We start from the raw sequence: 61,766 nt of genomic DNA, 5'->3' as shown, positions 1-61,766 counted from the left end.
ACTGTTTTTTTTTTTTTTTTAAAGATTTATTTATTTATGCATATAAGAGCTGGGGCACAGGCCAGAGGGGTGGGGGGTGAGAGGATTCACCAGAGACAGAGTGGGGAACAGAACAGGCAGACCGACCGAAATACACTGCTGAGGGGAGCAGTGGGCGAGACAGGAGAGATCTGCCTTGCCATGTGGGTTTCTCCCTGGCCAGCTGGGGATCGAACTCATGCTGCAGAGGCTGCGGTCTGCTTCATAGTGCGGTGCTTAACCCCTTGTGCCACCAGGGAGGCCCTCTGTAGCATTACTGTTTATAGCTGAACATTGACCAATAGTGAAAATAAAAATAAATGCCTTTTCAGTGGACTTAAAAGACAAAATCTAAGGGGCCTCCCCAGTGGCACAGCGGTTGAGTGCTGGGCTGTGAAGCTGCCGAAGCCTCTGTAGCACCGGTTCTATCCCTGGCGGCCAGACAGGGACCCACATGGTGTGCAGACCTCTCCTGCCGTGCTTGCTGCTCCCGGCTCTGGCTCTGGTGGATTCTCTCACCCTCCCGCACTTCTGACTGTACCCAGTGCTTGTATAAAATAAATAAATTTAAAAAAAAGACAAAATTCAAACCAGGGAAAGGATTTCAGATGAAAAAGATTGTTGTGGTCTTCTCATTTCATTATGCTTTTTTAATCTGGGTTTTAATGCCTCCAGGTTGAATGCTCTGTTCTTGACTAATACCCAGTGTGTGTACTCAGTAATAAAGTTATTAAAAATAACATTTTAATTAGCTTTTCATTTTTAATGGTCTCCACTAATCACAAACCAAGGGAAGTTTAAAACGTTCTAGAGTAGATACATTGATAGCATCTTTATAGGAGCACATTTAGATCTTAAAAGTCACCGTATCCTTTTTCCTTTCCTGTGTTAATATAAAAATACAAATTTCTAAAAATGTTCAGATTTTGGCTATGTACTCTAACCTGTCAGAAGTTGCATGCACATCCTATATGCCTACTGGATCTAAGCAAATGGTCACACTGTTCTGTTACACGAACATGGCCAAAAGACGTAAATACTTACTGGATAAACACACCTTTGGGAGTGAACAATGGTTCTTCCAGTTTATTATGTCACCCGCCCTAACAGTGACCACACAATGTCTTAAGTCAACATAGCTAAGGATGCATTATGGGGCATGTGTTGTGAATCTTCATGTGATGACAGAAATACTTTTTCAAAGGTCAGTATCACGGCTGTAGCTTATTCTACCAGGATATAGAGATCTATCATCAGGATTAATTGTAAGGGCAGCGTATGGCCTTACTCCTAAAATCGCCAAGACTTTCATAGGCAAAATACTTCCCAACAGCTATTCTGGCTTTACAACAGGCCTCCAAAGCCTTCAAGGTAGGACCTGGGTACTTGGTGGCACGCCGAGTGTAGACGAACTGCCCTTCCAGCAGCCGTGTCTCGGGAGCGTAGGCGCGAAGGGCCTTTGGCCAGCACTAGTACTTTGCCCAAGAGCGACGGTGTCCTGTCTGCAACCCTGTTAATATTAACCCAGACTGAGAAGTTTCTCCGATCCGGACACACGTAAGTCGCGCTCTACAGCCTCTTCTATTTGCCTCTAGTGTAACCTCGACACCCGCCACCGCGCTGTCCGCGCTCGTGGTCGGCCCCCCGGTGGGACCCCGAAGCTGTCCGTCCGGGGGCAGGGACGCGGCCGGCTCCCGGGGGAACTGCGAAGGCGGCGCCGAGCGCCTGGAGCCCGCGCCCAGCGTCTGCCTCTCGCCCCCGAGGCTCACCTCCCCTTCTCCCGCGGCCGCCGCTCGCTCGCCCTCCCCGGCTCGGGATCCTCAGCGCCTCGCCACTCCCCCCAGCCCTCCCGGCCGCCCCCTCGGGGCGCCCGCGAGCGAGCTCAGCTCGGCCCCCTTCGGCCCTCCGCCCCCGGGAGGGCGGCCCCCAGGCCCGCGCGGCGGGGGACTGAGGCTCGGGCTGACTCACTCCCGCCGGGAGCCCCGCGCCGGCGCCGAGGCGCTAGACTGGGGGACAGCGCCCGGCACGCGCGGGCCGCGCCAGGGAAGAGCCCCCACCCCCGCCCCCGGATTTCGAAAGCGGAGACCCGGGAGCGGCGGCCGCAGTCTCGCGAGAGGAGGCGGGGCCCCACCCCGCGTTCGGCCCCGCCCTGCCCCACCCTCCCCACGTCCCCCGCCCTCCCTCCCCCACTCCCCGTGGCGCGAGCGGCTGACTGAGCCTGGAGAGGAAACGGCATTCGGAGCCGCGCTCCCGCCCAGGCCGGCCCTGACGCGGGCCTCGTCAGCCGGTAACGGGGAGCAGAGGTGGGGGTCAGGGAGGCGACCACGAAAACGGTGAAGGTCAGAACCGCGCGGCCTCCTCCGTGAAGGGTGAGGAAGGGGCGTGTGCCTCCCTCTCTCCCCCCAGGACTCCGCAGAGCCGAGGCGGGGTCGACCCCTCCCAGGGGCGGGATCGCGCTGGGCAACTGCAGCCCTGGGGACTGACTGGGCGGGGCGCGCCTAGCAGCGGGTGGAAGGGGTCAGCGACGGGCTGAAGCCTCCCCGGCGGGGAGCGGGCTGTGGCGTTGCGGCCGGGGGTGGGGTCCCAGAGCCGAGAATCCGGTGACGGCTGGGGAAGCCCCGCGGCCGGCACGTCCCTTCCGCCACTCCTTTGGCCCCTGACTGGAGGCCGCCGGGTGGGGGTGGGGAGAGCGCGGCGCGAGGGGGCGGGTCCCGGCGCTGCCGGGCGCTGATTGGCCGCGCGCGTGTGGAATCGGGTGATGGGAAACGCAGCGCGGCGCTGCCGGCCCTCGGCGCCTCGCTCTCCCCCCGTGGCGAATGTGCTGCGCGGCGGCGGGTGCTTACGCTCGCGGGGTTTGGCTGTTGCAGGCAGGAGCAGGGAGGAGGCGGCAGCGACAGCGGCAGGAGCAGCAGCGGCGGCGGCGGCAGCTGGGAGGAGGTGGTGACGGTGGCAACGGCAGCGTCGGGGACGATGGCGCGACTGGTGGCAGTGTGCAGGGACGGGGAGGAGGAGTTCCCCTTCGAGCGGAGGCAGATTCCCCTCTACATAGACGACACCCTCACGGTGAGCGGGCCGGGCCGGGCTCGCCGCTCCCCTGGCAGCTGTTTCCCCTCCTCCCCCTCCCCCAGCCGAGCGCTGCGCACTGGAGAAAGAGTGTGTTGCAACTCCTAGGCGAGGCCTGTGCTCGGCCGGGCCCACGAACTCGCCTCTGCGGTGGGGCGCCCGGTAACCTCCGTGAGCCCCGAGCCCGGCGCCCCGCCCGCCCTCGGAGCCCGTCTCCTCAGGCTTCCCCCGTGGAGGCGTCTTCCTTTCCCTTCCCCTCCCGAGGCGCCGCGGGTGCCGAAGCACGCGTCCCGGAGAGGGCTGGGAGGCTCGCGGGTGCTCGGGGCCTACCCCTTCCAGAAACCAGCTCCCCTCGGGGAGGCTGCGTTATCTGGGAATGTCGCAGCTGCACTACCAAGCTTTCTCTTTTCTGTGTTTTTATGAGAGGTGCCAGTATGTGCGCCTCAGTGCTGAGGGCAGCATGACACGCTCTTTGCATGTGAAGATTCCACTAAAATGAATTGATTTCGCTAGAGTGTCCTCTTGCCTGGTCCATTAAAACTCTTGGAAACGATTGTGTTGCTGGACCATGACTCTTCAAAATGGGCTTTCTTGGCATTAGTTATTTTTCAGTTTACAAGTAAACCCCCCCCCTTTTTTTTTTTTCTTGGAGGAAGCAAAAGTATTGCATGTGTGCGAGTGTCAGGAGAAGCTGACGGCTCCTCTTGAATGCCCAAGACCCAGTTGTTGGTAGTGTTCCTTTTGAGAGTTGGTGGGGATAAAGCCCTGGCGACCCTCTGCCTTGTGTTGCTGTACTATTTTCTTTAAAAGGAAATGGCAGATATTTCAGTAGATTCTGAACAGGAAATGAGTGCAAGTTGCTTGCCACTGTTTCCTAAATGAAATGAGTCTTTTCTGAATATCTTTTGAAATTGCCTTGTGATGCTGCTGCTGCTGCTGCAGCTTTGGGTTCTCCAATTGTCAGTTTCCATAAGGTGTAACGAAGTCTCTTGATCGTGTCACCTTTGGCTTTTTATTTTTTAAAGGCAGCTGAGGTATTTTGTTCCTGAATTTTTTTGGTAAATATCTACTGAAGTTTTTTTTCAAATTTTATATAAAATGCAAGTCATTGTAGAGATGCCACTGTATGCCTTTCTGCTTCCCAGTCTCAATTAAGACTTGATTGAGTTGCAGCAATTTAAAAAGGTTTAGAAGAGCTATTGAAAGACATATTTTGTTAGAACTTTTTAACTGAAAGCAACTGTAATTAAACAGTGCATTTTTTTCTCCCATGGAAAAAGAATGATATGGCCTAACATAAGGCAAATACAATTTGTGTGATGCTTTAGGTAGTGCTTGTATGCCTTGGTTATGATTTCTGCACTTTTCACATTAAAAGTATAATGCGTTTGTATTTTAAGTAGTTAAAAAAACCAACATTGATCAAATTAAATCATGCATTTCTCAATTTTAATACTGATATGAGTTCATTTGTTGCTGCTTTCTTCTCTCCTTTTCCAACATAAAAACTTTTCTAGAGCATATGATTTGGTGTTAACCTTTTATTATCCCCAAATGCCTTTGAAGTTAAAAAAAATATATTCAAAACATAGGGAAAATTAATACAAACTTGAGAATTTACAAAATTTAAAAAGACTGGTTCTCTCCCACATTACCTACCTTTAGTATGAATATAGCATTGATACATTTGTTATGTAGTACCTTAAAAGTTACCAATTTGGGAGGTATTTTTATATTTTTTTGTGCAGTACTTCCAAAGGTTTCCATAGAAAAAGATATAATCTCGCAGGTTATTTATTACTGTACTTATTTTTTCAGAGATATTGGGATCAGACTGAGCTTGATGGTTGAGTTCTGTTTTTATTGTATTGTGGACTTGTGACCAAGGTCAATGAAGTTTAGACATTCTAATTTGAAATACCTCAGAATAGCATTTTATTTAGGAAAAGGTGCCATTTTTACTTTGGGAAGGGCTTGGGAACTATTACTTTTGGGTTGAAACCTCTGTAAGGTCATTGAATACTGACCAGTGAAAATTCTGAAGAAAGCATCATATTTAGGGAAACAAGTTTCTTTCAGAACCACTCTACCACATGCCACTTAAATGAACAGAGCAAACACCTGTTGAGGAAGAGAGAGGGAAGATGCCTGTAGCAGTTATACACTGGTTCATTGATAGTTTGATGGCACTGTGTCCTTGAAGTTAACATTTGGTTGGTCTTTGTTCCTGGGGGTCCATAGATAATGCAGGAAGGAAACATTGTATGGTCTTTATTTCAAGTAGTCTTAGAGTCCTCGTAGAGTCTAGATTTTAGTGTAGTTACAATATTTACAGTTTATAATCAGTTACAAATGTTTACCATTTTAGTAACAGAAGCTGAAGCTTCTAGCCTTAAGCTAACAATTTTAAGTTGAATTTGTAAAATGAAATTAAGAAACTTGTGTGTGAAGAAGTAGCCACATCTTTTATGTGGTATGTTTTATCCATGCTTAAAAGACTAAGGGTAGTTTAGTGGTTTTATTGAATATTTGAGTCCAGTGCTTATGCAGGTGATATGAGAAAATTCCAAATAAATAAGCTGGTGGCTCATTTAGGAAAGTGGTATGCTATATGGCCAAAATACATCTCAGTGTTAGAATTGTAAAAATAGCAGATGGATTATAAAATAATAAAACATTTTATTTGAGAGATATCTTTGGAAAAGTACATTATTTAAAGTGAGTTGTTTTTTAAAAGACGTTGAAGAGGCAAAATACATTCTCATAAAGTAACCTTGAAAAATAACCACACGCAGCCTCTGTAGCGCCAGTTCGATCCCCTGCCACCGGCAAGGATCCCACATGGCGCGACAGACCTCTCCTGTCTCGCCCACTGCTCCCCTCAGCAGTGTATTTCGTCAGTCTGCCTGTTCTGCTCCCCACTCTGACTCTGGTGAATTCTCTTACCCTCCTGCGCTTCTGACTGTACCCAGTGCTTGTATAAATAAATAAATAAATCTTTAAAAACAAAAACAAAAAACAAAGTTTAAAAAAGAAAAGAAAAATAACCACAAAACAAATAATCTTTAATTCTACTTTCCAGAAATAACTAATGTTATTGTAGCATTTGGTGTAATTCTAGTCATACACACACATACAGTTGAGATGTATTGTCTTCTATAACATTGTATGTCTTGCTTTTTTTTTTTTTTTAATTTTATTTATTTATTTATACAAGCATTGGGTACAGTCAGAAGCGTGGAAGGGTGAGAGAATTCACCAGAGCCAGAGGGTAGAGCGGAGCAGGCAGATTTACTGAAATACACTGCTACTGCTGAGGGGAGCAGCGGGCGGCAGGGAGGTCTGCGCGCCACGTGGGACCCTCGACCCTCGCCGGTGTCCTGAGATTGAACCAGCGCTGCAGAGGCTGCGGGCAGCTTTGCAGCCCAGCGCTCAATAGCTGCGCCACCAGGGGAGGCCCTGTCTTGCTTTTTTTTCACTAAGTATAATATTGACACCATTTTCTCTATTTTAAGCATTTTTAGTGGCCATGTTGTTTGGCATTGCTTAATTTAATAATTTTTCCTTTGTTGGACACAGGTGGTTCTAGTTTTTGCCATAAATAGTGCATAAATCTTTGCATTAAAGTATTTTTGTTATGCTTTGGAAGTACTGGATCCAACTATAAGAGCCTTTTACAAAATTCTTGATACATATTTTCAAATTGCCACAATATTTCTGGAACACTGTTTACCCTCCTAAATTCAAACCAATCTGATAAGGGTTTTTTTAAACTGAGACTTTAGAAGATGATATATGTTAGCATATCCACTTGGGGATTAGGTGTTTAGCATTTGTTAAAAGTTTAGTATTTAATGTTTTCTTTCAACTTTTAAGTAACCATTTAATTTTACCAAAAGTGACAAATGTTACAAAAAAGCTGCAAGGATGAAGAAGTAAATTAAGTAAAGTGACAATAATACCAACTAATGTTGGTTCAGCTTGTGAGAATGTACTAAAAACAAGTTATTTGTGGTTTGGAGAAACCAGAACAGGTACTTAAGAGTGAAAGTGGGTAATGGAGTCAATAAACTTTATAAAGCAGTAATTGCAGGACAATGACTCATTCTATTTTTAGCTAGCTTTGGACAGGCAACCTCATCATGAAGCTGAACTCTGTGAAACCACACCTGAAATACTTTACATGACTGTCTTCTTTGAGGTAACCTAGACTCTGAAGATTAAGTCCTGGAAGTAGTTTTTAAAAATGGGGGAAAAATAGTACTACTATCCTTTTTTGCCTTTCCCTATTTCTTTTTACCCTTTTTCATATCAACATTGAGGAGCATGTTGTGATTGACCAGGCGAGGAAGAAGGTAAAAAACCATTATCTTGAGAGTTCGAAAGGTAAGGACAGAGTAATTCATGTGAGTGCAAAGTTTCTAGCCAAGGTGGTGTAAAGGAAATACAAGAGAATATTTAGTATTACCTAAGCTACTAACAGTCAAGAAACACACAGTAATAGATCTGATTTTGACATCTGTGCTAGTTAGGTACAAATGAAATGGTCTGAAATGAGATTTTTTTTTTAAAATTCTAACCCTGTTATGGTTTTTAAAAAGAATTCCTAAAGTAGGTATTATCTGTTTACATATAAACAACAGGTTAGTTGATCTCAATGTGTTAGTGTTCTTTGATACCTGCTTTTATTATAAAATATAGTTCATAAGGATAAAAATAATTTACTTACGCAGAATCAGAATTTAGGGTTTCACCTGAGAGCCAAACTAGAGAAAAACTTCGATTCTTTGAATGTTCATTAAATCAAGAACTGGATTTTAGTATGTAGGTGATTATCTTAATTTTTTTTATGGTGGCAATTGATGTGTGGTGAAATGGTTTATTTTTATCAAGCACGAAGAAAGGCAAATCAAGTCTTTGGTTGCTTCAGTGGTCGATTTGGAGTGACCTTCAGTGTTGTCTTGAATAATACGGCTTTTAAGATTGTCTTGTACCTTTTTATGACTTGACAATTAAATTTCTTTGTGTTTTAAGCAATGTAGCAATTCCAGAAAACATGTTATCTGTACTATTAACTTTTTATGAGCTTATGGCTTTTTCTTGGGCCATTATTTCTGATAAGAATTTTACACATTTTAAAACATTTGAGCAGACGGTTAATAAATACAGTAGACAGTATGGCTCGTTAGATATTTTGCTTATTTATGTCAGTCATACCACTTAGAGCTACATTATTAAAGTAGACAGTGACCAATTTTATTTGTATTGGTGAAGTTAATATATAAAAGTTTTTAGAACAATGCCTACTATATATGAAATTGCATTAAATAGCTTTATTAGTACCACCACCTTTCTTTGGAGATAATTAACAAGACTATGAGAGGGAAATTCAGGAAAACTAGAGGGAAGTTCATAAAATTGAAAATTGGATGATTGATCCTTGAAGCTGTGAGACTTGAGCATATAGTCTGTGTGTACGGGAGAAGTAAAGTAAAAGCTATTGCGATGGAAGCATGTCTCTGACCATGGTTTAATGTATATAGAATTGGAAAAACAAGGAATACTATTTGATAATACATGTGCGTTGTAATAACTTTGGGAAAGATAGGAACACTACCTAGAGATAGCTACATCTAATACGTCATGTATTTTCTTTTCCTGTAAGATAAAATATACTTATAAAAATTTGAGTAATATGTGCATACTGTTTTTGGTTCTGTGAAATGCAGTGAAGTCCTCTGGATGTGGGGTTGGTGTTTGCATCATTGTCCATTGCCAGTATCTGCTAGTCTTCCTACTTCACATACCAGTATATTCCCGCCTTGTGATCAAGAAAAAGGTCTTGTATTTATTGCTTATACTTGGCTTTAATTTGTCAGCCCTCAGCTTATTTTTAGAACAATCATGTTTTAGGCTCTTATTTCTAATGTGAGGGTAAAGAACGGTTACCTCCAATAAACAGGTCCTTGTGTGTTGCTTGGTGAAGGGAGGGAATCTTTTTAAGGCCACATTCCTCTGGGTGGGTAGGTGTTTTGTTTTGCTTCAAAAAATTTTTTTTAATCCTCAGTTCACTCTTTAGGTCTGTTGAAGTTTAGAGCCCTTGTCATCTGGATATAAAAGTTTTTGTCTTAGCACAATGAGTTTGATACCTTTAACAATGTTTTAGTTAAGATATGAGTGTGTTACTTTGTTTTGAAGGCATGCTTTTTTTTTTTTTTTTTTTTTGCATTTTAATGTCTCTAAAATTGGGATGGATTGCTCTTTTGGTGACATTTTAAATTTTTAATGTTTCTTACCTAGTGGTGCGTAAATGTGATTCTTAAAATCATTGATGTCATAGATTAGTGAAATGTTTTATTACTAATTCCCGTTATCTGACATGTGAAACATCCTTAAGGTTTACATCCTTCTTATTCTAGTAGTGAGTTTCGATAATTGAATAAATATCTCCGTATATCCCTTCTGTTCATAAGTAGAGCAAGCAATTACTATGTCTGAGGTACTGTTGTGAGTATTTCATATATATAGTCATTTACATTCTAAGATTTACTATATCCCATATTAGGCAGAATAACAAACTGTCAGTATACTTAGTGTAAAATAATCAGGTTATTTGACTTATTAAATGCTGTCAATGGCTATTGCAGCAATCATTTAAATATAATCTTCACATCCAACTGATAGAGATTAAACTTATTTTTTAATCTCATTTTACAAATAAGGGAACTGAAAATCAGATAGGTCAAGTAACATGCCCAGTGTTAAAACATAGATTGTGAGTGGTAGAGCAGAGATTTGAACTCATGTCTGCCTGACTTTGGTATTTTTGCTCCTAGTAACTATACCATTATACCATTTCTGACTTTAGAAACTTGTGTAACTTGGATTTTGTAACATTTTTTGAACAGGGAGTAGGGCAGGGTGGGCTAATCTGGTATTTTAAGAGTGATTTTTATCCTAAGAATTTATAAAATAAGCTGTATCATGGGTTTAAAGAAAACAAAATAATTGATTTTTATTCTTTTGCATATTAAGATGGTGATGGAATTTCCTGACAATGTATTAAATCTCGATGGGCATCAGAATAATGGTACACAACTAAAGCAGTTCATTCAGGTAATAGTTATAGCATGTGTAATATATAACTATAATAATTATAAATAATAAGTTTTGTTTTATCTAAGCTCTATAGGTCTTAAGAGTTTATTGAAATTGTTTTCTTTCATTGTTGTTATAGTAATATATTTATATACCTGTCAAGTAAAAGGGATTTGATGGTATTATGTTAACATTTTACATGTCCATAAGACTTTCATTTCACTAGGTCATCTTTTCCTGTTCCTTAAAGATAAGTGTTAGATATCCAGGTTTTCTTTGAGAATGCATTGGTTTTCTTTTTGTAATTGTTTTTGTTCAAGTAAAAAAAAAAAATTTAATCCTGTGTTGTCAACTTACTGATTTTTATTTAATTCTTAAGCAGTATGGTACTTTATAAATACATAATCAAGGTAAATGAATGATTATTACTTGTAACAATAACAACTTTAAGCTGTTACTTAAATTCTTTTTCTACTTTTGAAGAAAATTTAAGTGAAAAGTTAATGGTAAATATAAGAAAATCCTTCTTGGAGGTTATCTTTTACACCTGGCTTTGCTAAGGCTGGAGCTGTTGCTTGTGGAATAACTATGACTCCATCAAGGTAGAAGTTATTTATTAGTGATTTACCCATTTCTCTACAACTGTCGTTCTCAGTCATTTTCCTACCTTGTCATAATCAGTAGATAACACTCATATGCACCAACCTTCTTATTCACTACAGGCCCAGCTAAAATAGGCCTTGTTCTCTCCCGCTAACCCGTAAGACACCTGTCCATACCTCTAGGCTGAGAATTGATCCTCTACATGACCACCATCCTAACTTGATTCCTGTAGCTAAACTGTGTTGTTAAAAGTTGAGAAGAAGAGGGCCTCCCTGGTGGCTCAAGGGGTTCAGTGTTAGCACTATGAAGCTATCCTCAGCCACTGCAGCACAAGTTCAATCCCTGGCAAGGGAGGTGACCCACATGGTGCAGCAGTCCTCTCCTGCCTCACCCGCTGCTCCCCTCAGCAGTGTATTTCAGTCAATCCACCTGTTCTGTTCCCCACTCTGTCTCTGGTGAATTCTCTCACCCCCTGTACCTCTGGCCTACACCCCAGCTCTTGTATGCATAAATAAATAAATCTTAAAAAAAAAAAGTTGAAAAGAGGTGATAAAGTTGCATTGTGTATTCTTTTGTTTTAAACATTTTTTAAATCTTAGGTGAGAATACTAAGCTTAATAGTCACTGAACAAGCACTGTGTTTCCAGATGCAGGGCTTCTTTTTTGCTATGCCTTGGCATATACTACTTAGCCCTGGCATCATAAGCAGAATTTTTTATTTATTTATTTTTTTAATAGAGGCATGTTTTATTTATTTATTTGTTTGTTTGTTTTGTTTATACATGCACTGGGTATAGTCAGAAGCGCAGGAGGGTGAGAGAATTCACCAGAGCCAGAGCAGGGAGTAGAGCAGGCAGAAGGACCGAAGTACACTGCTGAGGGGAGCAGCGGGCGGCAGGAGAGGTCTGCGCGCCATGTGGGACCCTCCTTCGGTGGCCAGGGAGCAGCCGGGGATTGAACCAGCTCCGCAGAGGCCGTGGGCAGCTTCGCAACCCAGCGCTCTACCGCTGCACCACCGGGGAGGCCCCATAAGCAGAATTTTTTATACTCTAGATTCTGGAACAAGGCAGAGAGATTTGTGCAGTAAACTCATTACAACATGGACAAGGCTGTCCATTTTGCCTTTCTGATTCAGTTGCAGATAGAGTTTGCAAGCCTGTGCCAGGTTGTACTTACTACACAAGAGTAGGAACCAGAAGTAGTAGTAAAAGATTAATATTATGTCTTTTGTAAGGTCTCTTCATTTTTCTTTCCTTCTTTTTCTCAGCGACATAGTATGCTTAAGCAACAAGATCTCAGTATTGCCATGGTGGTGACATCACGTGAAGTCTTGAGTGCACTTTCTCAGCTTGTTCCATGTGTTGGTTGTCGTCGCAGTGTGGAGCGCCTCTTTTCCCAGCTTGTAGAGTCTGGAAATCCTGCCCTTGAACCCCTGACAGTGGGACCCAAGGGAGTCCTATCTGTAACTCGAAGCTGCATGACTGATGCAAAGAAGCTTTATACGTTATTTTATGTACATGGGTAAGTATAATCAATTAGGAAAAAAAATGAGTTTACTAAATCTTTAAATTTGGTGATGGTGGTAGCTCTTTTTTTTTAGTCAGATCAAAACTTGAGTCTAATTCAGTAATTTTATTGGGTAACTTTTAGATGACAATAAATTTTAGGTGACGATAAATTTCTGTTCTTAAGTGGCGAGAGGCAGGCACTAAGCCAATATATAGTTTGTTAGGTGTGTTCAGTTACATAGAAAACCTACTAAGGAAAACAGAGAATGGGTGGGTAGAGCTAGTATAGAGAATTGTTAGGGAAGCCGTCTCTTGATAAAATGATATTCAATGTATCAGTGATATTCAATATTCAATATATGTATTTTTTTACTCAAGCGCAGTGAGTGAGCAAACCATACAGCTATTTGGGGGAAGGCAGAAAAAGAGCCACAAGTAAAAGGTTTAAAAGTTTGACATTGTCTCCCTGTTTTTTTGAAGAACAGCAAAGAAACCATTGTGGTTTCTTTCCCTCTTTGAATGAAGGAAATTGTAAGAAAAGATGAGGTCAGAGGAGTAATAAAAGGCCCAATTATTGAAGTGCCTAGTAGGTCATCCTGAGGTCCTTTTTTTATTTTTTATTTTTTTTAAACTCTGAGTAAGATGAGAAGATTTGGGAGAGCAGAGGAGTAACATGGGCTGACTTGAAGTTCAACTTAACTTTGACCTCTGTATTGAGAATAAACTGAAGGGGCTAGTAGAAGGGCAGAGAAGCAGGCTCTTTAGTTATCCATGTGAGAGATGATGGTGACCTGTACGGTGGCCAAAGAGTATTGAGAAATTACTGAATCCTGGATATATTTTAATAAATGAATCTGTAGGGACTTCTGGATAGAAAGGAGGACATCAAAGATGATTCTTAGATTTGGGGTCTAAAGAAAAGGACAAATGGTTTCCATTTATTAAAATGAGTAAAACTGGAAGGAGCAATTGTGCAGACCTCACTTTTGTCTTTTTTTTTTTAAGATCTATCTATCTATCTATCTATCTATCTATCTATCTATCTATCTGTCTATCTATCTATTTATACAAGAACTGGGGTAAAGGCCAGAGGTGCAGGAGGGTGAGAGAATTCACCAGAGACAGAGCAGGGAGTAGAACAAGCAGAATGACCGAAAACACTGCTGAGGGGAGCAGTGGGCGAGGCAGGAGAGGTCTGCTGCGCATTGTGGGTTTCTCCCTGGCCAGCTGGGAATCGAACCTGTGCTGCAGAGACTGTGGACAGCTTCACAGTGCTTCGCTCAACCTGCTGCATCACCTTGGAGGCCCTCAGACTCACTTTTGGATGTTAAGTTTGAGATACAATTGGGCGTCCAAGTAGAGTTCAGAGTAGTCTGGCCTAGAGATATAAATTTGTATCATCAGCTTATATATATTAGAGTATGTGAATGATAATGAGTGTTTACATATATATGTGTATATCATTTAAATTGATGCGATTAGATATGACCCCCACAAAGTGAGTATAAATAGGAAAAGAGAAGGGCTTCAAACCCTGGGACTTTCTTATTTAGAGGTAGTGATAGAAACTTTGGATCTTTACCTGAGGAAAGAAGCCTTGTTTTTGAATAGCATAATAACAAAATAATTTATATTTTGAAAAGATCATTCTACTAGCTAAGTGAAGCGCCTAGAATATAAAGACAAAGCATGGAAGGAAGGAGATCAGTCAGGAGACCAGCTATTGAAATTGACTAAACTGGAAAGGGTAGTTAAACATGGGCAATAATAGTGGAGGTGACAAGATATCATTTGATTCAGAATATATTTAAAAATTAGAGTTGACACACTTTACTGATTGGTTGGATGTAGGATGTAGAATGTGAATAGTAGTGGTATAGTAGAAGTGGTAGCATAAAATTTCTCTTGATGTCTCCTCTTCAAGAATAGTTACATTTAGATAATTTGTACAAGGGGAGTTGGTTGAGACATTAAAATCCATTACAAAATAAACTTGAGTACCCGATACACTGCTGCATACAGTAGTGTCAGAGGGCTGATGAGACAGATGTGGTATAGGGGAAAGAACACCTTGAATAGAGTAGTGTTTCATCATTTTAGACAGACTGGGGATGGATGGGAAGACAAGTGTACAGACTCTTTTGGGTTAGAATTTGATGAGAAGTTTTCAAAGTAAGTGAAATGTCTATAATGCTTAAACATAATTTTCACTGTAAGGCAGTAGATAGAGATTTTGAAAAGTCTAGGGGAAATGAATACTAATCAAACCATTAATGGTTTACTTTTAATCAGGTCCAAACTAAATGACATGATAGATGCTATTCCAAAAAGTAAAAAGAACAAGAGATGTCAGTTGCACTCCTTAGATACGCACAAACCAAAACCTTTGGGGTAAGTAGACTTGAATATCAAGATGCTTTGTTATTGTTAAGATTGTAAATGTTGATCATATTTAGTAAAAAAAAAGAGTACACACTGCTAATTTTATTTCATTGATTGGTTACATGTTAATGCAGATCAAAATAAATATGTCTCCTGGTTCTGCAGGCCATTTTGCATTGAGATTAATTTGGTCTGGTTTTTGAAGTATTTTTTCTTATATTAAATAAATTTCAAAGGAAGGAAGTTGAGATCATTGTAAGCAGTATTGTTTTTCAAAATTTGTGATATCATTCTTTCATCTATATAATAGTCATAACGTCTAAGTTATTCTTGTCTGTCTTGTCTCTACTAATAATTTATCAAGGATTTTGTTAAGGTCTTGAATTAGTTAAAGCAATGTGTATTCATGTAACTAATTTGCAGTTTTCTTCTTGGTTGTGTGCTATAATGTCCAAGATGGCCCCTTGGACTTCTGCCCCCATCTCCTAGCACAATGTCATAGTTGTCCCCTGCGAAATTGGCTGGGGGTGGTAAAGAGAAGTCAATGAATTTGAAGGGCATTTTTAAGAAGTAACTTTTATTTTAGAGAACAGTATGATGTAAGCCTATACTTAAAAAATTAACTTTTGACTGTGTCAGTCACACTTGACACCATTGTTATGTGGACATTTTCCTCCCTGATAAAAATACCTGGATGACCAGGTGGTGGCATGTTAGTAATCTATTAACAAGGGCTCTCCCTCACCCTCATCTTATGAAAATGTCAAACACATAGAAAAGTAGAAAGACTATACATGAACACCCCTCTCCCAAATACTTTTACCCAGATTAATAGTTACTAAGAGTTGACACATTTGTCTTTTATCCACCTTTTTCTTTGCTGAGGTATTTTAAAGTAGGTCCCATGCATCATGTTATTTTATTCCTATATATTTCTCATGCATCTTTAAGTATATGGACTTTTTCTTTATAACAGCAGTACCATTATATAATCCCTCGCAAAATTATAATCTAATAGCCAGTTCTTTTTTTTTGTTTGTTTGTTTTAAAGATTTATTTATTTATGTTTACTAGAACTGGGGTACAGGCCAGAAGTGTGGAAGGGTGAGAGAATTCACTAGAGACAGAGTGGGGAACAGAACACGCAGACGGAGTGAAATACACTGCTGAGGGGAGCAGCGGGCGAGGCAGGAGAGGTCTGCTGCGCCATGTGGGTAGCTGGCTGGGGATTGAACTCATGCTGCACTGGCTGCAGACAGCTTCATAAGTTCCGTTTTAACCCGTTGTGCACCAGGGAGGCCCTAATAGCCAGTTCTATTCAGATCTTTTTTTACATTGATTTGTTTGAATCAGGATCCAAGCACACACTATCGTGCTATCTACATGTGAGAGTACTCTGAACCCAGTAAAGCTCTATACAACATAAAATGGTCATCAAAGCTCTACATAATATGAAATGGTTATCTAAGGATAAGTGTTTCACTCACCTGACCTGCCAGTATCTCCAGAGATTCCTGACTTTCTGAATGCAGTATTCAGTCCAGTTTATTTATTTTCAAATTAGACAGAATCCTTTATGTTGGCTAAAGATACAGAGTAGTATGGTATAATGAAAAGTATGCTTTCTGGGTTATTTGTTGTTGTGGATTATTTTCATTGAGGAACTAAAAAACAACAGGTATCTTAAATTATTCATGCTCATTGCCACTCACCTTCCAAAGATAAGTCCTTCCGCTTTTCCTCTAGATACTGTCTTCTCTTGTTCTCGATGACTTTGCTTCATTGGTTATCTAGTTTTGCTAAATCAGTACACACCTATGTTTTACCAACTTTTAGCTTAAAAACAAAAAAAAGAAACCTCAAAATCACATTTCAGTTACAACCCCATCACATGGGAAGTTAAGTGTTTTAGAAGGTTGTTTGTTGAATGTAGAATCAGTATAAGTGAAGTTAGTTGATCTAGAGTATTATCTCCTAAGATAGCTGCAGTTATTCCTACACACCATATGAATTGCAGGCCAAGACTTCCTTTTCTTCATTTTGGATGGTCACTGTATACTACTGTCACTCTCAATTTTATGTATTTCTACTGTTAGGCCACCCTTTTTCTATTTAGACTTTCTCCAGGGAGGTATATCATTGATTAGATTTCAGCTTAATGATAGCCACAGTGTAACTCAGCCTTCCTGAGAGTATTCTCATATCCAAGCAAGTAAAAGACCAAGTTATTGGTGGGGGTAAGAGTGAGATCTGGAAGAAAGGTCTAGGCCAGAGTTGTAGACCTATAGATGATTAAAGATTATCTTAGAAATGATACATAATATCATTTAGAGGAGAGTAAGAGACAGGAGTGCTGAGGAGTGCAGTTTAATGGTAGAAAACAAGAAGCCAGTAAAGAAACTTGAGAAAGTGGTCAGAGTCTGTTCAGGTGTGTTGAATGCTGCTGAGTCATCAAAGACCCTGAAGTGTCCATTGAGATGTTCTTGAGGAGCGGATTTGTTGTTGGAAGCAGAATCCAGATCAGAATGGGTAGAAAAGTGAAGGCAATGTAATGTAATGGATTAAGCTATGAGTGAAAAGTATGGTTGTAGAACAAGGAAGTAGAAGGACCTTCTTTTTCAGAATGTTTAATCTTGAAAGTAGTTTGAAGGTATTCTGTCCAGAGAGATTATGGATAAATCTTGACTTTAGCTGTAGATTTTTTAAAAAGCTTTTTTTAGAATAAAAATTTCCCATTCTGATGAAAATTTCACATTTCCCAGCCCTGATTTCGCGAACCTTTTCCTCAATCATGAGAGGTTTTTTGAGTTTGAGAGTTATTCAGTTTTAGGAGGGATTATGGGTCCTTTAAGCATAATCAAAGAAAGAGGAACTATGGGAGTTGAGAATAGAAGGATGTAACATGGAGGGAGGGATTAGAGTTGGGGTTTTTGTCTAAAAAATGAGGGGTCCTAACTGATCCCCTTGATCTGAGCCTTTGTGAATAAAGGAGCTAAATTGTATATGTGACCGTATATTGTGGGCAGGTGTTGAGAAAAACATTTGTAGCCATGTAGAGTAGGTTAAGATTGAGATTTTCCATCTCAAACATCCAAGGTAATGAATTTCTAGGAATGTAGTGAAACCTGCAGAAGAACAGGCAGGAGCCAATTGTTCAGAATCATGAGAACTCAAGAAGAGTATCATTGAATGGAATATGGACACATACTGCTCTTGGAATGCACATCAGCAAAACAAAGCAAAATACATGATCAGCGCCACATTGAAACCTATGGGGGAGGGAGAATCTGGGCAGATTTTTTAGTAAGTTTTAAAAAAACTATTTGTATTGTTCTTAATACTAACTTAGGTTGTGTAAAGTGTTCATTTTAGCATAATGCCTTTAACTTAGTGGATGTAAATGTTTATTTACTAAGATTAGATTAATTTGTGGCTTTCCCAGCTTATAAATGTGAAGATAGATCAGAGTTTTGTTGTCATGGGTTAGCTGTAAAATCACATTAAATAGATCAAAACTTGTTAGAATTTTCTCTGTAGATGATCTGTTTTTATAAGTAAAAATATTTTATGTATTTTTTCAGCCCTTTTAACCTTAAAACATTCAGATAGATTTGTTCATAAAACGTTTAGTACATTAACCAATTGCTATCTTGATAAATGTAAATGTTAAATTGTATCAGGGAAACTTAATAGTTGAGCAGAAGTTTTTTTTTTAATAAAAATAACATTTAAATAATGTTTATTATGGCTAAAGTAAATATATAATTGTACAAATTTACAAACTTATTTTACTAATATCTTAATGTGTTTTAAAGAGTTCATAATTTTAATTTAGACTATAGAAATTACTCAGATTATGCCAGTGTCACTAAGCTTTGTACTATACTGTACTACAGTGAAGGGAGCAGTAGCAGTGTCAGTTCAGAGAAGTTAAGTACAGATAAGAGAAGTAGTGAAGACCACAGGAAGGACAGCAAGTGTAGGATCATTTTCCATTATGGACCTTTCCAGGGAACAGCCAGGTAAAATCAAGCAATCCTTTACTTTGCTTTTTAATAATGTTTTTCCTTATGTAGTTCTCCTTTTCACTAACATTTATTTCTTTCTGCAGAGGTTGTTGGATGGACGTATGGGAACTAATGTCTCAAGAATGCAGGGACGAAGTAGTTTTAATTGACTCTAGTTGTCTTTTAGAAACACTAGAAACATATCTTCGAAAACACAGGTAAGTCTGAAGGTCATCATAGTATAGTTAGACGGAGCATTAGTTGTCAGTCAAGAGGCTGACCTGTCTGATGTATTTATATAATAGTACTCCTGTCTTCCTATTAGTATCTGGTACTCAGCAGAGTTCCTTTATGCGATGACTCAGTGTAAACCTTCTTGCATTGAGCCAGCATCTCTTTTTTTGTAACTTTTATCTGTTGGTTCCAGGCCAGGCTTTCAAAAAACACAAAATGACTAAATCAAAGTGTACTTAATCACTTTTGGAAGCTCTAGTACTCCTTGTTTTTATGATAGAAGTATTATTTCATGGTGTCATTCTCAAAATTAAAATTAAATTAACAATTCTTAGTAATATTTTTAATATTTCTCCTATAATTGTTTGTCAAGACCTGAAAATAGAGTTGGAATTCATGTGCTTCATGTACTATAAAAGTAACTTCAGATTTTTCTTTTTAGAATACTACTTTACAAAGGAATTTTCTAAGTGTCATTAACATTTGGAAATTCGTAGGGAGGGAGAGTGCAGTAGGAAAGGAAACTGGTAAGGGAGCCATCTAGAAATGGCATTCTTGGGGGGAGTGTTACTGTTTTAATATAAATTTGTCTCATGTCGGGTTTGTGGTTGTATGTTCTTTGACCTTGGGACAGATACACACAATTACTTTGGGGACACTTCTAGAAAACACACATGAATGATAAAAACAGGCATTATCAACATTGGTAATTTTTATATGGCAGTAATCTAAGGACACCACCTGTATACTAGGTTTATTAGGTGTTTTCATTTTATTAACTTGGTTTCCTTTTTGGTGGATTATACCCAACAGACTAGAAAATGTGTCAATTATTTGGGGTTTTGGAAGGGAATGGGCACAGAACATCCAGATATATAGGTTCACTATATATTCCCTTTTCTTTCAAAATGAATTAGTGTACCCAAAAGGTAGCTTTTTTGCATCATAAATTACTAGTTACCAGAGCTAATGTTTTGGAGTTTCCTATAATTTTGTAGATATTTCCTGTGTTTTGGGGGCACTGTTTTTTATTTGTAAAAAGGTAGGCTTCATTTTATAAATAACTTAAAGGGTGGGGAGAAGCATAATTAAAATTAAGTAAGGAGACTACATTGAATTTGCATTGTACTTTTTATAACTGTACAAATTACTTCTGTGCCTTAAGTTTTCTCATTAAGACAAAAATGATTAAAATACTATTTTACAGGACTTATTGTAGGATTAAATTTGTCATGGGGATTGATGATGTATAGTAAGATTCACTTATAACAGTATCTAGCCCATAGTAAGCATGTTGGTGAGTGTGTGCCAGATTTACAAGTCCTAGTTATTTCTATCTATCTCATTCTTATTTCAGGTATAGTTGTTTTGTTTTTTAAAAATATTTTTAAAGATTTATTTATTTTTGTTTTTTTAATTTAAATATTTTATTTTATATAATTCTTATATCTTTCTTCATCTTTGCACAATGTATGCATTTTCATTTTGGTTATATTCCCCATACAATTGCACCTCCCCCCTTATTTTGACTCTAGTTTTTCCTTTCCCTGCCCCCCCCCCCCCATAGTGTGTCTCTGGTTTATAGTTGCTTGTTGATTTTGATTTTTACTTTGTATTGGTTAGTCTTTTTCCTGGTCTCTTATTTAGGTTTTAAAGATTTATTTATTTTTGCATACAAGAGCTGGGGTGTAGGCCAGAGGTGTGGGAGGGTGAGAGGATTCACCAGAGACAGTGGGGAGCAGAACAGATGCATCTACTAAAATACACTGCTGAGGAGAGCAGTGGGCGAGACAGGAGAGGTCTTCTGTCCCATGCTCTGTGGCTGGGATCGAACTTGTGCTGTAGTGGCTACTGATAGCTTCATAGTACTGCGACTTAACCCCATGTGCTACCAGGGAGGCCCTCAGGTATTGTTTATTTCAGTTATTTTCCATTGAAAATGATTTCTCACGGCCTAAATATGTACCTTTTTGGCATTTATTTAGTGGACTTTCCTGAACATTTAATAAAGATTTGATAACACTAGTTAAGAAGTATTATGACAGTACCTTATTAGGTAACACTAGTTAAATATTACAGTACAGTATATTATACATTATTAGACATGAAGTGTTAAGAAAGTGAAACCTTTTTTTTCTTTATTTTCAAAGATTTATTTATACATACATGAACTGGGGGTACAGGCCAGAGGTACGACGGGGGCAGGGAGGGGGTGAGAGAATTCACCAGAGACAGAGTGGGGAGTAGACCAGGCAGATCTACTGAAATACACTACTGAGAGGAGCACTGGGTGAGACAGGAGAGGTCTGCTGCACCATGTGGTTCAGCTCCCTGGCCGGCTAGGGGATCGAACTCATGCTGCAGTGGCTGGCAATAGCTGGACAGCGCTGTCTTTAAACCCTGTACCACCAAGGAGGCCCCCAAAACCTTTTTTTTTTTTTTTTTTTTTTTTTAAAGATTTTTTTTTTTTTTTTAATAGAGGCATGTTTATTTATTTATTTGTTTGTTTGTTTTGTTTATACATGCACTGGGTACAGTCAGAAGCACGGGAGGGTGAAAGAATTCACCAGAGCCAGAGTAGGGAGCAGAGCAGGCAGAAGGACTGAAGTACACTGCTGAGGGGAGCAGCGGGCAGCAGGAGAGGTCTGCGTGCCATGTGGGACCCTCCTCAGGTGGCCGGGGAGCAGCCGGGGATCGAACCGGCGCCGCAGAGGCCGCGGGCAGCTTCGCAACCCAGTGCTCAACCGCTGCGCCACCGGGGAGGCCCCCCAAAACCTTTTCTTTAAAAACATCTTTTTTTTATTTATGTGCAAAGTTACCTTTGAAAATAGGAAAAATTGCTTTAATTCTTACAGCTTCCATATATTTTAAAAGTGCTGTTTATGCTTAAGTTACTTAAGATTATGTACAGTCAAACACATTAAGCTACTCTGAGGGTTTAAAGTTGTAATATAGGGGGAGAATGTTCATTTAAATTTTATTATTGGTACTTTATTATTGGTACATACCTGAAAATGTAAATTTAGAACCTGAATGTTCATGTCTCTTTCCCCCCCATAAGAGGAATTTTTTTTAAACTGTGTTAAAAAAGCACATAGCAGATTTAGCCTCTTAACAGTTTTCTTCAAGTATGCATTAACAGTTGTTAACTGTATATATTGTTGTACGGAAAATGTCCATAGAATTTTTTTCATCTTGTATGACTGAAATGATACCTATTAAATAGCAGCTCCCATTTACTCTGCCTCCCAATCTTGGCAACAATTATTCTATTTTCAGTTTCTAGGATTTGGATTACTTTCATTAATGCATATAGGTTGAGTCACGCAGTATTTTTTTTGTGTGTGTGATTGGTTTATTTCACTTAGTATAGTGTGTTCAAGGTTCATCTGTGTTGTAGCATATGACAGAATTTCCTTTTTTACAAGGCTGAATATTATATACTGCATTCAATTGTCAGTGCTCATACTTTTTTTTTTTTAAGATTTATTTATTTTTAATTTTTTTAAAAAAAGATTTATTTATTTATTTATACAAGCACTGGGTACAGTCAGAAGCGCGGGAGGGTGAGAGAATTCACTAGAGCCAGAGCGGGGAACAGAACAGGCAGACTGATGAAGTACACTGCTGAGGGGAGCAGCGGGCATGGCAGGAGAGATCTGCGCGCCATGTGGGACCCTCACCGGCAGCCGGGGATCGAACCGGCGCTGCAGTCTGCGGGCAGCTTTGCACTCCAGTGCTCAACCACTGCGCCACCGGGGAGGCACAGTGCTCACACGTCTTGACAATTGTGAAAATGTGGCAGTGAACATGGGTGTACAGATCTCTCTTGGAACCTGCTTTCAGGTCTTTTGTTTTTTTTAAATTTATTTATGCATACAAGAACTGGGGTACAGGCCAGAGGTATGTGTGGGGGGATGAGGATTCACCAGAGACGGAGTGGGGAACAGAACAGGCAGATTGACTGAAATACACTGCTGAGGGGAGCAGCAGGCGAGTCAGGAGAGTTCTGCTGCGCCATGTGGGTTCAATCCCCTGGCCGGGGATTGAACTAGTGCTTCAGTGGCTGTGAATAGCTTCGTTGGTTGCGTCTTGACCCTTTGTGCCACCAGGGAGGCCGCTTTCAGTTCTTTTGGATCTGTACCCAGAAGTGGGATTGCTGGATCATTTGATAGTTACATTTTTAATCTTTCGAAGGAATGCTACACCATTTTTCAATTCCAGCAACATTATGCAAGGGTTCTAATTTCTCTATGTACTTACCAATACTTGTTATTTTACTTTTGATATTGGCTATACCAATGGGTTTGAGGTGATAATTGTGTGGCTTTTATTTGCCTTTTCCTGATGATTAGTTCTGCTGAGCATCTTTCTATATACTTGTTAGCTATTTATGTATCTTCTTGGGAGAAATGTCTATTCAGGTATTTAACCTATTAAAAATATTTTTTAACTTGTTACTGAATTGTAGGGGTTCTTAATATAGTTTGGGTATTAACCTCTTATTTAAGTTTGTGGTTTGTAATACTTTCTCTATTCTGTAGATTGTCTTTTACTCTATTGTTTACTTTGCTATACAGCAGTTTTTAAGTTTTATTATTTTTTTAATGATTTTTAAAAATTTTTTACATCATTGTTCATTTTTAACAATGATGTATTTGCTTCCCTCCTCCCCCTCAGGTGTAGTCCCCGTAGAGTTTCCTTCACCAATGTACCTGTGCACCATCACCTCAGTCCCCAGCAGTTTTTAAGTTTAATGATGTCTCATTTGTGTATTTTTTGCTTTTGTTCTCTGTGCTTTGTTTTACATCCAAGAAATCACTGCCTCTTCCAAAGTCTTAATTTTGTTCTCCCCTCAGTTTTCTTCTAGTTTTATAGTTTCAGATGGCAATACTTAAGTTTTTAATACATTCTGAGTTAATTTTTGTATATTTCTGTATTTTTTTTTAAAGATTTATTTATTTATTTATACAAGCACTGGGTACAGTCAGAGGCGCAGGAGGGTGAGAGAATTCACCAGAGCCAGAGCGGGGAGCAGAGCAGGCAGAAGGACTGAAGTACACTGCTGAGGGGAGCAGCGGGCGGCAGGAGAGGTCTGCGCGCCATGTGGGACCCTCTTCCAGTGGCCCGGGAGCAACCGGGGATCGAACCGGCTCTGCAGAGGCTGCGGGCCTCTTCGCAACCCAGCGCTCAACCGCTGCGCCACTGGGGAGGCCCTATTTCTGTATTTTTAAAGTATGAGTGAAACACTTTACTTGAGAATATTATTGCTTCTCTTTCCAAGTAGGCTTACTTGAAAAACAGTAAGAAAAGAAAAAGTAAGTACAAGAAAAGCAGCTATTGGTCCAGAAAGATTACTGTATATGGTATTAATACATGGCAATATAAGGGTAAACACTGTAGTAAGAAATGTATATCATAAATAATAGGAACTCAAAAGAAATTGAATTCTAGTTAAGGCATTTTAGAAGACTTCTATAAGGATGAATATGATTTAGGCAAATGGAGTAGAAAGGAGTGGAGATGATGCCGAAGAAAAAGAAGTGTTTGAAGTAGAAAACACATCACTTACATTCAAAGTAATCCTTTGTATATATGGTGTCTCTGTGGGGGCATGATTGAGTGGAGGAAAGAACAGAGGGAGAGGTGAGTCTTGGGAAACAGGTTGGGTAAAAGAAGAAGTAACTTGAGTTTGTAGACAATGAGGAGGTTTATATTAAGTTGAGGGTGAGATAATCCAAATTCTTTCTTAAAAATTATTTTGGTGTGAGAGATGCATTAAGGCTAGGAAGACTGGAAGCAGAAAAAATAGTGATGATGAAGCTTTTTAAAAATTTGTCTAGGTAGTTTAAAGCAGGGCAGAGGAAATTGAAAAGAAGGGGATCTTCAAGAGATGTAAGAAAGATGGAATTGATGCTAGTTGACTCCACCCTTATAGGGGAGGGCCTAAAGAGAAGTGACATTGATTGAGGCTTCTATCCAGTGATTATGTGAATGGTGGTGTCCTAAAGAGGAATGGAAAGGTGAATCAGTCTAATATGTTGCCTGTTGGACATATGTGATGTCCCCCATTTTTCAGTATGGATCTGACCCTCTGAGACAAGTACAGAGACTTGAATAGAGTTGTAGAGGTAAAGGACGTGTTGGCTGAAGTCATGAGAGTAGACGAGCTTAGCAAGGGAGATGAATTTAAATCTTAAGAGATCATAATTTCCTTGCCTCATCAAAGCCAGTCTTCTTAGAGAGCCAGTTATTAATATGGTGAGCCAGGTTTTTTCACCCAGTTTTTCCTTGTTTCAGAAATTCAAAAATAAACCAGATTTTTTTCTTTCTGATTGGACCGTGGCTTATGAAAGAAAATTTCTTTATCCTCTAGATTCATACACTCTACAGTTTTGTCACAGTATAGTAGACTTAAGTTTAAACCACATTTCTATGTATACATTATCTGTATTATGTCTGTGTTGAGAAACATGGATTTTTTTTGGAAGAAAGAACTTGACATTTTGAAATTTACCAGTAAATTAAAAATACATGTATCACTTTCCTGTTTTCCTTGCCCCTCCTCCTTTCCCACAGATGCTTAGCTAATGATGTATTAAGGAATTGTAATAAAAATTAGAATCAAGTTTTAACTAGCTGAATGTACCACCTATTTTCAGAGGGTGGAAAGAGAGGGATCCTGTGAGACTTTGGTTTGTAGCCTCTGTTGTTAATAGCTAAGCTGTACAAGTACTTGAAGTGGAGAAATCTACTAGTCCTTGACAACTAATATTATCTGGACATACATGCTTTATGAGCTAAGGTATATATCTACCTCATTCTTTTAGGGCATGTACTCCTCTGGTTTAAACATAAGCTGTAAGTGGAGATCTCGGTATAATTACGTAAATTCTGAATTAGTATTTATCGTAAATGTATATGTTCTCTTTAAACAATTTTTTTTAAAGATTTTACTTTTATTTATGCATACAAGAACTAGGGTGTAGGCCAGAAGTGCAGAGGGTGAGAGGATTCACCAGAGAGAGTGAGGAGCAGAACAGGTGGATCTATTGACTGCGGAGGGCAAGACAGGAGAGGTCTGCTGTGCTTTGTGGGTTAGCTCCCTTGCTGGGCATCAGACTCATGCCACAGTGGCTGGTGATAGCTTGATAGCATTGAGACTTTCCCCTGTGCCACCAGGGAGGCCCCCATGTGAATGTTTTTAATAGGTGTCTGGAGGCTTTTGTTTTTTTTAATATTCAGGATGGGATTATAGTGTCATCTTCTAGTACACTGTTACATGCCCTATGAAATAATTACGTATCAGTTCTTAATTTTGAGCTTTTTCTTCTCAACAGGTTTTGCACTGATTGCAAAAATAAAGTCCTCAGAGCATACAATATCCTTATTGGTGAACTTGATTGCAGCAAAGAGAAGGGCTACTGTGCTGCACTTTATGAAGGCTTGCGGTGCTGTCCACATGAACGACATATACATGTTTGCTGTGAAACAGATTTTATTGCACATCTTTTGGGTCGTGCTGAGCCAGAGTTCGCAGGAGGGTATGAGTATGTAATTTGCTAGAATGGGTTATCTAGCGCTTTGCTTCATTTTATTCCTGAAAGTTTATTTCCATCACTTCTGCCTCAGTATATATGATTATCAATTAAAAGTGTGCCTATAAAATTTTTGCTTTCTTTAACATATACATTTCTTAATTGTACAAAAGTAGGGAGAAAGTATTCTGTGGTGTTTGGTTTAGTCCTCTGCTTGTTGCTTGAAGTAGGTGGCAGGCTTCTTTTGGCTTTCATTACTGGAAACTATCATTTTCATTTGAAAATGATTAGAAGGGATTTTCCCATCTTCATCCATGCATTTCCACTTATAAATTTTGTTTGTAGTGATGGTTTTTGCATTGGAAGTGAGGTCTTTGCAGCAGGGGGTTAAGAAATGCTTATATTGGATGTAATTCATGAACTGTGTATTTTTTTATTATTAAATAGGAACCTAAAATTTTATCTCAGGTTTTGTGAAAATAAAATCAGAAAAAGTTCTTCATAGAATGAATCAAACTAATTTTCCTTTGTGTTTTGTGTACCAACTCTCACTTGAGTCCCTACTTTCTGCTAGGCCTTTAGGAATATAAAGATACTTTTTATGATAAGTTTGTGAACATGTCTACTGAAGACTGGCCTAAAGGCATTCTGCCTGTGATTGAAACACTTTGGTGTTGCCTTTCTGCATTTCCTCTCAAAAGGGGAATAAAAAAAACCCAAATAGGCAGTTGCTATAATTGGAAGATGAAAAGAACTGTTATGTCTACTATGAGCTGGACACTATATGTGCTTCTGAAGTGAGCACAGGACCCTTGCATATGACTGTTTTGTGCTAAGAAAATCGTCTCATTAGGGCCAGTTCCTGAATTACCTTATTTTTAGCAAAATTAAGACTTGCGTTCTACCTGCATGTGTATATCTCATTGTTAGATAAATGTGTGTTTGCATATCTGTATGCACATTGAGTTTGGATTTGTAACATTCTCATTATTAGGTTTTTAATAAGTATGCAGATTGTGTTTAAAACCTGAATTTGCAGATGTGTTATCCATCCTTTACTGTTTCAGTTAAGGGTATTAGGAATTATATGTGATCTATTCTCCTTTATAGGCGAAGAGAAAGACATGCTAAGACAATAGATATAGCTCAAGAAGAAGTTTTGACTTGCTTGGGAATTCATCTTTATGAAAGACTACATCGAATCTGGCAGAAACTACGAGCAGAGGAGCAGACGTGGCAGATGCTCTTCTACCTTGGTGTTGACGCTTTACGCAAGAGTTTTGAGGTGAGAACAGTGGGTTGCTTCGTTGTTCAAGATTGCGTGGTCAGATTATTGGGCTGAATCTTAATGTGAGCCTCCAGTGTGGCCTTGGCCTCAGTTGTGATTCACTGATACATCATCAAGATCTTTGGGAGCTTGGGAGAGGGGTTTCCTGGCAAACTGATTAGAAGTTTGGATTTTTCTTTGTTTTCTGCTGGTCTTGGTTTTTAGGTTTTCTTAGAGTAGAAAATTGAAACTGGTGACTATTTAATAAGATGGTACTATGAAACATAACTAATGCAAAGTTAAAAGGAGCCCAAAAAGAAGTAACAAAAGTACTTTTTTACAAGCACAGTGATTGATGGTCACTCTTTCTGGGCTTAGTGCTTATGGTTTGGTGACTTTTTTTTTTTTTTTTTTCAATTATACTCTGTAGAATATGAATTTTTGACTAGTAAATATTTTGTTCTATTCTAGGGGGTGGTTGTCAATTCTTTAACTAGATTATCAGTCCCTTTTGAGGATGGTATGGAAACTATAATACCTCTCTTTTTAGAAGACCATACATGAATTTCAAATACTCTTCTGGGGAGTCTTTAGATTTGGACTAGTTCTTGCTGGACAGATTTTTTTATTTTACATTTTAAAAGGACAAGTGTATTAGGAAAAGGAGAAAAAGAGGCACCTGCATAGTCATAGGTGGACTGGGAAACTGGCTTAAACAGATTTCTTTATTCCTTTTCTATGTATAAAAGTAGTGTCTTCAATAGCACTATGAAGCTCTCCGCAGCCACTGCAGCATGAGTTTGCTCCCTGACCAGGGAGGTGACCCACATGATGCTGCAGACCTCTCCTGACTTGCTAGCTGCTCCCCTCAGCAGTGTATTTCAGTCAGTCTGCCTGTTCTGTTCCCTACTCTTCTCTCTGGTGAATCCTCTTACCCCCACATCTCTGGCTTGTACCCCAGTTCTTGTATGCATAAATAAATAAATCTTTAAAAAAAATACAAGTAGTGTCTTCAGAAACTTAGATCATTTGATCAGGTTGAATAGTTTTCTCATTGTGTGAAGAAAGAAATGAGTGTGTACTTTGCTGTGTTAAAATTCTGATTTTTTTTTTAAGATTTATGTATTTATGCATACAAGGCCAGAGGGGTGTGTGTGGGGGGAGGTGAGAGGACTCACCAGAGAGAGTGGGGAGCAGAACAGGTGGATCTCCTGAAATACACTGCTGAGGGGAGCAGTGGGCGAGACAGGAGAGGTCTGCTGCACCATGTGAGTTAGTTCCCTGGCCGGCTGGGGGATCGAACTCATGCTGTAGTGGCTTCAGATAGCTTCATAGTGCTGAGACTTAATAACCCTTGCACCACCAGGGAGGCCCCCAAAATTTTGATTTTTTAATGGTTTGGGATAGGAGTGTGTGTAATTATACCTTTATCATTGGGTTTAGTTGTATATTGACTTCCTGAGTAGGATTTAAGACTGTCATCATTTACGGTACTAAAATTTGAAGTATTTTGTGGGGATTACTGCAATGCCAGTTTTAGTGTATGTGGTATTTTAAATTCACAATTGAGAATTTCCATGGAAACTAAAGGAAGGTTTGATCAATTTGCTCTTTGTTTTTACATTAGATGACTGTTGAAAAAGTACAGGGTATTAGCCGATTAGAACAACTTTGTGAGGAATTTTCAGAAGAGGAACGAGTAAGAGAACTCAAGCAAGAAAAGAAACGCCAAAAACGAAAGAATAGACGAAAAAATAAATGTGTATGTGATATTCCTACTCCCTTACAACCAGCAGATGAAAAAGAAGTAAGCCAAGAGAAGGTAGTATTGCTTCATATTAACTCACCTGTGTATTATACTGCTTTGGATAGAAATATTGCTTTTTGTTAGGTTTGGGCATTTTTACTAAGCTCTTGCAGAAATGTGAGCTCCTGCAGTTTGTATACTGTACTCTGTGTATGCCAAAATACCTAATGTCATGTTTGTTTTATAAAGACAATGTTGGTTTTTTTCTTTTTAACTGACTTTAGTTTGTGCTGATAGGCAGAGTCCAAATGTGGAAAGTTACCTCCTGTTATGACTTAGAACAGTTCTCAGCTTTTTGGTGTTAGGACTCATTTGCATTCTTAAAAATTGAGATAACCGGGCCTCCCCGGTGGCACAGCGGTTGAGCGCTGGGTTGCGAGGCTGCCCGCCGCCTCCGCAGCGCCGGTTCGATCCCCGGCTGCTCCCCAGCCACCGGAGGAGGGTCCCACGTGGCGCGCAGACCTCTCCTGCCGCCCGCTGCTCCCCTCAGCAGTGTACTTTGGTCCTTCTGCCTGCTCTGCTCCCCGCTCTGGCTCTGGTGAATTCTTTCACCCTCCCGCGCTTCTGACTTTACCCAGTGCTTGTATAAATAATAAATAAATGAATCTTTTTTTAAAAAAAAAAAATTGAGATAACCAATGAGCTTTTTTGGTAAGTATTTTCCAAAAGAAAAAAAAAATGGAGAGAAGGGTGGCATTATTTTGCATTTTTCATAAATCTCTTTACTGTTTGGTTTAAAAAGTTTCAGGTGGATTCTCATATCTGCTCTATAGTCAGTCAGTTTTCAGATGTTTCCCATGATTGAAACATGTGAGAAAGGTCTGGCTTCACACAGAAACAATGTATATGTATATGTAGGAGTATTTTAATATTGAAATTATTAACTCTACAGACAATTGCAGCTGTTCTTTGGTACTCAACAAGGGGTAGTTTATTAAAGATTAGTTGCAATGTGGAACTTGAGACCTTATCAGTGACCTTTACATATGCTGTTAAATAAAATCCATTGGCTTGTGTTGTATTTTGAATAGATCTATTACTAATACATGATTATGGATCTTCCCAGAGAGTCACAGCTCGTTACGTAATATCTGACAGCCATTAAAATCAACACTGATTTCATCAAGAGAATCTTTACTATTGGGAAGCTTCAAGCTCGCTATGCTTGCATATGCAAGTTCTGAAAATTCTTATTATAGTTTGAAAGTTTGAATTTTATCAGTGACAATTTCACTTGGTCAGAGGGACTGACTTCATTTGTTTTTGAGAAAATGTCTTTTAAATATCCAAGTCTCAATAACCTTAGTTCGTCTTTCACTCTTTAAAATAAAACTGATACTCCAGGAAAACAGCTAGTTCACCTTGCAGTTTATACATTTGCAAAGGTATTCTTCCTTGAGACAGCCATTGTACTTTGGTATACAGTAGAAGTGCTTTTGTCTCACTTTCCATTTTTTCATATAGACTGTTAAAAAGACATCTATCTACTCATGGGTAGATACTTATTTTTCACAGCCTGCTATTTAGTAAAATATTTTTATTTCCTCACTTGCTTGACAGGTGTGTACTACAGTGATAGTACATGTTAGTTGCCATTGTTAGTACACTGCCTTGATTTGTGCTAAAGCACAACTTTTCCCACCATTCATTTTGTACCACCAGTGTATTTGTATTAATATTATGCTGAAAATAATTTTTTAAGAGATTTATTTATTTATTTATACAAGAACTGGGGTACAGGCCAGATGTGCGGGAGGGTGAGAGGATTCACCAGAGACAGAGTGGGGAACAGAACAGGCAGACTGATGAAATACACTGCTGAGGGGAGCAGTGGGCGTGACTGGAGAGGTCTGCTGTGCCCTGTGGGACCCTCGCTGGCAGCCTGGGATGGAATCAGCACTGCAGAGGCTGTGGACAGCTTCACAGTGCTGCGCTCAACCGCCTGCACCACCAGGGGAGGACCTGAAAATAATTTTGATCTACCACTGGAGTCAGCAGATCACACTTTGAAACATGCTATCCTACACATACCTAATACCATTAACTCCTGTTTTTAGTGGTTTGTAGTCTCACAGTGAATTAAATTGGTGAATTTTCATGAACTTGTTTTCAAAATGTTAACCTCATAACTCCTATCTTGTTGGTTAATGATAAGAAAAATTAAATGTAATTGTTATGAAGGTATTTACTATTTCTTAATGTTGATCCTTAAAGGAAACAGACTTCATAGAAAACAGCTGCAAAGCCTGTGGCAGCACTGAAGATGGTAATAGCTGCGTAGAAGTGATTGTTACCAATGAAAATACATCATGTACCTGTCCTAGCAGTGGCAATCTTTTGGGGTCCCCTAAAATAAAGAAAGGTAAATGCAGTTTTTATTATTTTATTTTTTATATATATATAATAATAATTATAGTTTTAAAAAATTCCAGTGTAATTGTTATATAACAATTTTAGTTTCAGAAGTATAATGATTTGGCATCTGTGTATAAATTAACTTTTAAGTCCATTCTTTCTTTTAAATTTAAGGGTTTTAAAAGATTCTATAATCTTAAAATTTAGGAACTGCTTTATTGCCCCAAGAATATCATATACTTTAGTGAGATAATTACAATTTCCTTTTTCATTATGGTGTCTGATTTGTTGTTATTTGACCCAAAAAATCTATAAATACTTAATTGTATTTTTATTATATATTTATATTATTAATTTGCTTTCTACTTTTAGTTTTGAAATTTTTCCCAGTTGGTTCACTTTATTAAATATAGTTACTGGTATGTTAATTGTGACTCCAACCTGATTTATTTTCAGGCTTATCTCCACACTGTAATGGTAGTGATTGTGGATATTCATCTAGCATGGAAGGGAGTGAAACAGGTTCTCGGGAGGGTTCGGATGTTGCGTGCACTGAAGGCATTTGTAATCATGACGAACATGGTAGGTTGAGATTAAACTTCCCAAATATTTCTGCTACATTGCTGATTTAGAGCATATAAATAAGAAATTACCGATGTTTTTAGGTGATGACTCCTGTGTTCATCATTGTGAAGACAAAGAGGATGATGGTGATAGTTGTGTTGAATGTTGGGCAAATTCTGAAGAGAACACCACCAAAGGAAAAAATAAAAAGAAGAAAAAGAAAAGCAAGATGCTGAAATGTGATGAACATGTAAGAGTCATAAGTTGTGTTCTTAAATCTTTGCTATTGAGGGGAGATCAACCCATTTTCTTTGGAGTGATAAATGTGCAGCTTCAGTTGCTGGGATTTAGATTTTAGAATCAGTACTCATCTTGTGATGTGTGTGTATGTGTATCTCTGTAATGTGGCCTTTCGTCTGACAGTCATGTGTGTCAAATCCAATTCATTCTCTTCATAATAACTTCAGATTTATCAGCTGCGTAATCTTGAACAGTTTTCTTTTTTTTAGTTTTCCCATCTATAAAATAGAGGTAATAGTCCCAATCAGATTAGAATCTATGAAGATGAAATGGGATTATATCTCGATGGGTTAGCATAGAACCCAGCATTATGTGTAATGATCTTACAAACTCAGTTGCTGCTGTTACTCAGTATTCCTTCTAAAAGGTTAACACTCTGCCCAGGCTTTTTATTTTCTTTGAAGAATATTTGCTCTTAGTTCCTCCCTGTTTATCTGGGAAATCCTTTACTGTGGTTTCAGATTCAAAAGCTTGGAAGCTGTATTACAGATCCAGGTAATCGAGAGACCTCAGGAAACACCGTGCACACAGTGTTTCACCGCGACAAGACCAAAGATGCACATCCTGAAAGCTGTTGCAGCTCTGAAAAGGGTGGGCAACCACTGCCTTGGTTTGAGCATAGGAAAAGTGTACCACAGTTTGCAGAACCCACGGAAACGTCATTTGGTCCTGATTCTGGAAAAGGTGCCAAGAGCTTAGTTGAACTCCTTGTAAGTAAGCCATGACATCTCCTAGATAACTCTTTGTTCATTTGGGTAGACAATATTTGTGGGTTTAAAGTGAGCAGTAGGGTAGGCTTTTAAGAAAGTATGGGCAGTATTTCGTTCTTGATTTCATTTCTGCTTTTCTGCTCTTGGTTTATGCTGTTGCTCTATCACATTTCTTTGTCCCCCTATGTCTCAAAGGTAAAGGAATAGAGTTAGCAGAATGTTAGTTAGAGAGGAATAGAGTTAGCAGAATGTTCAAGAGTCTGCCCATTGAAGAGGGTTATTATAAGCAATCTGCCTTCCTGTGTGGCAACCCTTCCAGACTAGGAAAGAATAAAGAATCTGAATGAGAGTCCATTTTCTAGGTTATTTCTTCTAGATGTCAAGTAGGTTAAATCTTACCAGGATTCGGAAAATCTTTTAGAATTTACTCCAATTATTGATACTTTAGATGAGTTATTCCTGATTTTAAGTAATCTAGTCCATAGTTTGTGTGAGGCTTGGAGGAAAGAGAAGAAAGATGGGTGGTATTTTTTCTATGGTAATTAGTATCCTGCTGGAACCAAATCCTTTTGAATACTAGTTTTTTTTTTTCCCCCCTTTTTATATAGTTGTAAAGTTTAATGATGATACTTTATAAGTTTTATAAGTTATATTTACTTAATTTTCAACATAGGGCTAGTTAAAATAAGTTGGTTATTTAAAATGTGGTAACTAGTTGTAACCATCTAATTAGTTACTATTTTTTTCACATAGCTTTTTTTTTTTTTTTAAAGATTTATTTGTGCATAAAAGAACTGGGATACAGGCCAGAGGTGTGGGGGCGGGGGAGGTGAGAGGATTCACCATTTAGAGTGGGGAACAGAACAGTGAGACTGACTGAAACACACTGCTGAGGGGAGCAGCGGGAGAGACAGGAGAGGTCTACTGTGCCATGTGGGTTGCTCCCTGGTTGGCCGGGAATCGAACTTTCCTGCAGAGGCTGTGGATAGCTTCACAGTGCTGTGCTTAACCCTTTGCGCCACCATGGAGGCCCTAATTAGTTACTTTTTAAAGATAAAGGTATATTGGTTGTCTGCTAGGTTATTGACATCTAGGGCAAATTATAGAAGTAGAGTTTTAAAACCAGGTTGGATTGGGTTTTATTCTTTCTTGTCCTTCCTGGGACAGAATGACATGATGCTTATTCTGTCAACATTCCAATTCAAGGCCTTTATGTGAGTGAAGTGAAACTGAAAAGGTAGCTGCTTTAATTTTCAGCTATTCTCCATCAGCATAGCATTGTGCATTCTTAAGTCATAGTCTTAACTACTGTTTTAATTTGCAGGATGAGTCCGAATGTACTTCAGATGAGGAAATCTTTATTTCACAAGATGAAATACAGTCATTTATGGCTAATAACCAGTCTTTCTACAGCAATAGAGAACAATACCGACAGCATCTGAAGGAGAAATTTAATAAATACTGCCGCTTAAATGATCACAAGAGGCCCATTTGTAGTGGCTGGTTGACAACTGCTGGAGCAAATTAAATAAATAAAATAGCTCTGTCTTTCAATGAAACACTCAAGATGACTACTGCGCCTTCTCTTTCAAAAAAAAAAAAAACTCTTAATTTAGTGACATGGCAAAATTTTATCTTAAATCAATGTGATTCGTTCTTGTTTTGGGAGACGGTGGAGGTAACCTCATTAGTTCTTTCTTCAGGCTTGTGTCTTTAGTTGCGTGCTGCGCAGGCCTGCCATATGATTTAAGCCATCTCTTTTCATTAAATGTTTCTCTTCCTGTGAGACTTTACTAAAGCAACTTAGTGGCAAAAAGTAATGTTGTACTTATACTTCTGTACAGAAATGACAATGAGCTGAATATATGGTTTTACAAAGTAGACATCCACTTGCAAAATGTTTGGATGTAATGTTAAAGCGCAATGTGCAAAATTTAAAATAAAGAATATTTATTAATATGCATAGTAAAATTTGGTGTACATGTTTCTACTTACTGTGTGGCAGTATTTTAATATTTGCCACTTGTGGACTTGGTACTTGGCCAATGTTGATGTTAGAGAGGATGAAGAGCAAATGAGGATAGATAGTTGAAGGCAAACTTCTTCCCTTCGTCAGTGTTGACAACTAAGAAAAGCAATTTCCAGACTTCTGTTTTGAAAGGATGATTGTGCCACAATACCTTGAAATACTGGCTGTCTTCCTCCTGAGACTTTTAACTGCTCTTTATGTTAAAAGATACCTGGTACATAACACAAAGCACACTAAATTCAGAGGTTCATATTGACCTTTGAATGAAGAATAAAAATACTACTTGGCAGAATTTCAACCGAGGGGTGACTGTTAAGTAATTACTCAGCATGTGGACCCGGGATCAGAAGGCTGCACTGAGAGCTAACCACTTTGCGGTCTGTGTAAGTGCATGTTCCTTATCTGGTTTCCAACAATAAAGTCACTCACTATGGCATTACATTTTACTGCTTTCACAAGCTGTCTGAGTACTGAGAGCAATTCCCCCTGGAGTAGCATTTGGCTGTCATTTAAAAGGTTTGAGTCAATAGAATGGATGTGTGCTTATAGCTTTGTGCCTGCAACTTGATAATACTTGGTAGGCAGTAGACAAGTAGTAGGACAGTCAATTCCTCTTTGTAAAGGAGGATAAGAGTTGAATTTTATGGACTTTGTACCAACTAGTCAGATGGCTAATCAGATTTCAAGTGGGCAACAGCAGAAACTTTTATTTATTTTTAAAGATTTATTTATGCATACAAGAACTGGGGTACAGGCCAGAGGTGCAGGGGGGTGAGAGGATTCACCAGAGACAGAGTGGGGAACAGAACAGGTGGATTGACTGAAGTACACTGCTGCGGGGAGCAGTGGGGAGACAGAAGAGGTCTGCTGTGCCATGTGGGTAGCCCTCTGGCTGGCCAGGGATGGAACTCATGCTGCAGAGACTGTAGATAGCTTCATAGTGCTGTGCTTAACCCCTTGTGCCACCAGGGAGGCCCAGAAACTTTAGATTCAATTTTTGTAGTTTGGCATTCCTTTCATCCACCCCTTGAGATTGTCTTCAAATCTAAGTGTTGTATGGAGATTGGAGCAGAGGTAAAAATGAGTCATGAGTCCTCTCCAACCCTGTGTTTTCCTCCTAAATCATAAAAACCGCTTCAGGGCTCCCACAGCCCTTGGCTCATCCCACTTGCCCTCTACACTACCTGTTGCAGTCAAATTTTATCTTAGGATCCCTAAAAGCAAGGGCAAAAGGTTTTGCCTCGATTTCATCTTTGCCGTTGGGGTCAAACATATGAGTGCTTGTTGAATTAATAAGCCAGCCACCTTTACTGCTTTATTCTGTTGCTTGCAGTGGAGAAATTCCAGTAATTCAGAGATGATTTTTCTCTGGAAAGATGGCAATATTAAGAATGCACAAGTGAGGCAGTTTTCAAAACTTGGATGGAACGACCTGAGCTGAGAGAACCAAGCGAGCTCTCCTCAGAACAAAACGAACAACCCAAGAAGAGACAAAAAGAATGGATTGAAGGTAGTTTAGGAGCATGTTCCCTCGCCTAAGACTGGACTGCTTATGGTCCAAACCATGTTTTCGCCCCTTTTTGTCTCAGTATACTCATCTGCAAAACGACATTAATAGGTACAGTCTCATAGGGCTGTTGTGCATATTTAAAGTGCTTAACAGTTTCTCACACGGTAAGCTCTCTAAATATTAGCTATTGCTTTAATCTTTCGTATGCATGGTGCTACATGTATTCCAGTGGGAGAGGGAGAGTCTAGAACAGTTGGACACAGTTGACCTTTAGGGATACGCTGCCCCCGCAATACAGGTGTACTTGGAGGTGTTTCTTTTTATAATCTTTCAGTTCCTACTGTTCAGGCACAGGGGGATCAGGTAGGGCTGAGTCCCCCTGACGCAGCCTTGGCAGCCCAGATGGCCTTTTCGGAGCTAAATCCTGCCCAGCCGCACCAGCTGGTTGGAGAGGGCGCTGGAGTCACCTTAAATGCTCTTAATTTCTCTCCCAGGCTTTTAGGGCTCAGGAACAGGGACGCGAGCCCGAGCGACGGGCGAGAGCACGGCCCCAGGGGCAGAGCCGGCTCAGGCCGAGCCCGGCTTTCCCCGGCCGAGGCGGAAGCGCGGGGGCGGGGGCGGGGCCGCCGCGCCCAGGGCCCGCCCCCGCCGGGGCGGGGCGGGCCGGAAAGGGCGGGGCGGGCCGGAAGGGGCGGGGCGCGCCGCGCAGGGGCGGGCCGGCGGGCGGCGGCGTCCTCCGGCGGGATGTGGCCGAGCTCCGAGGAGCGGAGGGTGGAGTCCCGGGCGGGGGCCGGCCCAAGCGGAGGCGGGCCCAGGCGCGTCCCGGACGGGGGCCGGCCGGCGGCGGCCGCCTCCGCGGTGATAAGAGAGCGGCCGAGCGCCTGCGAGCCGGGGCGCAGCTCCGCGGTCTCGGTCCCCAGCTCGCCGGGCGGCGCGGGCGGGCGGCTGAGGATCATGGCCAGGGCCGGAATGGAGCGGTGGCGCGACCGGCTGGCCCTGGTGACGGGGGCCTCGGGGGGCATCGGCGCGGCGGTGGCCCGGGCCCTCGTCCAGCAGGGACTGAAGGTGGTGGGCTGTGCCCGCACCGTCGGCAACATCGAGGTAAGGTCCGCCCCGAGCGGCGGGCTCCGGGAGGCGTTTCCGCCGGGCTGGGGTCCGGTGGGGGAGGGGTGGCCGGGGTCGGCTGCGGGCGCTGCCCCCGCGGCCCGCCCCCCGAGTCATGTGCTGCGGGCTCGAGGGGTGGACGGGTGAGGGGCCCCGGGATCCCCACACGGGCCTCTGCTTGGCTTTTCTGAGTCCCGTCTGCTCCGGAGCTGTGTCTCCTGACAGCCCACTCCACTGTAACAGCCTCCACTCCTCGGAGTCTCTCTTCCCCCTGCCTCCTGGCCAGGAGGGTACGGGGCTTGGGCAAGGGGAAGCCGGAGGCCGGGCGCCCGCTGGGCAGCCAGGGCGAAGGAAAGACAGCTCTCTGGCCTCAGCGGCCGGGCTGGCTGCTGGACTGCGTCCTCTGGCTCGCGCAGGGGGCCCTCAAGCCGAGCAGTGTCCGGCCAGCCAAATGAGCAGGAGCTACAGGTTTTGATCATGATCATTTTTTACCCAAGATTGAAGGTGGGTCGGGAGAGAGTGGAGCTTTTCACGAGGCTCGGCCTCTCCCCCAAATCTGAGAGTTAACCCCTACTAGTTGGCATAAGGGAGGAACGGGGTGGACTGAATAGGTGGAACAGGGCATCCGAACATGTGAGCCCTGAGGGGATAAATCAAGATGGAACTGGAACTCCTGGCTTTTTTTTTCATATAATTTTTTTAAAAGATTTATTTATCTATACAAGCACTGGGTACAGTCAGAAGCGCGGGGTGGGAGGGGGAGGGGCGGGCTGAGAGGATTCACCAGAGCCAGAGAGGGGAACAGAACAGGCAGACTGACGAAATACACTGCTGAGGGGAGCAGCGGGCGAGACAGGAGAGGTCTGCTGCACCTTGTGGATTTCTCCCTGGCCAGCCGCTGGGATCAAACACACGCTGCAGAGGCTGTGGACAGTTTCACAGTGCAGCGCTCAACCGCCTGCGCCACCAGGGGAGGCCCTCCTGGCTTTTAACATGGGTTGGGAGCCCCCAGAATTGTGAGCAACAGGAGCTCAGAGAAAAATGAAATGAAGTTGACCACATGGGATCGGGGAGGAAGGGGAGAGAAATTTTCATCTTTGCCACTGATCACTCTGAGGGTTTGGGCTTTATTGCCACCACTGCTCAAAGTCCCTGGGCTGGGATGGGATAAGGAGACTTTGTGTGGGGTCAGGGGGACAAGGTGGATGGGAAGGACTGTCCCCTCCCCTGCTGCTTACCAAAGGTACACTTTATAACCTCCTAGACAGTCCCAAGGTCACCTGGCCACACCGTTGTGCCACACTGCCCCTCCCTTTTTCCCATTCTGAGGTGCTCAGGTTCCAATCCCAGCCTTGGAGCCTAAAGGACCAGGACAGGAATTAGAACAGTGTATTCCTTAATTTGAAAGCTGCTATTGCTTTCTCTTCCTATTCCCTCTACACCTAATTCAGGAAAGGAGGTCCCTGAGTCTCAAGGAAATCCCTAGGCTGCTCACTCAGATCTGTGATGACTCCATGTAATGGGGAGAGACTGAGGAGACTGACATGATTTCAGGTCATTTCTGAGGATAGGTGAGAAGATGGTCCAGGAAACACAGGTGGGGCAATGAGGAAGGAGTGACAGAGAAATATATCAGTCCCTCCTCCATTCTGGCTTTTCTAGGGTGCTTTGGAGTCTGGAGGAGGAAGAGAGAATATGCACGTTAAGGGAGAGGAGAATTCCAGGTTTCCTTGCTCATGGTCTGCTTTTATTAATTGATTGATATTAAAAATTGGAGTATGTAACTCCCGTTTCCTAAGGTGGTCCTGAGTAGGTGACATTGAGTAAAGGGGGGCTTCTGGGCCCCAGAGGACTGTACCTTTTAAACTCATGGAAAGTTAAAGCAGGAAAGAATTTCCTAGGTCATCTGATCCAGCCCTTTATTTCCAGCTTGGTTTTGGGGAAGGAAGGGACTCCAGGCCAGGGCAGCTAGCCAAGCTAGCCTTCCTCTAGGGCACCTCACACGCCCCAGCCATCTCCCGTCCACATATGTACACAGTCACCTTCACAACGCTCGTGCCCAGTCACTGGACTACATGGCCACACAGCTTGTTTGCGTCCTGCTTCTCACTGTCAGCATGCCTCGCAGTCTTCTCAGCAGCTCCGCTTTCTCAGTTCTTTCTTCAGGGCTCTTCAGAGTTGGGGGCCGTAGAGATACACAGGGGCTTTCTGATGTTACATGTCACCTGACTCACAACACAGTCTCCAGAGAAACTTTGGGGCTGGGAGGAAGGGGTCAGAGGGAAAGAATCTGTCCTGACTTCCTGATCCTTCCTATAAGTAGGGAGTAGCATCTGGACTCGATTTGAAAAGTTGTATGTGGGAACTCCAAGCCAACTAGCTGCACTCTGTGGAAGGGATTGGATGAGGTGATAGCAGAGTCGAGGCTCTGGCATAACCAACAACTTGACTCTCGGCACTGCTGGAAGAAGAACAGGGTGGGGTAAGAGGTGTGACTTACCTGTGAGTAGAGAAGGTGTTTCCATTGGTAGAAAATGAACTCAGCTATATGTGAGGCAGAAAAGAGATTGCACTCCAGTTTCAGGATCTCCAGCCGTTTGCCCTTGGTAGAACTGAAGGCTCGAGTTTGTCCGTAAGGTTCCTCCATGGATGATTCCATTTTCCCCCTCCCTCACTCAGGGAGTGCTCTCATCCCCTGGACTTTGACCAAAGAAGACAAGCTTTGGGGATGGGCAGTCCTAACATCCCTATGGCACAAAGGTGGCCACCAAGGAGGGAGTCTATGAGTGGTGCCTGTGGAAGGAGGTTGTCTCTGGGTGGGGAGGTGTGGGCATGAGCAGCTCACCCCAGTTAGACCCCTGTTGGGTTTCATAGGAGCTGGCTGCTGAATGTAAGAGTGCAGGCTACCCCGGGACTTTGATCCCCTACAGATGTGACCTGTCAAATGAAGAGGACATTCTCTCCATGTTCTCGGCTGTCCGCTCTCAGCACAGCGGTGTGGACATTTGCATCAACAACGCCGGCTTGGCCCGCCCTGACACCCTGCTCTCAGGCAGCACCAGTGGCTGGAAGGACATGTTCAATGTAAGGGCGCCAGGTGGCTTTGGGGGGCTGGGGGGAGAGCTGGTGACCAGGGCTTTGTGAACCAGAGGGCTGCTGGAGACAACAGGGGCACCGTTGGGTTCCTACCTGGGGCATTGTAACTCACTCCACTGGAGGGACAGCAAGTGGAAGAATGGCTGTGTCTTTTCCATACTTTTCTGTGAACCCCTGGGGGCAGTTCTTAAAGTCTAGACTGATTTTCCCCTGTGGGAAGAAAGACTGGTGGGGGGAGAGCTGCTGTTTTTTGGATGTCCCCCAGGTGTCAGTGCCATTCTGAGTGCTTGGGAACATGGTGTTATGGGAAGAAAAGAGACAAGGGATGAAGTTCTCCCCCAGTCCTGCCAGTAACTGGTTATCCTCTCTGAGCCCCAGTATTTCACATTTAGTTGGGATGAACACACACTATCATATGTGGGGTCCAGTAGGTACGTAAGCGAGTGACTGGGGTCGGGTGGGGCCTGCAGTAGGTGGAGAGAGCACACAGCCACATGGGGAGGCCACTGCCGAAGCCCAGCCTTCTTGCTATGTGGCAGAGTGAGGCTGGTGTGGCCAGAACTTATGATTGCTTTGAGAAGTGGGGAGCCCTGATTTTTTTTAAAGATTTATTTATTTATGCATACAAGAACTGGGGTATAGGCCAGAGATGTGGGGGGTGAGAGGATTCACCAGAGACAGAGTGGGGAACAGAACAGGCAGACTGACTGAAATACACTGCTGAGGGGAGCAGCGGGCCATTCAGGAGAGGTCTGCTGCGCCATGTGGGTAGCTCCCTGGCCGGGGATCGAACCATGCTGCAGTGGCTGTAGATAGCTTCATAGGTTGCATCTTAACCCCTTGTGCCACCAGGGAGGCCCCAAGGGAGGATTTATATGTGACATCCCACACCTCTCCCTCACTCAACCCTCAATTCCACCAGGGCAAGGAGTTTTTATTCTCTGGCATAACCTCAGCCCATAAATACTCAATAATAAGTTGGTATAGAAGGAGGGAAACCTTCGAATACTCGTTGGAAATGCATTTTAAATGTTTGTTAAATATGTATGGGTCAAACACAGCCTTTAGGACATGGGTTTTCAACCTTTAGATTATACTGTGTGGTAATCTTAAGATATGAAAGTAATCTGAGAAGTGGAAGCCAGTGTGTCAATGGGATGTGTTCCCCCCACAATCCTTTTCATATTTGCTGACAGTAGGTGCTTGGGCCTGGAAATAAAGCAAGCAAAAATGAAATTGAAGCACTGTTCCTGCCTTTAGAGAGCTCTCTGGGAGATCTGAGTTACAGTCTTCACCTGCAGCAAGTGGGTCTCTAAGTCTGGGCCTTACCTTGCCCGTCTGTAAAATGCCCATCTGTAAGTAAGGCTCCTTTCAGCCTAAACATTGGGTAATTCTGTTAGGGTCTTCCTATGAGGCATCTTCTCTATTCCCAGCCCTGGCTCCCAGACCTGGAAGATTCACTCCCTGGCTGCAGGGGTATCTGTTTCTCCTACTCTATCTGTCCTCGGGAGCTAAGTTCTCTGCCCCACAAACCCACATTGCTTAGAGGACCAGAAACGGCTGAAAGCTTCTGGGTTTTTCTGCTGTGAACACTGTGGCAGGTTAACAGGGAGGGTGTTCTGTCCTGATGCTTGGCTCTCACACCTGATAAAGAAAAACATTTAATCTCCCAGCTGGAGCCCTCTCTTCCCAAGAGGAGAGACACGAGGACCTGCTGAAAGCTTTATCTCTGCCTGTCCTTATGGCTGAGGCTAAGGGGTGGGGCTGGGCAGGAACTTTAGAGCAGAGACACTTCTTTACTCCATATCATGAAGGGTGGGGATTTGGGGTCACCTCTGCTAGAGTGTGTCTGTGTGTGCAGAGGCCAAGGAAGTCCCCCTCCCCATGTCCTTGTAGGTGGAACAGAGATTAAAGGAAGGCATGGAGAAAGGTGGGCCAGGCCTTTTTCCGCTTGTTGTCTCAAGGGAGGTGATTCGGAAGGAGCAGGAGGAGCTGAGAAAGGTTGGGAGAGTCTTAAGTTCTGTGCTTAAATAGAGAGATTTTGAAAACCATTTTAGGAAGAATTTTAAGGTGTTCAGTAGAGCGTAGGCCAGGGACTCTGTCCTAGAGAAGAATGGAGTATTTGGGGAAGAAAAGGAGATGCCTCTCTAAGGCGGAAGTTTTGTTTGTAGAGGGGATGGCCAAGACAGGGAGTCTTTTGGATCCTGGCTAGGTTTGGCTCAGGGGTGGGGTGGAGGGGTGGCTTCCGTTGGTGGGGGGGTCACCTGGGAGAGGAGCTGCCTCTCTGCCAGCTGAGACTGGAGGCTTCCAGGGAAGAGGCATTGAAGGCAAGGTTCCTGGGCCCCATCATCAGTGTCTAGGAGGACCTGGACACTATTTTGGAATGCCAGTACTCCCTCCCTGGGGGTGCTCTGGGGTTCCATCAGCTGCTCAGATGGGCCCAAGCTGGCGACATCCCAATGCCATTCCCGGCCTGCAGGTGAATGTACTGGCCCTCAGCATCTGCACGCGGGAAGCCTACCAGTCCATGAAGGAGCGGAAGGTGGATGACGGGCACATCATTAACATCAACAGGTGAGGCCACCAGCCAGGGCTGGGTGACCTGCTGCAGCTCATTTGAATCTCTTTGGCCCTCAGTCTCCTTGGTGGTGAAATTGGGGTTTAATACCCAGTTAAAACCCAAATGGCATGATCTTGGTGGGGGTTCTCCTGGGACTATTTCTCCATTCCTCAGGCCTGAGAGTGAACCCCACCTCGTGGTACAAAGGAAGCTTACACATCTGGGAGGGGAGGCATGGCCTCCCTTGGGGAAGAACCCTAAAGGGAGTAGATACACCAGTTGACGCGCAGGTGAAATTGAGAGGTTCTCACAGCCTGCGTGACCATGAGAGTAGATTATATGGTCCGTGTAGGGAGGACTTCTAGGAAGAGTAGGGCTTTCAGGAGCTGCTTGAAGAAGACATTATTGAGCCATGAGGAAGGTCTCTAGAGGGGCCCTTTAAAAGGTTTCTCTGCTAGCATCTAGGTAGTGGGGTTGACAGGTAAGCAGGGGGCACTGCTGTTCTCTTGCGAGCTTCACTCTTTCTTCTTTTCCTTTCCCTCCTTCCACCCAGCATGTCTGGCCACCGAGTGGTACCCCAGTCTGTGGTCCATTTCTATAGTGCTACCAAATATGCCGTCACCGCGCTGACTGAGGGACTGAGGCAAGAACTTCGGGAGGCCCAGACCCACATCCGCGCCACGGTGAGGCTGTGGCCCGGCCCTGGTGGGTAGGCCTGGGGCCTCCCCACCCCATATACTACTGCCCAGGATGCCCGTGTCCAGTGTGTGCTGCTTAAAGCTCCTGGGAGTGCACTGGGTACAGATCTGACTCTGCTGCTACTTGCATGGCTCTGCCAGTGCTTGACTTTCCTCATTTCACAGACTCTGAGGTGGGAGGTGGCCGACCTAAAGGGAATATGAACTGGCGAGTTCAGGGAAAGCAAGTGATTGTGGGAAATCAGGTGCACTGTGGCAGAAATTTGGGGTTTTGGGCCATGAGACCTTGGGTAACTCACTCAACCTCTCCAGGCCTCAGTCTTTTCATTTGTAAACTATTGATGATAATACCTATGAAGTTTTGAGGGGCACCTTTTTGTAAAATGGCCTATTCGGGCTTTGTAGATAGTAGTTACCATTGTGGTAGCAGCCAGTGGCAGTTCTGGAGGGAAGAGTTAGCTGCTAGACATTGGGCAGCCATCACTGTGAAGCTGGGCTCTGGTGGCTCCATCCTTGCCCTCTAGTTTTCCCAAGGCCCGGCTTTTGACCGGGCCAGGGAGGGGGCAAAGCTCAGCCCCTGACTAGCCCCTCTCTGTTGGTCCAGTGCATATCTCCAGGATTGGTGGAGACACAGTTTGCCTTCAAACTGCACGACAAGGATCCTGAGAAGGCAGCTGCCACCTATGAGCAGATAAAGGTGGGGCCTCCCTCTGGGCCTGGCAATCCCCTCACTCCCTAAGTGAAGGCAGAGAGTACTCTGGCCTTCACAGCTCCCCCACTTCTAACCAGCCTGTCTCCCTTGTGGAGTATGGGGGTGGGAGTGTAGAAGCTGGAAAGGACCAGGACCTTGGTGATGGGAGGGAACTTGGGTCCATTCGGTCCTCATCTCACACCTTTACCCTGATGCTCTCAGTGTCTCAAACCTGAAGATGTGGCCGAGGCTGTCCTCTACGTCCTCAGCACCCCCCCACATGTCCAGGTGAGTCTGGCTTGACTGTCTACCCCTGGAGGAATACAGCCAACCCCAGAGAAGGAGAGCAAGGGGGCCTTAAAGGGGTGGGGAGAGTATCTTGCCTGAAGTCTTGTGCCTTCTGCAGATTGGAGACATCCAGATGAGACCCACCGAGCAGGTGACCTAGTTTCCTGTGGGGAGCTCCTCTCATCATCCCTCATGACTTGGTTCCTGCCTCTGATTTTGGGTGTTGATTTTTGGACCCCTGGAGTCTACTTCTTCTCCCTGCTCCCACTAGGAACTAGCAAATTTATTTGAGGTTTTTATATTTTGTCATTGTTTCTACTATGAATGTGAAAAGTTGGCTGGGGAGAGGAGGTGGTGTCTGGTTGTTTTACCTGTTAACTTGTTCTTGGTCCCCTTCTTGGGCTCCTTGGCCCTTGTTTGCTCTTCTTGGTCTCTTTCCTTTAACCTGGGGGAAAGACAGTGGCCCAAAACAGGGCTTTCCCCTATCGTCTTGCACCTTGCCCCAGCCCCTCAGGGATTAGGTGACACAGAGATGCCCTCACCTACCTGCATGGTTATTCGGGGCTCCAGGCCTCCTCCTTTTCCTGCCCCGCTGCCCCCACTGCCCCTTCTCTCCCCCTTCCCAGTTCTCTAGCCCAATCTTGATTTCTCTGTCTCCTAGTGGGGTCATCACTCCGCTCTGGCTATAGCAGCAAAATAGGAGGGCCTGCCTGCCAAGTGGATTTCACTATGATAATTAAAAAAGACAAATTGTTAACAACCAACCATGGCTTCAGGAGTGCCTTTCATTCTTCCCCCTTCTGTTTCCAGAGTGCTTCTGTCAGAACATTTACAGGTGGGTGGAGAGGGCATCAACCCTAGATCACCTTAGGTAGCAGGAATGGACTTGGGTCTTGAAAACAGGTAGGAGTTTGCCAGCCAGAGAAAGAAGACACATGTGCATGTCTTTGAGGCACAAAAGAACATGTAGTGTGCCAGCAACATAAGAACTAGTGCAGGAGTGAGGTGGGGCTGATCAAGTAGCTCCTACCCAGATTATAGGGGTCTGAGTGCTGAGAAGTCTAGCCATTTGCAGGACAAGTGTGGCCAAGGGCACCAGTTGGTTGGTCAGCCAGTGCATACAGAGCTGTCGCCAGAGCCTCAGAGGCCATTGGGTAGGAAGTTATTGCTAGGAACCTGCTGTCTGAGGTGCTGAGAGGTTCACAGACAGTAGAAGTGCAGAAAGGGGCTGATGCAGAAGCTTCTGAGGAAAATCACTAGCCCCTGGTGGTGGACTGGATATGGGGAGAGACACCAGGACTTAGCTGGTTGAACAGGAGAGCCCCTCAAGTGCCCCTTGATGGTGCCTGAATGAATGCCGCCCTCCAGCCTCCAGGGACCACTAAGGCTCAGAATGCAGGTGGAGAAAGGTCAGCAGCAGCGCCCCTGCCAGGCTAGCGGCAAAGAAGCGGAGGTCGCCGCGCAGGCCTCCCTGCAGGGGGCGCTGCGGGGCCTCCTAGCGGCCGGGCGCGCGCCTGCGTCTCCCGGGCGGGGCGGGGCCAGCAGAACGCGGAAGTCGCTGCTCGCGCGGGGTCGGGCCGCGGTCATTTGGCTGCGGCTTCTGGGCCGTGTCCGGGCCGCGGGTCCTGGCTGGCGGCTCTTCTGAGGTGTCGGGGTGGGGGAGCGACGGGGGCCCCCACACCCGTGCCAGGGGCCCAGGACCGGCCCTCGGCGGGGTGACCGCTCCCGGGGACGCCGCGGCGGCTGCGGTCATGGCGCTGCCCGCGGTCCTCGGGGCCGAGGCGCGGCGTTGCCCCGGCCGCCTCGTCGCGCGTCGTTTCTCTCGAGCGGCGCGCTGTGGGGCGAGGCCGGGCGGAGAGGAGCTTAGTCGCCTGCGACTGGATGACCTGGCGCCCACCCCGCGGCCGGCGCGGGGGCTGGAGCTGCTGTACGGCCTGTCCCCGTGCCTCCTGGCTCTGCAGGCCGGGCGCCGCCGCGTGGCGCGGCTCCTGCTCCAGGCCGGCAAGTCCGGGCTGCAGGGGCAGCGGGCGGAGCTGCTCCGGGCCGCCGAGGCCCGGGACGTCCCGGTGCTGCGGCCCAGAAGGCAGAAGCTGGACGCCCTGTGCCACTACCAGGTCCACCAGGGCGTCTGCATGGAAGTGAGCCGGCTGCGGCCCCGACCTTGCGCCGAGGTCGCTGTGGCGAGGCCCCGTGACGACCCCCAGCAACTGTGGCTCATCCTCGAGGGGCTTCAGGATCCCCGGAATCTTGGGGCCGTGCTGCGCTCCGCTCACTACCTCGGAGTGGATAAGGTCGTCACTAGCCGGAGAAACAGGCACGGACGTCTCTTTCCGCCCCTCTCCACCCCCCCCCCCAGTACCCTAATTTGGAGGCACACCGAGTTCCTAAGCACCTTGACCCTTGGGTGGTCCTTCAGCCTGGTTTCCCCATCCCAGAGTTTTCACCCCTAACCCTTGGGAGCTGGGGAGGGCAGAGCATGCCAACCTCACGCCCGGCGTGGGGAAACTTTGCAGCTGCCCGCTCACTCCGGTAGTCAGCAAGGCCAGCGCGGGGGCTATGGAAGTGATGGACGTGTTCTCCACTGACGACCTGGCCGGTTTTTTACAGGTAATGGGGAGAAAGGACGGGGAGAAAGAAGCAGAGACGAGACAAGTTCAGCCTCTCCAAAGGCTCTCAGCTGGCAGTTGGTTGGGGGCAAGGAGAGAAGGGGCTATGTTGGCAGACCTAATTCTCCTAAACCCCTTTTGGAAGGGAATTTGGAGTTTTAAAAACCTCAAGTGGAGCAGAATCTGAAGTTAGGGACTTTATTCCCTTTACTGGCCTCCTTCCCCAGGCTTACCTGTTTGCCCCTGTGCCTCCTTGTAAATGTGAACTGTGGACTGTGGACAGCAGGCCTGGGCTCCTGCACTATGAACACAGCTTGGACAAGGAGTAGTCTGTGCCTGCCCCATTCCCCTCCCCGCCAACACACACACAAGCAAACAAAATTTTCATATCTAGGAAGGGTAAACCTGAGTAAGAAACCTCCTTTGGGCCTTGTTTATCTTCAGCTGTGCTTCCTTTTCTGGGCACAAGGGGGCAGTATTGCCTTGCCTTTGGCAGCTCCCCTGACCATCCCCTGGCCTCCCAAATCTGTTCTTACATCTCTTTTTTATATATATTTCTAGATATAGGAAACATACATAAATACACATATACGGATATATATTCACTTCTTGTGGTCTCATCCAATCTCACGATGACTTTAAATACTAGCTATATTTGAATGCCTCCCAAATATATATCCTAGCCTGGATCTTGCTCCTGAACCCCAGATTCACATACCTAGTTGACTACTTTACAGCTCTTTTTTGCTGTTGAATAGGCACACATTTCCAGTGCCAAGCACCTGTTCCTTCTGCAGACTTAACCCAGTTCAATAGATTGCAATTCCATCCCTTCAGGTTTAGACCCAAAACCTTGATATCATTCAAGTTTGATTCTTCCTGCCCTCACACCCTCTGTGCTTTGTGTTTTACCTTGAAATTAATTCCATTTCTCATGACCTCCACTCCGAGCACTCTGGCTCAAGCCCCCATCAGTCTCCTGCCTGTACTCTTGCAGAAACCTACTTGTCTTGCTTCTGTTAATAGTTCTTAACCAACACAGAATGCAGAGTGGTTCTGCTGAAACATAAATCAGATCTTGTTATTCTTCTGATCAAAACCTTTCAGTTTTTGCATCTCAGTAAAAGCCAAGGTTCTTCCAGTGGCCTTTGAGACCCTACCTTACGTGGTCCTTTGTTCCCTCTCCTGTCCCAGTGGCTCCCTTCCCACTGGCCACTTTGCTGCTCTGCTGTTCCTCACACATACCAGGTAAGCACCTGCCTTTCAGCCTTTGCATTTACTGATTCTGCCTAGAATGTTCTTCCTCCAGATGTCTACACAGTGGTCCTTCATCTTTATTTCTACACTCAAAAGTCACTTAAGTGCGACCTTCCCTGAACATCCTTCCAGGAGGCTGGGCTTTTGTCTTGCTCTCTGTTCACCGCCCTGTCCCCGATGCCTAGCGCAGAGTCTGCGCATGCCAGGTGCCTCATGACTGCTGGCTGAATTGCATGGGTCAACAAGGAAGTGAATATGTGGGCAAGGCCAGGCTACTCCTTGCCCAAGGCTCTCATGAAGGTTTAGCAAGCTAGAAAGCTAGAGTGTGATTTCTTTATCCCCTTTTCAGGCCAAAGCCCAGCAAGGCTGGCTTGTAGCTGGCACAATGGGCTCCCTGGAACCCGAGGCTTACCACTCCTCTGAGATCCCCATCACAAGTTGCTTGGAGTTCCTGTGGGACCAGCCTACTCTCCTGGTGCTGGGTAAGTGGGTAGCCTTATTTTTCTGCACAGATGTGCATTTCCCGAGCACCTGATGACCAGCTGGGACATCCCTAACACTGCGCCCCTGTGCCCTGTAGGGAACGAGGGCTCTGGTCTGTCCCCGGAGGTGCAGGCCTCCTGCCAGCTTCTCCTTACCATCCTACCTGGACGGCAGCTACCCCCTGGATTTGAGTCCTTGAATGTCTCTGTGGCTGCAGGTGAGTCTACCCTCCCTTCCCTTTACACCCTCCGTAATCTTTCATCCTAAACATGTTTCTCGATCTTTCTGTGTCTCAGTTGCTTTACGTGCAGAATGAGGAAAATGAACCCTTTTGAGGATGCAGTGAGGGAGAGCCTGGTATGTGTCAAGGGCGCCATACCCAGTCCTTCCTCTGTTCATTCCTCTTTCTTCCCCTTGTCCTTCTGTCTGTCTTCGCAGGAATTCTTCTTCACTCTATTTGCAGCCAGAGAAAAGGTTTTCCTGCAGAGGGGAAGAGAGGACAACTTCTCCAAGAATCCAAAGAACCCTCAGTGACATGTGAAAGGCCCAGAGTGGCTCAGGACCCTGGACTGTCTTCTGGTTCAGAAAAAGAGAGGCAAGATGGAGGCTGACTCGGACTGTCCCAGGTGTGTGTGCTGGGCGGCACACATCCACACGCTCGAATGTGCCAGAGTCTCTTGCTTGAGTGTGCACCCGGGTCCCTATTAACCACTGTCTTGGGTAGAGAACAGGGGAAGTTCAGTCTCCTGTTTTTATTTTGGATAAGCAGTTGGAGATGTTAGCTTCTTAATTTCCAGGGTGTGCTAGGATATAGGGTCTCTTTCCTCCAGGAAGTCAAGGGAAAGTCTAAATGTCTTAAGATAATCTGGCAGCCCAATCCAAGGGTCCTGTTCCTCTTGAATCAATGTGAGAATGTAGAGGGAAGCTTCTGGCCCTTGAATGGGCCAGACAGGTGTAAATACACGCTCCAACCCTTCCCTGTTTTACTGTCTTAAGTACAAGGCTTCATGTTTGCATGTCCCGGGGCCCTTGTCTGCCTCTCCCTCCCAGGCAGTTGCTAGGATCAAATAAAACATCACCTAGTAAGTATCCAGCAGCCAGTCAACCCTTCTGTTCTGTTCAAGTCTTCCAGTAGGTGGCAGCCTTGCTCTTTGGTCCACCGTGTCTTGCATTATCACAGGTAACTGGGGAGATATCCTGATTGCAGCCCCTAGAGAAGCAAGGGAAAGAGGAACAGACACCTCCCACCCATTGGCTCTCCAGTATCTCCCAGTGGTGACTCAGTCAGTCCACCTGCATGGAATGAGATGATGAACCAAAGCCCTGGCCTTTGATTCAGTGAGGTGGTGAGGACAGAGATGCTGTTTATTGTATGACCCAGACAGATTTGGTTCTCCACAGGGTCCCACAGGTAGATCAGAAGCCACCAGCATAAGTAGAGAGCAGTTTGACTCTCTCTGGAACCACCCGGCAAGATTAAAAAAAAAACTCTGGGGACCGCCCCCCAGAGTGTCTGGCATAATCAGTGAGGGTACAACATGGGTGTCAGGAATTTTGAAACCTTCCTTCCCTGAAGGGCCTAAGGTATAGCCCATGCTGAGAACCACTAGAGTGGGGTTTCTCACCCTCAGCGTTATTGACATTTGGAACCAGGTCATTCTTTGCTGTGAGGGGCTGTGCTGTGCATTATAGGATGTTTAGCATCATCCCTGGCCTCTGTCGCCACAGGATGCCAGTAGTACCCTCCTCTGCCCTGTTGTTACAACCAAAAATGTGTCCAGACATTGCCAAATGTTCCCTGGGCCACAAAATCACCCCTAGTTGAAAACGGCTGTGCTGGAGTGTGGGTTGGGAAGACAGAAGCCCTAAATTCACATCCTGGTTGCTGTATGTCCTGGGCAAGTTCCTTACCAGCCTGAGCCTCAGTGCCCTCCTGTTAAGGAGGTCAGTCAACCATCCTGGGTGGCTGGGAGGATAGAGAACACGATTAGAACCTAGTGCCTCATGCATAGTAGGTACTCAATATAGTGCCACCCTTTTCTCTGTTGAATGAGTTGATCTTGGAATTTTAATGATGATGCCAATGTAGAAAGACATTTAAATTAGCTTCAAAAGGGCTTAGAGTACTTATTTGGTTTTGTTTGTTGGTCTTTGTGTTTTTATAGTGTAAAGGTTATTTTTGTTTTATTTAGTTCATCTGTTTGTGTGGTGTCTGTATATACTGTGTGAGTGAAATAATACAGTGTTTGCTAAGATTGCTTTTTTTTTTTAAGATTTATTTATTTATGCATACAAGATTTGGGGTGCAGGACAGAGGTGTGGGGGGTGGTGAGAGGACTTACCAGAGACAGAGTGGGGAGCAGAACAGGCAGATCCACTGAAAGACATGTTAAGGGGAGGTGTGGGGAGGCAGGAGAGGTCTGCTGCACCATGTGGGTCAGCTCCTTGGCTGGGGATCGAACTCATGCCACAGTGGCTGACAATAGCTTGATAGGGCTGAGACTAAATCCCTGCACCACCAGGGAGGCCTAAGATTGCCTTGATGTCAAAGTCTGCCCTCTAAGAAAGGAGTGAACACCTTCATCAGCTCCATGGATCACTACTGCATCAGTCTCCAGTGAGCTGTCTGCTGGTGAGCTCTCTGTCCCGACCACCTCCCCTACTGGCTGCACTGTTGGCCCAGAGCCTCGTGTGGCTTTGACCTTGGCTGTGCTTAGAGTCATGGGGTGAAGGAAGGGGATAGCTAGCTTTTCATATTGCAGATGCCTAGGGGCACCGGGCCAGTTAGATCAGACTCTCTGGGGAAGGAGCCAGGTGCCAGCATTCCTTAGGGCTCCTCATTTGGTGTGGTGTGCTGCCAGTTTTGGGAATCATTGACCATCAAGCCATGGCTCCTGTCCAAGCAACTGCTTCAGATCACACATGCTGAGCATAGGTCACACACCTTTGAGCATAGGTCTGAAGACCTTTCTTCTAGCCCCAATATTCTTACAAAAATGCTGCTTTTAGCCTTGGCTCCAGGGCTCCCCACCTGGGTGGTTTCTCAGTTTCCTTGGTCTGCAAAATGGGAACAAGTGTCTTCAATGCTCAAGCAACCTCTCTCTCAAGTAGAAGCTATAAAGATAAAATGAGGCTGGACCAGTGCAAAGTGTCCTGTATTGAAGGGCTGTGCACCCTGGCACTAGGTCATGGTAATACAACGTGGATATGATGCTTCAGTCTTTGTGTCAGCTGGACTGGGCTACCAGGCGCCCACAGCTTGGTCAGCTATTCTGAGGGCTTCTGTGAAGGTGCTTGCTCTGACAATTGACATTTAAGTTGGTAGACTGAATGTAAAGCAGATTGCCTTCCTTAAAATGTGGGTGGGCCTCATGTAATCAGTTGAAGGTATAAGTAGACCAAAATGTCCGACCCTCCCTGTAGCAAGAGAATTATTCCTGCCTTTTGCAACTGCAACATGGGCTTTTCCTGGACCCCAGGCCTGCTGGCTATCAGATGGGAACTATTTATTGGGGGATTCTGGGTTTCCAGCTTGCTGACCCCCCCCCCCTTTGCTTAACTGGGAACTTGCTACCTCCATAATCTCACAAACCAATTCTCTCTCTCTTTTTTTTTTTAACATTATTTATTTATACAAGCACTGGGTACAGTCAGAAGCATGGGAGGGTGACAGAATTCACCAGAGCCAGAGCAGGGAACAGAACAGGCAGACTGACGAAATACACTGTTGAGGGGAGCAGCGGGCATGGCAGGAGAGGTCTGTGCGCCATGTGGGACCCTCGCCGGTGGCCAGGGATCGAACTGGCACTGTAGAGGCTGCGGATGCTTCGCAGCCCAGCGCTCAACTGCTGTGCCACTAGGGGAGGCCCGCCAATTCTCTTTAATACATAAGTAGGTGTGTGTGTCCTTATGGATCTGTTTCTCTGGAGAACCCAGACTAATAATAGAATTGGTGAAAATGAACCCAGAACTCAGGTGTCCCTGGTATTCTCTTCATGTGGGGGTATAGAATCAAACTCTCCTCTCTGGGGTTAAACCCAGCCTTGAACCTAGAAGATGGGTTTGGGGGTACTCAGGGTCCAGAGCCACCATTCCTGCCTACAGACTCCTCCGTGGCCTCTGGAACCCTGTCTTACCTGCTTTGGCCACACAGTTCAGCTTCTGTGCCATCTGGAGAAGCCACTCTCTGGGGCTAATCACCAAGCACAGGGGGGCCCCCGACTTTCCCTCCTGGCCAGCAGGCCACTGGCCTCTTGGAAGATAGGTTCACTTGAAGCCAATGAATCCAGCCTGTAGTTACAAGCCACGCACACCTGGGTGTGTAGTTAGTTATGTGTGTGCAGTTATGTCAGCAAACCAGACATCCCCCAAACAAAGAGAAAGTCCCTGAGGCCTTCAGGCCATGGATGACATATGTCAACCTCAAGTGGTCTCTGGTGCCCAGTGCAGTGCCTGACACAGAGACGCTGCTCAGCAAGTGGGGTTAAGTACTCAGGAACCAGGGTGGTTCTGGCTGTGTATATGGGGTGCTGGGTGTCCAGTCTCTGCGGGGCAGGTTTGGGCTAAAGTCAGGAGAGAAAAGTGGTGGTTAAGAGCATGACCCTGCCTGGTTGACCGAGTTCCAGCTCTGCTGTAAGAGGACATTCACTTCACATTCCCAGGCCACAGTTTTCCTTATCTATAAAATGGGGGTACCGATAGTGTCCTCTTGGGAGAATGTTGGGGGAGATTAGATGAGATCCTACATGGAAAGCCCTTAGCCCTGTGCCTGGAGGAGGATGGCAGCTGTTACCGGCAGCTCCTGGCGCTGACCTGGCCACTAGGCACAGGCCTCTCTGTCCTAGCAAGCTGCCATCAGCTCTAGGCCCCTTTTAGCTGCAGAAGACAATGATTTACCCCTGAGGGCAGCTGGAACCACTGAGAGGGGGAGAGTTAAAATGACATTTATAGGATCCTCCTTTGTCAGGTCTCCCAGCCACCAGGGAAGGGTCTCAGAAATTTTGGCTCTGACTTGGTATTCTCAGAGCAGCTGATTTGTGGCTGCACCCCTGTCCGCCCCCTCCAGGGCTGCAATATATTTTTTTTTTTGGCAGTAGGCTAAATTGCCAGCTCCCTCCCCCAGGCTGGGGTCCTAAATTAGACCCCTGCCTCCCCACTCCTGCAGAGCCAGGCGCCAGGGAGCCCCACAGTTTGTAAATGTAATCAACCTTGAGGTCTCTGACTTCCACAGGTGCAATTAGCATGCCCATCTGCTAATCCCTGATTAATGATGTTTACAAACACGGGGCTCCATTTGCAGTGCTGCTCTGTCCCTCCTTCCTGGGGCCAAAGGGGGTGTATCTTCCTAACAACCATCCCTCCCTTCACACTCCCCCCCACACGCTTCTTCACACCTCCCTAGCTAAGCCCTTCTCCAGCCCCTACTCCGAGCAGTGGTCAGGGCTGAGGTCCCTCCTTGAGCCCCACCCAACTTTCTCATGGCACTCATGTGGAAAGGACGCCAGAGAGCACGCAGGAGATTGCGGCTTGGTGAGAGAGCAAGGGTCCTGCTAGCTTTCTTCCCAGTTCTGGAACTTCTAGGACACATGGTATGCGAGTTGCTGGTATTCCTCAGACAACTGCACCCCAGGCCTCGTGTACCTGCCTCTGCATGGAGGTGTGAGCCTTCTCCAGTGCTCCAAGTGTTGGGCTTCCCCACCTGTCTCCAGGCAAAAGCTTTCCCACCCCCAATCACTCTCCTGCTGATGACGTACAGTAGCAAAAGCATAACACAGACTTCTGAGTCGGTCCCAGGCCAGACATTGGTTCTCCCTCAGGCCTCTTAGTCAGATTGAACCTCAGTTTCTTCATCTGTAAAATGGCGATAAGGATAGTACCTACTGTACAGGCTGTGGTGAAGATTAAATACCAGATATTTGGAAAGGACTTAGTGTCTGGGACGCAATAGGTGCTCAATAAATGTGACCCTTTTGTTGCCATGAAAACAATACAAAGGATAATGATAATAATGAAAGGAGGTGTCTGAAGCTACAAAGATGCCCAAGGACTCCCCTTTCTCCCCTCACCCCCCTCTCTAGGGAGAAGGGCAGGTTCCAGCTCATTACTGGAGGGGGCTGGGGTGGAGGTGTCAGATTGGAATCACTCCTGGGTCTCTTCGCAGCTTCCCTGTTTCATTAACACCTCCCTGGTGGTCTTCAGCTCATCCTGCTGGGGGAGGTGCTCCAGAAAGTTCTAACTGCCTCCTACCCAGCCCAGAGCTCAATGCTGCCCACTCCGAGCTGAGCTCTGCAGAGGAAGGGTTTTCTGTGCGGGAGAGGCAGCCTCTGGCCAGGGGCTGTCACCATCTCCTCCCCACAGCCCTGGGGTGGGGCATAGCACCTGGGGCTGCCCCTTTCTTTACCTTCCCCCATCAGACTCATCTGGAGGTTTCAGTGTCCCCATCCCCACTGCATCGGGACTTTTTCAACCTCCCATGAGTCACTGGGAAGGTGGCATGCTTTTGGATGCTATTTCTGACCACCCTCTTCCTAGCTTCTTCCTAGCTGGTTGAGTTTCTTTTTTTTGAGATTTACTTATTTTATTTATTTATGCATACAAGAACTGGGGTATAGGCCAGAGGTGTGAGACCATTCACCAGAGACAATGGGGCACAACAGGCAGATCTACTGAAATACACTGCTGAGGGGAAGCAGTGGGCAAGACAAGGAGGGTCTGCTGGGCCATGTGGGTCAGTTCCTTGGCCTGAGATCAAACTCATGCTGCAGTGGTTGGTGATAACTTGATACAGCTGAGACTTAACCCCTGAGCCACCAGGGAGGCCCCCATAGCTGGATGAGTTTCTAAGGCTAGTTACTTCCTAGGGCATTCTGATGCCTCTTTAAAATGAGGATACCATACCTCCAGCCGGGAAACCAGTGCCTTGTAAGTTGTAATAACAGCTATTGTTATTTTACAGGCACAACTGCACTCAGAATGATCTTTTTAAATCACAGAATCTTTTTTTTTTTTAAGACTTTTTTTTTTTAAGATTTATTTTTATTTATTTATACAAGCACTGGGTATAGTCAGAAGCCCGGGAGGGTGAGAGAATTCACCAGAGCCAGAGCGGGGAGCAGAGCAGGCAGAAGGACCGAAGCACACTGCTGAGGGGAGCAGCGGGCAGCAGGAGAGGTCTGCGCGCGCCATGCGGGACCCTCCTCCGGTGACCGGGGAGCAGCAGGGGATCGAACTGGCGCTGCAGAGGCTGCGGGCAGCTTTGCAACCCAGCGCTCAACCGCTGCGCGCCACCGGGGAGGCCCCACAGAATCTTATTTAGCCTCTGGAGTGGGTGGGGGAGGAGGGCCAGACCCAAGGACCATTAGCAGTTTGGAAAAGCAGGAGAGGGCCTGAGCTCTGCCCTCATTAATTGTTCCAGTGTCTTCCGCAGACTGGGAGGAGTGGGGCTGGTCTGGAATGAGGATCAAGAGATTTAGACCCCTGGCTCTGCTTTGACACAAGGTTCCCTGCACTACTCCCTAAGGATTCTTAGGGGGATGCCCTGCCTCCCCCACCCCCTCACCCTCTCCCAACATCCATTTCCTGGGACACCCTTCACCAGCTGCTGTGGGCACCTCCTCCCCGCCCTAACTCCCTTCCACTACTGTGGTCACCCCCCTTCTGGCCCGGACATCAGCGGTGTCAGAAGGGAGAGCCCATGAAAAGTGGCACCTTCCACTGTTTATCTGCAACCTCAGAACAAAGAAAAAAGCAAGTCAGTAAATGGGGAGGCAGTCAGTGGACTAGGTCCCTTCTTGCCAGGTGTCCCACTGGCCCCCATGTCCCCTAAAACTGCTTGCACACCACCAATGGCCCCACAGGCCTCGGCAGCCGCTCTCACCCCTCTTAGGCCATCTGGGTAGGAGCTCGCTTTACTCGTTTTGTGTTTCCAGGTCTGGCACTGACCTGCACAGACTGGGTATCTAAAAACTGCAAATGAACAAGGGCCTGGGGCAGAGGTTCCCCCTTCTCTGTAGTGGTCGGTGGGGCAAATCCCAGCATGGTTCCAACTGGCCCTGACCTTCCACTTTCAGAGGCAAGATGCAAATGATTCCCAGCACAGCTGCTCTCAATTCTCTAAAACAAAGGAGCTAATGGAGGACTGAGGGGAAGCTGTGTGGTACCCCTGAGCCCCTCACCCCTGCTGAGACCCATGTGCATCCAGGCTTCATACAGATGCCCTTCCTATAGGTGGGGGTATGAGCCATGGGTCAGGCACAGCAAGGATCTTTAAATCAGCCCTGAGACTATCACACACACTTACAACTGCCTCACCATGGAGGGTATGGGACCCAGAAGCCCAGTGCTGGAAGCCAGGCGAGGAGTGCTGTGACGATGAGGATGGGGCTGACATTTTATGGCCTCCCCAGGCTGCTAGTGGTTTTACAGGCCTCACCTCATGCGATCCTTACGGTGCTTGGGGGTAGGCACTGTTACAACCTTTGGATTCTAGATAAGAAACCAAAGCTCAGAGGGGTCCAATAATCTGGCCAAGGTTATTGGGCTGTGAGAATCAGGAGAATTTGGGGAAAAGGGAGGGAAGGGAGAAACAGTGGGGAGCTGGGGTTGGTAGGAGAGCACCTCCAGCTCAAGGACCACCGAAGAGGCCTTCCACTGTGGACAAGCCATACAACCGTCATATCTGCACACAGCCACTCTCCCCTCCCCTGCATCACCTCCACCCCCGCCCCCCACCCCCACCATGCACTAGCCCCACTGGTCTCCTGTCTCTCCACGTCTCCAGAAACTTCCTTGATAAGCTCTTAGTGGACACCCCAGTGGAAGGGGAGGGAGGCACTCCCACCAGTTCCCCACGCAGCTGCGGGTAGTCTATCCAGGCTGGGAGGCCAGAAGGAGCCGTTCAGGGCTGCTGTGGAATGCAGGCAAAGATCCTGTACCCCAAGGCTGGGGTTTAAATCTTGGTTCTGCTCCCAAGTCGAAAGCTCAGGCTTTGGCAGAGCTTCTCCTCAGAGCCCTGGGCAGAGCAGGCCCTCACCAGCTTCCTTGCCTGCCTCCCCCTTCTCTTTCTCAGGGCCTCTCAGCTCTACTGTTTTTTGATTATCTCCCTCCTGAGTGCTTGCCTTGGAGGGTCACTGGAGGCTCCCTTTTGCTGTTCCCTTTCTGGGGCTGTGTCTGCACACCCAGTCTGTCCCCTGGCTCCCGATACTCAGGGGGCTGATCGATGGCAGCCACTGGTTATTGATTACAGTAGGCATTCAAGTGTGGCTGCCAGAGGCCCATATTGATGGACAGAATCGGTGCCCAAGCCTCCTGTTCTGGTAGTTGGGGAGTCTGGGGCTGCAGGGGAAGAAGGGCCCTCCCTCTGCCAGGAGCTGGGAGTGGGAGTCCTTAAAGCTGCAGACCCTACCTCTAAGATGGGAGTTGGGGGGTGGGGGAGGGCCTCTGAAAACAGAAGGCCAAGGCTTACCTCCTGTGTTCATGTAACAAGGATTTATTGAGTACCTACTATGTGCTAGCTGAGGATAGCAGTGAATAAGTGGGTCAAAATCAGTAAGTGAAATGGTAAGTGTACTAAGCAAGAAACAGAGCAGGGGAAGGGGGGTGGAAGCCCAGGGGTTGAGGGAAGGTGCAGTTCTGAATGGGGTGGTCAGGGATGGGTCTCAGTGAAGAGGTCACCTGTAAGCAAAGTCCTGAAGACAGTAAAGGAGTAAGTGAGCCATCTGCCAGCATCTGGGCAGCAGAATCACCAGCTCAGTGCCCAGCCCCCGTGCTGGGACATGTTTGAGTACTCTCTACTCCCGCAGGCTAGTGTGGCTGGAGGGAGGAATCAGGAGAATGGGAGGAAGAGGGAGGAGAGAAAGGATGGGGGTAGAGGCTCCCCATGGCTGAGGGTGGACAGTTTGTTGTTGCCTCAGCTACAGTCTGAGGGGCCCAAGAAGCTTATAGCCTGTCTGGAGTTTCACGGCAGTCAACACGCCCATCTACTTCCCTGCTTTGTTGATGAGATACTGCTCACACTAACCCTGAGTCTTAGATTCTAGCATTCCCTGTTGTACAGTTGGGGAAACTGAGGCTCGGAGACATTTGTCAATACCCCCACCCCCCAGTCATACAACTAGAACATGGCAGAGCTGGGGCTCAAACACAATTCTGGCTCCAAAATTGTTGTTTTTTCAAATGTTCAACATCACTTGTCATCAGGGAAATGCAAATCAAAACTACCATGAGATACCATCTTACACCAGTGAGAATGGCACATATTAAAAAAACTAGCAACAACAAATGTTGGCGAGGGTGTGGAGAAAAAGGAACTCTTCTGCACTGTTGGTGGGAGTGCAAACTGGTCCAACCACTGTGGAAAGCTGTGTGGAGATTTCTGGACCTACTAAACATAGAGCTTCCATATGACCCAGCAATTCCACTCCTAGGTATTTACCCAAAGGACACAGAAACATCAATTCCAAAGAACACCTGCACCCCTATGTTTATAGCAGCACTGTTTACAATAGCTAAGCTTTGGAAACAACCCAAATGCCCAAAAATAGATGACTGGATCAAGAAGATGTGGTACATATATACCATGGAATATTACTCAGCATTCAAAAAAGATAAACACATGCAATTTGCTGCAACATGGATGGCGCTGGAAGGGATCATGCTCAGCGAAATAAGCCAAAAAGAAAAAGAAAAATACCGGATGGTCTCACTCATAGCAGGAATCTAGAAAACTTAAATAATGGACCAGGAAAATGAAAAACTATAAGAAAGTGAAAATCAAAATCAACAAAAAACTATGAACCAGAGACACTTTTAGGGGGGCGGGGGCGGGAGGGGAGGGATTGGGGTCAGAATGGGGGGCTGCAATTGTATGGGGAATATAACAATAAAATTTATAAAAAAAAAAAAAAAAAAAAAAAACAAAATTGTTGTTTTTTCTTGTTTTTTTTTTTCACTTACCGTCTTAAGCATTTTGAAGTGTACAGTTCAGTACTGTTCAGTATATTCATTTGTTGTGCAACCGAGCTTCAGATCTTCATCTTGCAAAATTAAAACTCTATACCCATTAAACAATAATACTCCTTTCCTCTCCCCAGTCCCCCAAACCACCGTTCTATTTCTGTTTCTATGAATTTGACAACTTTCAATCCTTGTGTAAGTGAGATCATATAGAATTTATCTTATTTGTGAGTGGCATATTTTATTTAGCATGATGTTTTCAAGCCTCATCCAAGTTTTAGTATGTGACAGGATTTCTTTTCCTTTTTAAGGCTGAATACTATTCCATTATATGTTCTTGCCACATTTTATTTATCCGTTCATTGCTTGATGTCTACTCATGCTGTTTCTGTCTCTTGGCAATGAACAGGGGGATGCAAAAATCTCTTTGAGATACTGTTTCCAATTCTATACACAGAAGTTGGATTTGTGGGTCATTTTTAATTTTTGAGGAATTGCGCTATGTTTCCCATAGTGGCTGCACCATTTTACATTCCCAACAACAATGCAAAAGCGTTCCAGTTTCTCCATACCTCACCAGCACTTGTTATTTTCCATTGTTGTTTTTTACTAGCCGTCCTATTGGAGGAAAGGTGCTATCACAGTGTCGTTTTGATTTGTGTTTCCCTAATAATTCATCTCCTGTTCCTTAGATTGTGTTTTTACTGTTGATTGTGCCTTTTGGTGCACAAAAGTTTTAAGTTTTGATGTATTCCACTTTTGCTTTTGTTGCCTGTGCTTTTGCTTTTCATATCAAAAAAAAATTTTGCAAAGTCCATTCACATGTTGCTTTTAACCATTTCTTTCTGCTGTCAGCAATTCTACCAACACCTTTGGTATTGGTAGAATTTTCCACCTTTATGGGTGGAAAATAGTGTCTGTGGTATTCAAATTACAGAGGCGCTTTATGGGGCAGACTGATGGCTCAGAGAGCAGTACTAGGACCGGGGGGTGGGGCTCAGGGAGGCTGAGAGTTGGGGGGGGTGGTGAAGATAGTG

The 61,766-nt window shown here is 44.7% G+C and overlaps 3 protein-coding genes across 9 annotated transcripts; all 3 read left to right on the top strand.

The window, feature by feature from the left end:
• The first annotated feature begins 1,219 nt into the window (after window positions 1-1,219).
• On the top strand, window positions 1,220-35,425 carry GGNBP2 (gametogenetin binding protein 2). 7 transcript variants are annotated; one of them, XM_054689527.1, is made up of 15 exons: window positions 1,220-1,575; window positions 2,886-3,081; window positions 10,117-10,197; window positions 12,050-12,303; window positions 14,583-14,681; window positions 18,569-18,694; window positions 18,784-18,897; window positions 26,254-26,463; window positions 27,562-27,736; window positions 29,346-29,540; window positions 31,740-31,887; window positions 32,337-32,462; window positions 32,546-32,694; window positions 33,206-33,454; window positions 34,779-35,425. In XM_054689527.1, the coding sequence occupies exons 2-15, from the start codon at window positions 2,989-2,991 to the stop codon at window positions 34,980-34,982; spliced, it is 2,223 nt and encodes a 740-aa protein (XP_054545502.1). In that variant the 5' UTR covers window positions 1,220-1,575; window positions 2,886-2,988; the 3' UTR covers window positions 34,983-35,425. The 7 variants fall into 7 exon arrangements, with proteins under 7 accessions (XP_054545502.1, XP_037350321.1, XP_037350320.1 ...); XM_037494421.2 differs by lacking the exon at window positions 1,220-1,575 and adding an exon at window positions 2,222-2,387 and having other exon boundaries at window positions 29,346-29,525; XM_054689526.1 differs by lacking the exon at window positions 1,220-1,575 and adding an exon at window positions 2,222-2,387.
• A 2,508-nt stretch (window positions 35,426-37,933) lies between these two features.
• DHRS11 (dehydrogenase/reductase 11) lies at window positions 37,934-46,877 on the top strand. Its single transcript, XM_037493764.2, has 7 exons — window positions 37,934-38,094; window positions 40,972-41,181; window positions 43,673-43,767; window positions 44,307-44,436; window positions 45,056-45,148; window positions 45,365-45,430; window positions 45,549-46,877. Exons 1-7 carry the CDS (start codon window positions 37,948-37,950, stop codon window positions 45,588-45,590), a joined length of 783 nt encoding a protein of 260 aa, XP_037349661.1. The 5' UTR covers window positions 37,934-37,947; the 3' UTR covers window positions 45,591-46,877.
• Window positions 46,878-47,181: 304 nt separating this feature from the next.
• On the top strand, window positions 47,182-52,073 carry MRM1 (mitochondrial rRNA methyltransferase 1). Its single transcript, XM_037493253.2, has 5 exons — window positions 47,182-47,744; window positions 47,944-48,037; window positions 49,643-49,775; window positions 49,874-49,993; window positions 50,215-52,073. The coding sequence occupies exons 1-5, from the start codon at window positions 47,182-47,184 to the stop codon at window positions 50,385-50,387; spliced, it is 1,083 nt and encodes a 360-aa protein (XP_037349150.1). The 3' UTR covers window positions 50,388-52,073.
• Window positions 52,074-61,766: the final 9,693 nt, after the last annotated feature.

The sequence above is a fragment of the Talpa occidentalis genome, unplaced genomic scaffold (assembly GCF_014898055.3).
Source record: "Talpa occidentalis isolate TD23 unplaced genomic scaffold, MPIMG_talOcc4v2.1 talOcc4.7, whole genome shotgun sequence".
Taxonomy (NCBI): domain Eukaryota; kingdom Metazoa; phylum Chordata; class Mammalia; order Eulipotyphla; family Talpidae; genus Talpa; species Talpa occidentalis.
Note: the sequence above shows the minus strand (reverse complement) of the source record. Positions and strands in the feature narration are given on the sequence as shown.

What these genes read in the sequence shown, in the direction of transcription:
- DHRS11 (XM_037493764.2), top strand. Translation starts at nt 37,948, where the DNA reads ATGGCCAGGGCCGGAATGGAGCGGTGGCGCGACCGGCTGGCCCTGGTG. An exon ending in GCTGGAAGGACATGTTCAAT is followed by an intron (nt 41,182 to 43,672) that starts GTAAGGGCGCCA and finishes CCCGGCCTGCAG; the next exon opens with GTGAATGTACTGGCCCTCAG. An exon ending in AGACCCACATCCGCGCCACG is followed by an intron (nt 44,437 to 45,055) that starts GTGAGGCTGTGG and finishes CTGTTGGTCCAG; the next exon opens with TGCATATCTCCAGGATTGGT.
- MRM1 (XM_037493253.2), top strand. Translation starts at nt 47,182, where the DNA reads ATGGCGCTGCCCGCGGTCCTCGGGGCCGAGGCGCGGCGTTGCCCCGGC. An exon ending in GTCACTAGCCGGAGAAACAG is followed by an intron (nt 47,745 to 47,943) that starts GCACGGACGTCT and finishes GAAACTTTGCAG; the next exon opens with CTGCCCGCTCACTCCGGTAG. An exon ending in GCCTACTCTCCTGGTGCTGG is followed by an intron (nt 49,776 to 49,873) that starts GTAAGTGGGTAG and finishes TGTGCCCTGTAG; the next exon opens with GGAACGAGGGCTCTGGTCTG.
- GGNBP2 (XM_054689527.1), top strand. Translation starts at nt 2,989, where the DNA reads ATGGCGCGACTGGTGGCAGTGTGCAGGGACGGGGAGGAGGAGTTCCCC. An exon ending in AACTAAAGCAGTTCATTCAG is followed by an intron (nt 10,198 to 12,049) that starts GTAATAGTTATA and finishes TCTTTTTCTCAG; the next exon opens with CGACATAGTATGCTTAAGCA. An exon ending in CTTTACGCAAGAGTTTTGAG is followed by an intron (nt 27,737 to 29,345) that starts GTGAGAACAGTG and finishes TTTTTACATTAG; the next exon opens with ATGACTGTTGAAAAAGTACA.